This window comes from Trichosurus vulpecula, chromosome 7, assembly GCF_011100635.1.
Source record: "Trichosurus vulpecula isolate mTriVul1 chromosome 7, mTriVul1.pri, whole genome shotgun sequence".
NCBI lineage: Eukaryota > Metazoa > Chordata > Mammalia > Diprotodontia > Phalangeridae > Trichosurus > Trichosurus vulpecula.
In genome coordinates, this window is record NC_050579.1 from 11,763,097 (window position 1) to 11,832,463 (window position 69,367).

The following is a 69,367-nucleotide window of genomic DNA, read 5'->3' on the forward strand; positions in this document are numbered from 1 at the left end:
TTTCATTCTCTACGTGAAACTTGTCCCGGTGTAAAGGCTAAATATTAGAATCCTTTCTATCTATTGTACATAAACTTTCAGTTCCTCAGCAAGCCAAGTGCATTGTTTAGGACCCACATAACTCAAACAAGTTCTTTTTCTGGGCTGATGACCTTGCCCGTGCAGAGAGTGCAGAGAGTTTCCAAGGGCCTTGGCAATGTTACAAAATAAGGAGAAGCAACATGGTCTCTAGGAAGGGGTTACATAGAGAACTCTGTGTGCTATCTGTTGCTGTTCCCCTGAGCAAACTTATTCAAGGTCGAGTCTTACCAAAAATTATGCAAAGGAGTGCACAAAACTTTCCTTCATAAAAAATCTCTCTTTCTCAGACAGCTTATAATTTATCCTGATATTATTAATTCCCACCTTCTCCACATAATTAAAAAAAAGGAAAACTAAACTCACCATAATAAATACTATCTCTAAGCAACAACATTAATAGCGTAAGTAATGATCTCACAAATTTCCCAAATGATAGCAAAACAATTAAAGACAAAATTTGGTAATTTAAGATTTCTCAAATTACAATTCGGAACCGAATAACAGTTAGATTATAAAAGAAATTGCGTTTCTAACAACACAGATGATATAGCTGAAAAATTTGAGACGTATAACAAAATATCAAAAAAAACCCATAATTATCATCCATTAAAACTTGAAAACCAAGACCAATTAATTTCCATTTTGGTGGCTTTACCGCAGTCAGATATGACCCCAAATTGCTTAAGACAGAGAATCATTCATCTCATTACCAAAACTTCACATTGAAGAAAATCCACATAAAATTAATATAAAGCAATTATTTTTAACTTAAAACAGTTTACATTTAAATAGCATGTATCTTACTACAATTATGCGATCTTTGTAACATCCCTGGGAATGGATTCCACCACCATTCCCTTATTGAACAGCAAACTACAGTAAATAGAATTTTCTTGGGGCTATATAGTTAATAAATTTCTTAATTATTCGAATATGAATTTCTAAGTTCCCTTCACATTTTTCTTGGGAAAGTTGTACAAATAGTTTGCAATCACGTATTATAATTAGATCGGTTTAAAATGTGCTGGGTCAGTATTCTAACTACTTCTTTTGTCCTAAGAAATTTGAATCATTGCTAAGAAGGTATAGTCGGTTTCCCTTCCAGGCAGAGGGGGTTGATAATTAATTGAACAGCAATCATAACAACTCATAATAAGCAACATCTTTACCCTAATCAATATTCGTATAAAATTTAATAGAATCCACCCACAAATCTAGGTCAAAAGGTGGGTGACACAATTTCTTTTATCTCTTCAGAACTTAATTGGTTTTTAACACTAAAACAGTAATCCCAAATAACCTAGTTAACAATCTTACAAGTTTCCTAAGTGCTGGCAGAAGTGTTTTAGCTGTGATCTTAACAGGTAGGGTTAGCAAGGCTGAGAAAGTAACTTAACCAGTTTTACACAATTGTTTTCATTTTGTAGTTTCACCAAAATTCAAATTAAAGATCACTTTGTCTAATCTCATATCTAGTCACTTAAATTTTACAACGTAGGAGAATTTTACTACAATTCAGAAGTACAATAGAAAAATTTCAGATGACATTAACTGCATTCCCAAATCATTACATACATTAGGCTTACCAAGCATAGAGGCTTTTCTTCTCCTCATAGTTGCAGAGCCTGGCTGTGGACTGAAAGGGGGGAAGGTGCTGGGAAGCTGCAGAGTCCAGCACCTGAATTAAAGGTCTAAGGAATTATTGAGGGGTCCCTGAGAGATCTTTACCTTCTTATAGGGGTTGTATTTTAATTTCTACAGTTTCTATGTATTATGATTTAATTTATTTGAGGACTTTTAGGGGAAAGGCACATCAGAATAAAAGAGCCTAAATAAGAAAAAGCAGCTTGTACACAGGGCAATTATTTTGAAAAGAAGCCAACTCTCTATTGTGTATTTACGAATCACTTTAAACTTTCCAAGTAGCAAACGTAGGAAAATCACAGCGAGCTAGAAATGTTTTCACCCGGGCGGACTGGGTTATATCTATGGAGATAATTCCTATCCGAAGAAGTATTTTTGTTTCTCAGGACTACAGTAACAGTCTTTTGGGTACACTATGTTCAGATTGGCTTTCACGTTTAGCTTTCATTTCTCTGTTTTGGAAGCTTTAAACCACTTGTTTCAAATTCAAACAGGAATGAGGATCACTAAATTGCACATAAGGATCTCTGTAGTTGTATATTGAAAACTACTTATTAACTCTATAGATTTAATACCGTTATGTCATTAAATATTTTCCAACTTTTTTATCTATACTAGTCTCATGGTGATTCTCATTCACCACACAGGAATTAAAACATCTTTGTATATACTTCTGACATAGAGCTGGAATTCTTAACCCTCCAAGGAGTCTACGGATTGGAGGGGGGATACAGAATATCTTTTGTCATATAAACTGATTTTTCTTCACATTCATACATGTATTATTATGTTGAAAAAGGTTTCATATACTTCACCAGATTATCTATGGTTAACAGAATCTGCTAAATCAAAATCTTAATGGTTCTAATTTTTTCTCGAGTAAATTTTACTTCTGTGTTCACTCCTTAAAAACTTTTTTGGAAGTGAGAGCTTTGAATTTGCCAGTCTAAGGTGAGTGGGACTCTGGAAAAGATCCAGTGGTACCATGTCCCTTTCTCCTCATACTGGGAGACTCAGAGTGTCTCTTCCTTTTGCATTTTCCAAATTTGCCTTAGTGCCAAATGGTATGAGAAATTCTGACTTTATCTTAAGCATCAAATCAGGAGTAACACATTTCTTTAAATTTCAGGGAAAAGGTCCCCGCCTCCTCTCTTATCTCTCCTCACATCCCAAATTGGCCAGATTTGGGATGAAGAGAGAAAGAAAGAGCATTATTTTCAACAACTATAAACCGTTAAACAAGAAGACATTTTCCTCTCTCCCGCTCTCCCCCCCTGCCCTCCCGCTCCTCTGAAGAGACTGGAGTCAGGGAGGGAGAGAAAGAGACAGTGGACATTACAGGGTGTCAGGTTACACACACACAGAAACACAGATACAGCACACAGACACAGAGACAAAAAACACAGAGAGGATTTTTGAATCCTATGCACAAATTGCTTGGCCCTCTGATGTAACGGAGGCCAGGTGCCATGCTTTATTGGGGTTGTGGAGACCCTGCGTTTAAGATGATCAGAGGCAGATCGCTGGCTGGTCTCTTAAAGAGACAGCTTTCTCTTACTAACTTCTTCAGAAAGTGAGGAGTTGGGGAAGGGGCCAAAGAAGACTTCATTCTTTCCTTCGGACCATATGCTAAGTTGCCTTTTTCTGGTATCTTGTCCTTGGAGTCTACCAAGTGTGCAAATTCCTCCTCTTGCTCTGTTCCGGTAGCCACATCTGTAATTCGGGGAGTGATTGTACACCCCTGATCTTGGCCATCTTGTATATGATTCTTATGAATGTGGCCTGATCCGTGGCTTAAGTTTCTCAGTTTCCATTTCTCTTTCTTTATTCTTTTGTGTCACATTCATTGGCTTTGTGTTCAGCATCTCAATCTCTAAGTTCTGCAACTGTTGGTTTAGTAGCTTATTATCTGAACCAACCTTCTCAAGTTCTTTCTGTAATGTCTGATTCCTCAAAGTTAACTCAGTGATCTTCTTTCCAAATTCACCTGACTTTTGTTCAAATTTGTCTTTAAGTTGTTCATGTTCTTCTGGCCTAACATGTTGAGAAAGCTTAGCTTCATAGTTCTCAAGTTCTCTCTTTAACTGCCTAAGTTCAGCCTGTGATTTTTCATATTCCCTTTCCATCTCTACGAACTTTTTTGCTTTCTCATTCACTTCATTTGATAGTAAGCTCTTCATGTTTTCAAATTTTTCCGTAGGGATGGAGAGGGCCAACTTTGTTGCTAACTCCTTTAATTGGCCTTCCATCTCCAAGGCTTTTCTTCCTCTCTTCTCTCGCTCTATTTCAGACATGCTAAATTCTTTCTGTAGTCGCTTATTTTCTTCTCCTAGTCTCCCTTTATCCCTTTTAAATTCCTCTACTAACTTTTCATTTCTTTTGATTTGGTTCTTTAGCCTTCCTGCTTCAGCAGAAGCTCCCTCATATTTTGCTTTCATTTCTTTCAATTGCTCCCTTAGTTCTTCTGTTAATCTGTTATTTCCTGAAGCTGCTTCATTCGTCAAGTGCTCCTTTAGAGCAAGAAAATGAGTCTGCATTTGCTTTATTTTACCTTCTGAATCATACATTCTCTTTTGCACATCTTTTAAAGCATCCTCCAACTGCTTTATCTGGTCATCAGAATCCTCCTTGACTCTTTCACATTCTAATGCCAAAGCTTTGCATACTGCCACCTTATGGGCCAGTTCATTTTGGAGCTTAATCTTATCTTGCTTAACTGAATCACAAAAGACTCTCAAGGCATCTAACTCTTTCTTTAAAATCTCATTTTCAGAAATGGCAGTTTGACTGGGTAAGGATAGTTCCAATGGTCTTAGCATGGAACGACAGTTTTTGGCTACATGCCCTAACTTGCCACATGAGAAGCATTTAATGCCGTTAAATGGCGCACGGCAAGCGTTCTTCATATGCCCCTCTTTCCCACAGTTGAAGCAAGTAAGCCTCCTTCCATTCCCGCCCCACTGTGCCATCAACTGAGTTTGTTTTTCCAGGCATGAAGCCATCATGGTCATAGGGTCTCGGTGTGGCAAATCCATCATTTTTTCAATAATTTGATCCAGGGAGGGATTATGTGGCAGCGATGCAAGCGCTGCACGATATTGCGGTAACAGCCCTCCCTTCACCAACTGCACTATCAGAGGTGGTGCTGCGCCCGTCTTGCCAAAGGTGGCATGGACTACTGTTTTCACCCTGCTAATAAAGTCCAGAGGTGATTCATTATTCCTCTGCTTGAGGGAAGTTAAGGAGACCTTGCTCCCAGGAGTGCCTAATTTTTGGAGGGCCTTAATGTGGCAGGTATTCACTGCCCTCCTCACCAGGTCGTCATAATTTAACTGGTGTTGTAAAGACACATAAGGTCCTTGTCCCAAAATCATGTCTAAGGCATCCTGCTCGTCTGCAATATTATGCTCTGCAATAAACTTCTGCGCTTCCCTACGGACGTAAGCCTTGAAGGCTACTGCCGTGGCGGGCTCAAAAATCGCCTCTGCAACTTCCTGAAAATCGAATGGGGTCCAGGGGAGCATAAGGCAGGATGATTCTAAAGCCTTTTGTACATAGGCTGAGCCTGGGCCATATTTCTGGACTGCCTCCTTCAAATCTTTAATAAACTTAAAGGGAACAGGTCGGTGATATCTGTCCTCGTCTATATCGCCTGGATTTTCTATCAGCACCGGTAGTGCCATCGGGGAGTCCCACTCTGCCCAATCTACATCCTCCCCGTCTTTCACAGCCTGGCGTAGGCTGAAGGACAGCAGGCTCTGTGGGGGCCGGGCTGCAGCTGCACCCTTTGTACTGAACGAAAAGCCTTTCCGCGGCCCCAGTGTCATCTCTGCCAGCAGGGCAGTGGCCCCTTCCTCCTTCTCCCTGAACTCATGAGTTCCCTCCCACTTATGCCAGCCTGTCTGTTCCTCTTTTCCCTCTTTGAAGAGGTGCCGAGGCGGTAAAGAAGCACCTCCTTTGCCTAGGGAGTTCTGCTCTTCCTTCCTTTTGGGGGCTGCTAACAACCCCTCCCTCGGAGGGGGACATGGGAAGTCCTCTTTGCCTTGCTGTAAAGCCTCCCAAGGGTAGATGGATTTTGGCTCGGGAGTTTTCTCTTCCTCATCGTCATCATCCGAGCCTGCCAGGGATGCCCCTACTTGGGCCCCCCTTTCGTCCCGTATAGGGGGTGGCTGGGGCGATAGGGCAGCCCCAATCACCGAGTAAATCGCAAAATCCTTGGGGTCTAAGAATGTGGGGTCTGTTTTATGGTAAGAGGCCATTTGCTGGCCCACCAAACCCCATCTCTGCAGATCTACCCCCGTGTGTTCTAACCACGGGCTAACTACCCAAACTTTCTCCACCCACTCTCTACATGCTCTTATCTGAATTCTAACGCCTTGCTCCTTACAGACCTTGTAGATCTGGCAGGCGAGTACGCCTTTGTCCTCCGGCTCAACACGGGCTTTACAGACCTTCGGTCCCATCCCAAGGGCTCAACCTGTCTCCTTGGGTTCTGCCTGGTCTTCCGCTCCCCTTATCTATTGGGAGCAGGAGCGGCCTCACTGGTCAAGCCCCACGTTTGGGCGCCAGCTGTCGGCGGCCGGACGGGTGTGCCCCACAATAGCACCCCGTTCTCCCCGACTACCGCCTCACACTCACCCTGCCCACGGGTCTTCGGACGTCTCCGGTTCCTCCCCCCGGGGGATGCGAGAGGAGAATCACCAGGCAGCTACCGGAAGCGACAAGCAGCTTTATTGCAATGGCGTACCAGAAATCTTACAAAAGTCCCACTGACCCTCTCTGGGGTGCTCCTTATATTGGGAGTTTCGGGTTAGCTCCTCCCCAGTTCCTCCCCGAAGGTGGAGCCCTTCCAGTTGGAGCCGCCCCGGTACTGACGTAACAGAAGCCACACAGGCACTGCTGCGTCAGCAGGTCCAGACTCCCTGGCGTCTCACTACCCTTTCAGGAGGCCCAGGTCCAGAGCGCCCCTAACAGTGCACAGTATGACTTTATACAGACATACGTGTACACACATATTTGTGACTAATGGTAGCCTTCTCTAGGGTCGGGTGGGGTGGAGAGGGAGAGAGAAAAAAAGTGCCCAGCAGAAAACAAAAGAAAACATAGGAGGAATCACAGAAAAGCAAGATGGTTTTGGAAATGACGCATGGTACTTACACAGTTTTTCAAAAGAGTAAACAGTATGAAATGGAAATTCATGGTTTTCTATGGAGTCCTCTTTTTATGTTGTGTTGTGTACATGGGAATGTTTTTTTTTTTGGTCTTTTTGTGTTGGAGTTGAAAATGAATAAAAAATTTGAAAAATCATTATTAGCTGATGGTGCTGTGTGTTGGAGAGGTACGAAATACCAGTCGCTGAAGGGTCTGAAAGGACAGCAGAGAGTAGCTCTATTGAAGGCCAGAGAATTGAAAGAGTGGCCAAAAGATGGGCGACACCTGATGGGAAGCCCAGGCTGTGCCCCGCCCCACCTCCCGTCCAGGCAATGGGCAGAGAGAGGGAGGAAGGCCTAGTCATGGGGGTGGGGAGGAGTAAAGGGACCCCCTGGGAAGGGCCCCCATGAAGATATGACCTGAAGCTGCCGGGGATGGGCAGAAGCGAAGAAGGCCCCCCTCAATGATGCCGCTTGCGAGGGGCCACCCAAGGACAGTGTGAGGTTTCTGTATTGGCCAGGCTGCCGCAAGCGGCCCTCAGTGGGCTTCGAGGCACCGAGTACCTGCTCGCCGTCCTCTTAATCAGCCTGGGCTGGGCTTCCTTCCCGAGGGTTAGGGGGCACATGGCAAGCTAGATTGCCCAGGGTTGTAGAGAGGACGGGCCAGCAGAACATGCCTCCTCCGACCTCCCTGCCCATGATGGCTGAGGGCAGGAATTGGAGGGCAAGGCCAGAACCTCCGAGCTCTGTGAGCCCCTAAACCCGTCCAGTGCGGGTCAGGGGTCAGGGGGTGAGGGCTAGCTGGGGGTCACAGGGAGGAGGCTGGTGACTGCATCCTTAGCAGGCTTAAAGCCAGAATCCTGGCTGGATAGCACGCATTAGATGACCCGGTCTTGGGGGGCTGCATGACTTGCTGGGATTACAAGCTCACTGGGTCTGTACGGACTGGTGTGGAGGGAGCCGTCAGACCAAGACCGCCTCGGGTGACTCTGCACACCGGGACTGATACCTGGGTTTTGCCCACCCTGGGCTCTGGTCATGTCTCCATGGGTGCCTCTAGGAGGTGGCACGTTTTGTGGGCTCCGGACAATCTGTGGCCCGCTTTTCGCGCTGTGGACATTCGCTGGTTGTGTCTTAATTAATTACTTTGCTAGTGGATCGGCAGCTCTAACATGGGCTAGGTCTAGGATGAGGGTTCAAACTCTGGTTACATAATCGGGCTTGGCCCAAACACCTCCAGGTCCAGGGTTTCTGAGGCGGACAGAGGCTTTGACTACACGTGCATCCCTCTATCCCTTGGTTACTTGGGGGTGAACCCTCCTGGCAACTGTAAGCTCCCTGCGGCCACGGGCAGCTCCAGCCCGGGCGCCTGGAAGGTGCGCGCGCGCGCGCACACACGCACACACGCGCACACACACACACACACACACACACGCGCAAGCACGTCACACGTACAGAGCAGACACATGCGTATATCCACGCGCATGCGCTTTGGGACCTTCCGTAGGCACGGCTTCGGCCGCGCCGGACGGCTGGAGGTGGGGTGGGGGAGGGGTGTCTGGCTCGTGTGCCCCTCCCCCCCTCGGGCCGCCTCGGCTACTTTGTATGTGTTGGGGATTGAGGGCGGCCTGTGCGCCGGCGCACTCAGTGCCCCACGGCCAGACTCGCAGCTGCAGCCTCGCCTCCCGGTTGGGTCACGTGGGAGAAGGCGGGGCGCGGGGCCGCGCGCGCACGCACATACGCCTCCGCGCGGGGTTGAGGAGGGGGGGGCGGGGCCTGGTCACGTGCTGTGCCGTGACGCATCTCCCTCCAACGGCCTCGCGGCCCCGGGGCAGGAGGCGCGCGCCCGAGGGGCAGCGGCGGGCGGGCGCGCGCATCGGGAGCGCGCGAAGACACGTGACACCGTCCTCCTCCAATAGGGAGCGCGGGATTCGCGGGGGGGAAGCGCGTCCCCGAGCGGCGGCGGGAGCGACGGGAGCTGAGGGAGCGGAGAGAGCGAGAGAGAGAGCGAGAGCGCGGCCCGAGCAGCCCCGATCCCCGAGCGAGTGAGGGAGTGAGACCCCCGGCCTCTGGCGAGCCATGTCCGAGGAGAAGCCCAAGGTGCGAGGGGGGATGGGCGCGGGGCGGCCGGGAGGCCCCGGCGCCTGAGGCCTGAGGCCTGCCCGCCCAATTCCGAGTTGGGCCTCCTTCCGGCCCCCCCTCCCCCCCGGCTCCTCTCGGCCCCTCCCCCTCCCCTTGCCCCCCTCTTCCTTCCCTCCCCACCCTTCCTCATCCCTCCCCTCCCCCCTTCCTTCCTGCCCCTCCCCCTCCTTTCCCATTTTCCTCTCCTTGGCTCTCCCTCTGCTCTTCCTCTGCTCCGTGCTCCCTGTGGTGCTCCTCTTCGGGATCGTCCTCTTCCTCCTCCCTTCCACCCCCTTCTGCTCCTCTTTCCCTACTGCCCTTTTCTACCTCCTCCTCCTCCTCCTCCTTGCTGCTTGGAGAGTCCTCCCGCTCTTTGGGCCCAGCCTCCTCACCCCCTCCCTCCTCCCTCCCTCCCTCTGCTCCTCCTTCCCCTCCTCCCTGTCCCCCATCTTCCCTCCCCTGCACATGATGGGGGTGGAGGGGGCAGGAGCCCCGTCTCTTGTTCTTCTCTCCAGGGCCCTGAGCCGTTTGGAGGCAGGAACCTTCAGGAAGGAGCCCCCTGACCTGGCCTCCTTGAGGGGTGGGCTGTGGGGGGGTGTGGTAGATAGCAGGTGCCCCCTCTGGGCCTTCTCCTTTGGATGGTGCAGGCCCGTGACCCGTGACCCACAGCCGGAGGGCGCTGCCCCAGGAGCTCTGGTGGGCACTCGTGGTCAGCTCGTGTCCAGGTTCATCTCCGGAAGGCCTCACTCCAGGGGCCGCAGCTCCGTCCCGGTCCATCAGGACCTCCCAGTGTCCAGCCTCTACCATCCTCGGACCGGCTCCCCCCGGGGAAAGCCTGCCCACTCCCTCCTCCTCACAGACCTTTTGGGCTTCATCGGCGGCCCCTCTGGGCAGGAGAGGCTTCCTTGTGCCTTGTTTTCCCTCCTCTGCTCTTCTTCCAGGATGCTTTTTGCTTTGGCCTCGGCCCTTTGTGCTTTTGTCCTGGTCATCGGCTTAGTTTGACCTTTGCTTTAGTCAGGGCCCAGCCTGATGGGAGGGTCTGCGGGTGTGAGGCTTCTGCACCAGCCAGAGTTTCGGGCCATCTTTCCTCGTGTCCACCTATGAATTGAAGGCCTCGAGGGGAGAGGGGTCCTTGTGCAGCTCTTCCTGGAAGCCTCCAACGCCATCGGTGGCATGGTGGCCCTGCCAGGGCGGATGCCCGAGGTTCCCATGAAGGACATTTCTGGTAGCCCATGCACCTACAAGAACCGCGTGTAGGGTCGATGGAGAGGGTCCTCCCAGGAGGATCTTTTCAGTTAATGTTTGTAGATGGTCTCCAGGTGGGTCATGAGGCCACGCTCCCACTTGGGGGTTTGCTCTCGGCTCAGCTGGGGCTCGGCTGAGCTCAGACCTGTGTGTCGCTGCCCAAGAGCTGGCCGGCCTGGGAAGGCCCCTGGGAAATACGTCCGGGCTCTTGGCTGCCAGAGGGTGCGTTGGGCCAGTGGGTCAGGAAAGCCTTTCCCTCCGACGTTTGGTCATCGCTGTTGTTATCATTTGGAAGACTGTTGCATTAAGCCAACGTTCCATGCCCCAAGAGCTTGCTCGTAGACGGTCATTGAGGGGGCTGGGGGGGGGGCGGCGCGGCAGTGTTTTCTGTTTCTGTCATCCATGGCCTTGGAACAGCCCACAGATTGGCTCAGCCAGGGCATGAAGGAATGGGGATGGGAACGCCATCCCGCTGAGCCCTTCTTCCTTGCTGTTGTGTGGGAGGCCAGTGCGGCTGGCGGAGAGAAGGACTTGGGGCCTCTGTCCTCTCCGCCATTTCCTGGGCAGGCTGGCAGCCTGCTCCATTGCTTGCCTGAAGCTGCCCCAGGGCCTCTTCATGGCCTGCTCCAGTAGGCCTCTGTCAGCCTCCACCCTGCCTGGAGGCTCAGCCTCTTCTCATGGCTTCCGCATCAAGGTTCAGGGCCCTCCCCATAGCTTTCAACCAGATGCTCCTCTGTCTCTGCATCCCCTTCTTTTGGGAAGGGGACAATTCTGCCTACATGAGTGAGCTCAGGACTCTTCTTGCCAGCTGTCTGCCTCCCTTAGGACGTCCCTCTGCCCACAGGTGCCATTCCTGCTCCTTCCGTCTGGCAGTCACCAAGTTGGGGTGATAGCGGCCTTCTGCTGGCTTGGTCGTTGCTGTCAGTGGGATTATGGTGTTTGTGCAGCCGTCCTGCTCAGTGGTCTTCGGTGACTCCCAGGGACCTTTTGGATAAAATACAATCCTCCTCACCTCCACTTCACTTGGGGAAGTCTTCTCTGACCTCTTGTGTTGTTCCTGCTCTCTTCCTCCTCCAGTGGCCTTCAATTACTGACCTTCCCCGTCAAACTCCTTGAAGGTGGAGGCTTTCGTCTTTGTGCTTGGTAGAAGCTTGATAAATCATTCTGTCCAGATCCTTGAAAGGACGTGACCCTTGCACGATGGGAAATGAAGCATGGGAATGCCACCTCTCTGGTCACGCCAGCAAGGTGACTGGCTGATGGAGGCCAGGCCTTGTTGGAACACCCTGCCAAGGTCCTTCTTCTCCAGTTGGGGGAGCCTCATGGGAAGGAGGCTGCCATTAGGATTGGCCTGGGCATCTTCTCTTGAAGAATCAGAGGCAGAGGAAAAGCAGGATGCTGACAGGCTCATCTGGGGTTCTCCTGATGAGGGGCCCTCGGCCTCAGAGCACTTAGGAAGACACTCAAGGCCAGAACCCAGACAGCTGCTCCCTTGGGGGTTCAGCCCCCCCTTGGGCAGAAAGGCCACTGCTCTCGGCCTGTTTCACCTTCTTGCCTCTTTCACCCCTGGCCCTGTTGTCTTGGACCCCTCGAGCCTCCTTGGTCCTCTCTGCTGTGCCCCGAACTCTTCTTGGACAGTGGGGAAGTGTTGGCATGCCATTGGTAAGCAGGCTTGATTTCTGCCCAACAGAGGAAGTGGGGCCTGGAGGATAGGAAGACCCAGGTTCAATTCCTGACCCTAGAGCATCCTTTTTTTCACTTCCCTCAGCTGCCCAGCCATGTGGGTTGGCCAGATGGGCACTGATCCTCAGGCCCCTTAGATCCTTGCAGCAGGACAGAGGGAAGACAAGATTTTCTCATTGAGTTTTGTTTTTGGTCATGCGGTCCTTTCCAGATTCTCCTTGCCCAGCCAGGCCTCTGGGGGCTGATGATGTCTCATTGTTTCAGACCTTGGCTCACAGGCTTAATGCCAGCCCAGGGGGTTGGCACCTTGGCCACCAGTCTCCCAGGGAACCCCAGATGAGCCCCATCAGCATCTTGCTTTTTCTCTACCACCATTTCTTCAGTGGCACCTAAATGCCTTCCTTGACATTTTTCTGACTCTTGGGGAGCTTGAGTATCTTTTCCTGGGCCTATAAATGGTCTTCATTTCTCCCCTTCTTGGTGTGCTTCTGGTCCTCAGAGAATCGAGGGCTGTAGAGGTGTTTCCAATTGGTTTCTTTTAGTTTAATTTCAGAGAGATTAATTTTGTCTCCATTTTTACTGTTTAATTTGATGTGCTGGCCCTTCTCTGGGGAGCTGAGTCAAACCTGCAGGGTTAGATGTTCTGAGTCAGGGGGTGTGATGTGGGAGTCTTGGGACCGTGCAGCTCCCTGCTTTTCTGAGCAGTGGTTTGTGAAATAAAGCATGGATCGATCCGTGGTGGGGCCTTGGGCTCTCTCTTCTGGTACGTCAATCTTCTCTTTGTACCCTCCAGTGAGAGAGATTGTTGGGTATTGTTGCTGGTGAGCTCTAGGGTCCTGTCCCTCACAAGTGAGAAGACAGCAAGCCTGGAGTGGGGCCCGGGCGTTGGAGGGATCTTCATGCTGCCTTCTCCTCCTTCCCTTTGAGAAGAAAGGACCTAAAAGTGATTGAATGGAAATGTTACACTCTGTGTATCTTAGGAAAGCCAGAAGGGTCACACTGGGCCTGCCAGTCCTGGACATGAGCAGACCTCCCAGCCTCTGGGCCAGGGGTCTCTCACCTCACCTCTTGGGTTCCTCCTGTGTCTTGACTTAAGGAATTTGACTCTGACCCTCTGATTGGCCCAGCTTTGGTGGGGGGGGGGGGGAGTGGGCAGGCCTCGAGCTAAGGCCAGAAAGAGACAGGAAGAGCCTGGGGGAAGCAGAAATGGAGAAGAAGAGGCCAGGGTGCCCCCCTCAGGACGACTTTCCTGGGCTTGGGTTCCCTTGGGCTTCCCCTCCCACTCCCCAGCTTAATGAGGCTCCGTGTGGCTCTTGGGGCACCGCTCTAACTAGGAGCTCTGTCTTACGGGCTGTGGAGCACTTTGTCACTGTAACCCCGGAGGTGTAGGTGCGGTGCCAGTGCCCATTTTACAGATGAGGCTGTAACCGAGGCTGGCAGGGCTGAAAAAGACTTGCCCAGGGTCACACAATAGTGAGGGTAGAGGTGTGATTTGAACTCGGCTCTTCCTTTCTCCAAGTTCAGAGCTCAGTCTGCTCTGCCTCCTGCCTTTCCAGAAGTGGTGGGCCCTCTGAGGTGTCCAGCCCAGCAGCCTCCTTTCCCCATGGGCCCCCATGGGGAGGAGGCGGAGCTGGCCAGCTGCAGGCTACCTCAGACACATGCTGATGGGAGGCCCTCAGGCACCTCTGGCCTCCACGAAGGGAGAGCCCCGCCTCCCGCTCCCCAGTAGGGCAGGCAGTCTCATGCTCTCAGCAGCAGGAGGTTTTCCTTTGCAGCTTCTCCTGTTACTCTGGGTTCTTGCTGCGGAAACATGTCACAGGAGCTAGGTGGCCCACTGGGTGGAATGCTTGGCCTGGAGTCAGGAAGACCTGAGTTCTAATCTGGCCTTGGATATTTAATAGCCTTAGGACCCTGAGCAATTCATTGAATCTCTGACTGCCTCAGTTTCTCCCTCTGTAAAGGGGACTGTAACACAGTCTATCTCCTGGGATTGTGAGTATCCAGGGAGATTACACTTGTAAAGCCTGGGGGCTTCCAAAAATGCCAAAGCCTCAGGTGGGGTGGGTATGGGGTGGCTATAGGTCGATACAGACTGAATGTAAAACGAGTTAAGTCTCAGAGCACTTTGAAGGGAGGGAGGGCCCCACTGGGCACAGTTTCCTTCGAGAGATGTGGCCTAAGCTACAGGAGCAGGTGGGAGGGCATCCCAGGCCTGGGGGAGAGCCATTGCAGAGTCACCAAGGTGGGAGATGGCTGGAAAGGTTGGGTGGGGCTCTAAAAGCTGGCGGGGGAGGGGTGACTTCCTCCAGGCAGGGAGGGAGGCTTTGGGAAGGCCCTTGTCCCCCTGCTTTTGTGGATGGGGGAGCTCTCGCCAGCCATGTGGGACACTCGGGATGAGTTCTTGAGACATTCTGTTTCCTCTTTCTCTCCATAGGAAGGAGTGAAAACCGAGAATGATCACATCAACCTGAAGGTAGCCGGGCAGGATGGGTCAGTGGTCCAGTTCAAAATTAAGCGACACACACCTCTGAACAAGTTAATGAAGGCGTATTGTGAGAGACAGGTATGGGGATGGAGGGTATGTTGGGGACCTCACGTCCAGTCTGATGAGAGCACCACGCTGCCCTCTGCTTGTCGAGGGGAAGCTTCTGACAACTCCCCCCCCCCCACCCCAGCTGCTGACTGGTTTTCCTAAGAATGGGGGGAGGGGACCAGCCCACCCACGTGGCCAAGGGCCCCATTCAAGGCAGGTCCAGAGCCCACCCGGACTTCAGGCACACCATCTTCGCCTGGCAGGGGTCTAGGAGTAAGACCTTTAGGAACTCTCTTCACCAACAAAGTATGATATGTGTGGTCACTTATGTGGCATCAGCTACACAAAGCCACAAAAAACTGGGGCGGGAGAAGTGGGGAGGGGGATGGTGCTTCTCCTGTGAGAATCTGGTTTACATTAGAATGGCAGCGAGGCCTCCTGCTGAGCTCGGTGCTCCCTCAGCTTGGCCTCCTGCCAGCTCAGCCTTCCCCTCAGCTTGGCCTCCTACTGCAGGTTCTTGGCCACTTTTTTTTTTTTTTTTGCCAGAACCAGAAATGAAACTCCCAGGAAGTCCTGATTTGCCCCTTTCTCCAAAGGCTTGAGTTCAAGGAAGAGTTTGCCACATTTGACAACTTTCGAGAAATTTCCATTTGGGTTTTCTTTGAAGAAAAAGGGAGATTTAGTCCTGAGCCCCGGTCCACCTGCAGGTGTATGATCCCCAGGGAGTCAAAAAGAGTGTAGGGAAATGCATCTTTCGCTCTCCTGTGGGATGGAGCCAGGACCCTTCCTCAGCACTCACATAGGGATGATGGAGGAGTGGCTGGCTGGGGCCCAGGCTCCCTGGTCCTTGGTGGCCTCTGGGGCAGGTGTGCCAAGGGATGATTCCCCCTGCTCTAGCCCCAGGCAGCCCTGCATGAACCAGGGGTGGGCCCCTGCCTCCCCACTCCATTTTGGTAAGATGCAGGCTTGCTACAATTTGCTCAGTCTGACACCTTTGGGGAGAGCATCCCTGGGCCTCCTCTGGCCACTGTTCTTTCTGTCTGGAGCCCCAGGTAGGTTGTTGGATGCCACACTCTGTATTAAGAGAGCTGAGAGCAAAGGGGCCAAAGTGGTGGGCCCATGGTCCCAAATGCCATAGGGGAAGTGGGTCAACTGAGACAGGCTTAGGCAGAAGGCTGAGCTTTTGGCTGAGGCCCAGCTGCTCATTTGGGAGAGCTGGGATTTATTTCCTGCCATGATTGACCTGGAGTTCAGTCTCCCACCTCATCCATCCCAACGTCTCTTGTGGAGAAAGGTCATGGCCAAGGTCATAGAGCTGTAAGATGCCAGATGGGGATTACCCAGAGTCGATGATGGTCCTCTGATCAGAATGTACAGTTAGGTGGTCACTTGGTCTGGTCATTTTGGAAGGAGGCCTTGACTTTCCAAGAGTTTGGTGAAGAGGGTTAGGGCTGGGGGCATCTTGATGGGATCCGCCCTTTTCCAATGTGAAAGTCAAATGATGAGTCAGGCTCAGGGAAAGGAGCAAGCAGGGGAGGCCCTTCCATTTGGGCAGGCTCTGTGGCCGCCCACGGATATAGCTTCCTCTTCCCTCCCCTGCTTTGATGAGGGGTGCCTGGCATCTCTCTCCCCCTCACTTCCCACCTATAAAGAGACCAGGATGAAATCACCCGTCTCTTTTTCAGCACCAGGTAGAGGGGGAGCTTCAGAGGCTGCCATCTCTTGCCTTTTTACCCATGGTGGGCAGTCCTGGGGTACTGGTGTACACGCTTCTCTGGCCCGTTTACCAAACGCTTCTGACTTCCCAGCTTTGGTTCGAAGTGTTGGATAACATGATTTTTGCATGCATAGTTTGTGACTCATGAGATAATGCCTGTGCTGACAGTGGTTTTTTAAATTTCAGGGCCTGTCAATGAGACAGATTCGATTCAGATTTGATGGACAACCAATTAATGAGACAGATACCCCTGCACAGGTATGCTTCCTCCAGAACAAACCCTGGTACAGACTTTCCCATTCAGTATTGTTGGGTTGGGAAACAGGGAGCCCCCTGCCTGGTGCCCCTCCCTCCCTTCAGGGGAGGCCTGGACAGGATGAACTGTGACCCCAAGGCTTGCCCCAGGCCCAGTGGCACACAGGGTGAGCTGGCCTGCCCCCTGTCCTCCCTCGGATTCTGGTCTGGCTATGTCCCCATCTCCCAGTCTCCTGTTCCTTGCCCAGGTCATGGCCCAGAGAGGCCACGGGGGTGGGGGGGGGGTAGGGAGGGTGGCCACCAAGCAAAGGCCATTGTGGTATTAGAGGGAGCCCCATGCTGCTAATGAGCGCATGTCTCTTTTCTTGCCGGTCTGATCCCTGTTGATGCCCGAGCAGCTGGAGATGGAGGATGAAGACACAATCGATGTGTTCCAGCAGCAGACAGGGGGAGCGTGTTAGGCGCATGGGCCGGAGCCCCCTGGGTCTTCCTCGGTCTTGGGATAGGGAATTGTGGGATGCTTCCGCCCTGGCAGAGGCTGCGGATCCAAACTCTTCTCTCTCTGACTCACCGTACGTAGTCTGTGCGACTCCCGACGATCCTTGCGGGGACGACGCGACACCTCGAATTGGGCCAATGTGGAATGTTCTCTTTGCTGAAGTAAAAGATTCTTGCTTGTTTGTCCTCACTTTCCTTCCTTCTCTCCCCCACTTTGCTTTGGGGGCCCGGGGTGCTGGCCTCCTGCGCTTGGGATGCTTTCTGGGCTGCAGCGTCTAATCATGTAAATACTCCAGTCTAGTCACGGCAGTGGGGGGGGGAGGGTGAGTGGGGGTGCCCGTGTGTTGTCATCAGCTCAATCAGGATCCTTCGTGCTGATCAATCTGCCAGGCCCCTTGAAAGAAGTGGCAGTGGACGGGGGATGGGCGGTGGGGATGGACAGGCCAGAGCGTGGCCTTGACCTTGGGACCTTGAGGGCCCCAAGAGCTCTGGCAGGTGACCCCCTCCTCCCCTCTCTTCCCCCGCCTGCCGAGGGTCCGTGGGACAGAGATGGGCCCGGCCTGTGCTTCCTCTGGATGGATCCCTGGGGCCCCACCAAGTCGCCCCATCGGCCCCTCATGGCCTTTTTTGATCTCGAGGCGCCTCCGCTCGCGTGAACCTGCCTGCTGACCACTGACGGTGACTCTTCCTTTGGCGTTTCCGTGTCTGTGGGCTTGGGCCTGTCTCTTCTCTGATTTGTATGTCCTTTGTTGTCCTTTACTACTGTATACAGTAAATATAGTTTGGTACTCTGGCTCTTGGCTTGTGTTCCGCCCTGCCGCCGCCGCCGCCGCCCCCCCCCCCCCCCCCCCGTCCCCCAACCCCCAGCTCTCCCATGGGTGCCCTAAGTTAATGCAAAACCATCGGGAAGGGAAGGGAAGAGGAAAGGAGCACTTGCCCCATCCTGGAGAATAAACCTAGAAGGAAGCTGGGGTGTTGACTGGTAAGGGGGATGGTCTGGGCAGAGTTACAGAGGGTCCAGTGCAAGTCACGTGGCCTCCGGCCTTTGGGACAGTGGTGATGTTGGATGGGGATCCGATACTCTGCATCCTTGGACTTTTAAGACACCCTGCGGAAGGGCTCAGACGCTTGACCTCCAGGTACCTCCAGAGGAGGAGGGCAGCCACACAGCCACGTGGTCTGCTGGGTCTGGATCCTTCTGATGCCGCGAACAAAGCTTTTCTGAAATGACTGGGGCAGTTGGGGAAACCTGGACGACTTTGGACTCATCCCAATCCCCCTGGGGAGCAAGGGCATGGGGTGGGTAGGGAGGCTAACGAACCCTGCCCTGCGGAGGCTGCTGAGGACAGTGGAGACCCCCATCCTGGATGTGAGCTTCCCTTGAGACTGCAGCCCCTTGGGGTGGCTCCATGTGGCCTCACACTGGGTTTGGGGTGGTGGGGCTGAGGTGAGGAGTGTAGAAGCACCCCCTGGGGTGCCTGATATGGATGCAAAATGTCCCTGACTCCCTCTCTGCAGCTCTATCCCTCCCATGCCATGTGGTTGCTGGCTCTGGCTTGAAGCCCCCTGTCTGGGTACTGTCCAGCTGATTAGTGGGTGATTTGGAACATGGAGGTCTCACTTGGTGCTGACCCATTCAAGCTCTCTGGCCCCTGTGGGTCCGACCCCATCCTGCTGACCTTGCCTGTCTGAGCCTGTGGGTCTAACCCAGGCCTTTCTCCCGAGGCAGCTCAGTCCTAAAAGACCAGGGCTTTTCCATTCTTCCCACTGAACTCAGCCTTGCTGGCCCAGCCCAGTGCCCAGCCAGGCCCTTTGAGGCCCCCACTGTCCCCCAGTGTTTTAGCCGTGTCTGATGTGACCCTGCCCAGGCACTCCACTAGAGACTTCATGCCACGTGGCCAGTGACCCAGTCACCAGCGCTCTGCAGTGTAGCTGCTGCCGGAGGCCTCTAGGGGGCGCCTCTAACCCAGGTGGCCCTGTTACATCGAGCCAGCCGCCACGCCTTAGTTCTGCCAGGCCCGCCTCTTCCTAAGGCCTTGGCTCTCTCCTGTCGTGACTGTTGCGCATGCGCATACCCTCGCTCTGGCCGTCGGGCGTGGCCGCTGGGCGGGAGGAGGCGGGGGCGCGCGTGCGCATGCGCACGTGAGCGAGACGCAATGATGCGAACCCGGAAGAAGTTGGGGCGGAGTCTCGTCGACTCGGAAGCGCTCGCGGCGGGAGGGCCGGCGGGGCCGGCACAGGACGAGGAAGGGGAAGAGGCAGCTGCGGGGCCGGGATGGCGGGGACAGCGCTCAAGCGGCTCATGGCCGAGTACAAGCGTGAGTGCGGGCCGGCCGGGCGGGGAAACCGAGGCCGCGGCCGGCCAGGGGCCGGGGGCAGTGCTTCTGCGCGGGCAGCACGGCCTGGGCAAGGGCGCGGAGGCTGGAGTTGGGCTGTTTGGTGGTAGGACTGGCCGGCCGGCGGGGCGGGGAGGGGGAGGGCTGCCCACACCTGTGTTCAGCCTTCTAAGGCAGCCAAGCGCTTTCAGTGCATTAGCCCACCTAGGGACACAGCTAGCCCCGGTGCCCATTTTACAGGCGGGGAAACCGAGGCAGAGGCAGGCAGCGGTTATTTGGGCAGTGACTTGCCCAGGGGCCAGGCTGGGAAACCTCTGGTGCCTCCCTGTTTTGGGGAGGGGGGCAGGGCTGGTGGCCTGGGATTGCTATGGGCTCTGGGGCCCGCTCCCTAGGCTCCTTTCCCTCTTGGGCCCCTCCCCCTAGCCCCGATCCTCTTGTGCTCATGGTTGGTGGACAGGACGCTTGGTCTGGTAGAGCCAACACTGGCTCCAGCCCCAGAGGGTGAAGCTCCTGGCAGCCTTCGACCTGAAGCCTGGCCATAGGAGTTGTCCAGTGTTCCAGAGGGAGACCTGGAGCTGCTGCTTGTGGGCCCCTCCAACCCTGCCTCAGTGTCTTGGGTCTCTAGAGGGGCAGTGAGAGCATTGATTAAGTGCCTACTGCATGCCTGTCTGGGACTATAAAGAAAGCCTGCCCTAGAGGGTGGAACAGGCTTCCCAAAGACAGGCTTCCTGGCCACCCAGTGTTTACCCTTCTTGGGTGCCCCTGCCAGCTGGTCCTGAACCCTTGCTGACCAGAGGAGCCTCGTAGACCCCAGAAAGGCCTTAGCCATCTCAGAGAAAGGTTTTGGCAGGATTGGCATTCGGGTCGCCAGCTGGAAGGACAGAACCCTGTGTCCCTGGCCTGATGCCTGCTGTGAGCTGTACTGGGGGAGGGTGACCCCGAGGCCTCCCCTTCTCCCTTGGGCTTCTTCCCTCCGACTTACTCTGCTCTGCGGCTTGGGGGCCCCCTCGCCAGTGGCTCCCCACTCCCTCCAGGGTGGGCGGGGGCCGGTTTCCAGCTCAGAATGGAGTTTAGGGATTTGGCCCGGGTTCCAGGCCTCCTGGGTGCCATGACACCTTTCCTGCTCCAGGCCCCTCTGGGAGGTCTGGCTCAGGCAGGAGTGAAGGAGCGAGCCATCCCTGCCCACAGGAGGCTTCCACTCTAACCTGAAGACGGCTTCCTGCCCGTCCTGGGCTTGGCTGAGCGCCCTGGCACAGGTGAGGAAACTGAGGCTCCTTTTCACAGTTGAAGAAATCGAGGCCTCCCTTTGTAAATTGGTCCCCAGAGTGGCGCGAGCCAGGATCTGGGCCTGGGCCTGACTCTGGCCGGAACGCCTCTCCTTTTGTCTGCCTCTCCGAGAGCCCCGAAAGCTTGGGGGGGGAGGCTTGGCTCGAGTTCTAGGGAATCATAGAATCAGAGCGTCGGGACTGAGGCCGCTTGGCAGGCGCCTGCTCGTGGTGGGGGGGGGGGGCGTCCCTGGCCTCGGCCCCGTGGGCTGATCTTAGCGTGGCCCGCCAGGGGAGGGGCCGGAGGTGAGCGCCAGAGCCGGCCTGCCTTGTTCTGTGCTCATATGCGGTGTGGATTTGTCGGGTGCTGAGTTGCTCCTGCCCGGGCAGAGTGCACGCTCTTGTCACCCCCAAATCTATCTGCGACCAATCAGTCGCTCCCTGCTCTAGGAGAGGGCTGTGTGTGTAGGTAAAGGAGGAGGCACCATTCCAGGTAGGGCCTTGCCGCTGGTCCCGGCTGTCGCTCTCACGGCGTCGCTCTCACGGCCGTCACTCATTTTTGCTTGTCTATAACTGAAAGAAGGTCAGTTTCAGATTGGAAGGCACCCCCCCCCCCTCCCGGAAGCCCCCTCCTCATATCCAGCCTCAGCTGGACTCTTGGAAGCTTTTGAACTTGCCGCCTGGGAGGCTTCCCTAGCACAGGGTCCAGCACACAGTAGGTGCTTCGTGAAGCCTCAAGGACTGCTGCCACATCTCTTGTCAAAGTGAGACTCGTCCAGGCTCTTGGCCTTAAAGTTCCAGCTCTTCGTCGTCTTTCCATTTTGCGGTGTCCGGAACCAAAGTGACCACTTCAGCTGTGGTCCGGCGAAACAGAAGACAGACCAGAAGGACGGTCACCTCCTTGTTTGTGGGGCTGTGGCCCCTATCGCTGCCCATAGCCACAAGATCCCCTTACCTGACCTAGGCCCATTGGGACCTCCAGATTGTCTTCAGAATAATTCCTCCCTAGCCCAAATTTCTCTCCCATGTCGTGCTTGGGAAAACGCGTGTTGGTTTGTAATTTTTGGACCAGCCCTGCCCTTTTGTAAGTGCAGGGCACATGCTTCTGCCCACTGATGCAGATGGGTGCTGTGACGTTTTAGTGACCTCTCCCGGGTCACCTAGCCAGGCTGGGCTAGAGCCTGGGCTCCCTGACTCCAAGAGCATCTCTCCAGCCACTGTCTTAATTCCTTTCTTTTCTTAAATTAAAAATTGATTATTTTAGTGTTCAAAACTTCATCTGGAGAGAGTTTTTTTTAGAAAAACTTAAATGAGAATTTTAAATCATGGTAGAGGCTCGGGTTGTGTGACCCACGAGAACCTCCTTTGAGAGGCCAAAGCAACGAATGTCCTGTTAAAACGCTCCTTCTTCCCGTGGAGAGCACATGGAGGGCTTGTTCCTTTCTGGGATCTCTGCTCTGGAGCCGCAGCATCGTCCCCACCTTCCTTTGGGCCTTGTCTTCATAAGGACGGGCTGAGCCTCTGCTGTGCAGGGTGAGCCCAGGGCTGGTTCTGAGTGGGCAGCTAGGCATCCGCAGCTCTCTGTGACCTCTTCCTGTGAAATCCCAGGCAAGACCCTTGGGTCATGCGGGGGTGGGCTCAGCCTGTCCTCTGAGGACACTTGGGCCTGGTGGGACCCTGGACACAGATGACGGTGATGCCTCGTTACCTCTGCCCAGCACCAGGCCTCACTACCATGCTCTTGGGCTCAAGACTGGGTGCCAGAGCCCCTGTCTCCTGTCCCCAGCATTCATCAGGGAGGGAGGGAGCCTACACCTGTTCACCATGTCCTCTCTTTTTCTTTCTAATCAAAGGTAGTTGTTTTTGTAGTAGCAGATCTCGTTCTGACTCCCTGGGACCTCCAAGGGAGATGCTTCCCCCAGCTTGGGGAGGCCCGGGGATAGCCTCTACCTGATGTGGTCTCTCTTTCTTCTGGGCTGTTTCTCGTGGGTCCCTGTCCTTGAAGGAGGGGGACAGGCCTGCACACCTGGAGTTGGACTCTGTGGCATATCTGCTTAAGTCAGGTGGGAGAGGTGCCCATCCCCTTGCCCCAGATAGCTGCGATGCCTACTGTGTGCTAGGCACCATACTGGGGAGAGAAATAGCAACCATGAAGCAGCACCTGCCCTCAAGGAGCTTCTGGATCTGGGAGGTAGAGGTGGCTTAGGAGAAGGCCGGGCCCCTGCCCCCAGTCAGAGGAATATTCTGTCCAAAGAGGAGCTCCCCTCCTCTTCCAGCCATGCATTTCCTTGGAAAGGACACCGATCCACTGCTCTTTGGGCATTGAGCCAAGCATTCCGAACCCCAGTGGGGTTCAGACCTGGGCAGAATGGGCAAGATCACCAGCTAAAAGCAGGCGGGTGCTCTGGGCCTGGGGACCTTTTTGTTCCCTGGTGAATGGTGAAAATAAAATTTGGTGTTTGGCCAATTAAGGGTGATTTTTTTCTAGAAATGTCGATTCAACGCCCATCCCCTGGGGCTGAACTTATGGTGGGGGGGGGCTGGAATTGCTTTGTGCTTCACACACCCCAGTAAACTCCTCATTTCTTGAAGATCAGACCCTCTGTTCTTGGAATCAGGCAGCTTAGCCCATAGAGTCCCAGATAACAATGGCCGGACTCAAGATTTTCCTGTTAGTCTCAGCGCTGTGCGTGGCCACTAGGTGGTGCTGTTGGATCAAGTATGGCCCCTGCTCCTGGTCTCCCTGTTGGGAGCAGTGGCTGATTCCAAGTCAGTTTCTCCGTTTCTAAGGCCCCACGGCCCGGAGCTGGGCTTGGCCACAATGGGGACTCCCACCCCGTCTCACCCCCTCCCAGGGACCGTGTCACCGCCAGCACATCCAAGGGGAACTCCAACCAGAACTGCCCCCACCTCAGCCAGTGTGGCCGGCCTCTCTCTTGCTCCCTTTCTGTGCCCTTTCCCTGATCTCTGCTCTTCCCGTGTGCTGTGGTCCAGTGGAGGTGTGTAGAGATTAGATGTGTTGCGTTTGAGCCTGGGAAGGAGAGAGGTGGTGAGCTGCAGCCTGTTCCCCTTCCTCTTCTCCTGTTTCTGATGTTCCTGGGGACGTGTGGGGGTGAGTGTGTGTGTCTGTGTGTGTGGATGTGTAGTGTGTGTGCATGAGTGTGAATGTGTGTGTGAGTTTGTGTGTGTGAGAGTTTATGAATATATGCATGTACGTATAAATGTGCACGTGTGTGTGAGTGTCTGAAAGTGTGAGTGTGTGAGAGTGAGAATCTGTGTGAATGTGTGTGTATGAGAGAGAGTGTGTCCATTCATGTGCATGTGTGCGTAGATACATGGTTGCACACAGGACACAGTGTGACCATCTGCGCCGGCCGCTCAGTTTCTTCATAGGAAGGCTCGGTAGTTCCTCTGGCCTGGTCACTCTCCTCTTGCCTCAGCTCTGTCTTTCTTATAACCAGCCTCCTGCCCTGCTCTCGTGGGCCTCTTGCCCGGGCAGCCCTGAGCTGCACCACAGCCCCTTCTAGTGCCTCCTCTGAGGCCTCGGCCAGTGAAGCTCACCAGGCCCAGTCCTTGAATATTTTCCTTGGTGGAAATAAGTCCAGGACTAAGAGTGGTCCTGGTCTCACTTTGGAAGTAGCTCCGGGCCGGCAGCCCCCACAGTGGATCAGAGTGGGCACCGTGTGTATACATCATGGAACAGTATACGTCCATGATGCCCAAGGGCTCGGTATGCCACCGGCCAAACTCCAGAGAGAAGCTCTAAGTTGTCCCAACTCAAGCCTTGTTTAAATGAGTGAAGGGCAGCAGAGAGGAGGGGCCACCTCGTCCCACGCAGCAGTATGGAGGGAGCCTCGCCACATCGACCCTGCTGTCAGTGAGAAAGCCATGAGAGAGGGAGAGCTGGGGCCCATGGCTTTTGGGAGACTTTCTTGCCCCAGGAATCCTCGTCAGGTTACCATCCTGGGTACCCTAACGGACCCTAACGAGAGTGGGTTCGGATGCCTGACAGTGTGTCCGGGTGAGGCAAAGGAATGGAGGATGTCAAGCCTGGAGAAATGTGTGCTTCACCCACCTTCATGTCTGGAAAACTGGTGTGTGGACAAATGCTCTGACTTGGCTCCAGAGGGCCTGCTTCGGGGCTGCAGGTTGGAGTGGGGACAGATGCAGGGTGGCTGTGAAGAAGCGCAGAAAAGGGCTGCCTTAAGAGGGTGTGTGTGTGTGGGCATATGTATGCGTGTGTGGGCGTGGGCTATCCTAAGAGTTTGAGCCAAGGCTGGATGACAACCAGCCAGCTTGTTGGTTTTCTTCGGGTACAGTTTAGACTGGACATCTCCTGACAACAGACAGCGACATGCAGCCAGAGGGTGGCTGGGCTGAGCCGGATTAATATGTAATTGGGAATTGTTTGGCAAGATCATAAGCATACGCTGTACCACAGCTGTTGTTTATTTTGGGGATTTTCAGAGTCACTCTGGGGCCTGCAGGCTGGGGGTTCTCTGAATCAGACACTGCTGTTGGGGCGGATGCTGGAGCCCGCTGACAGGATGGCGTGGACGATTACTTTGGGGCAGCGGATGGTGGGCAGGCCAACCCAATGAGAGGTTTCTTCTCTTGGCCAAAAGCAGAGAGAGCTCCTGCGTCCTGGACAGACAGAAGAAGCCACTAGGCCCCTGGCTGTGCTGGCTCTGATTCTGACACAAAGGACAGTCTGTGGGACCTGGGCTGCTGGAGATGGCTGTGGGGCCTGGGGCCCCTGCAAACGCTGCTGCCCAGTTCCTGAGACCCAGAGAAGAGAGCCCCTGCCACTTGAGTCCTGGGCCTGTCTAGTGTTTCCACATCAGAAGCTGCAATTTGGCGTGGGATCAGTGGAAATGGCCTCAGAGAAGAGGCCTGGCCACCTGCTCTGCCACCACCAAAGACCCTGGGGCCTTTCCCTTGGACTTTGAGCTGAAAACCTTCATCTCCTCCCTAGAGTGGGGCTTCTGCAGGGCAGGGATGGCCTGGCACCCAATGACACCCAGGCACTCAGGCTTATTGATTTGCCTTTAAAAAGAGAAAGCTCAGTCTGGAACAGAGTCAGTGCACGTGCACTTAGGCCATTTATTCTATTGGTGATGGCCCTTAGTCTTGTCGATGTTAATCACTTCACTTCCGTACTTGTACATATAGAGACATGTATGGTGGGAGAGAGAGAGACAGAGAGTGTGTGTGGGGGGAGAGAGAGACAGAGAGCGGGGGGAGAGAGAGATGGGGGGTGGGGGGAGAGAGAGAGGGAGGGAGGGGGAGAGAGAGAGAGACAGAGTGTGTGTGGGGGAGAGAGAGAGACAGAGACAGAGAGCGAGGGGAGGGGGGGGGGAAGAGACATCAGAAAAAATGCTGCAGAGGTTTCTTTCCACAGTTGTCCGTTTTCCTTTCTAATTTTAGCTTCATTAGTTTTATTTGTGTGAAATGTTAACATTCATACAGTGAAGTTTCCCATTTGAGCTCATGACAGGTGAGCGAGAGGATCAGAAATGACAGCCCTGCCAAGTGTCACGAGCTCTTCTCTTGTCCATAGATCAGAAAAGTAATTTCTTCCTTGTTCTTCTAATTAGGTTATGCCTTCTCACACACACAAGACACACACGTATACACATACGCACAGACACATGCGCAGAGACAGAGACAGACACACACATACAGGATACACACAGATAGACACACAGACACACACATAAGACAAACCCACAGAAATGCAGACACACAACACACATAGACACAGACATACACAGATGTACACACACACACAAACATACAGACATACAAACACAGATACACATGGAAATACACAGACACGCAAACGTAGACACACACAAATACAAACACAAACACACAAGTCCCACACAGATAGATATAGACACAGACACATAGACTCAAATGCACACAGAGACAGACAGACACACAAACATGCACATACAGACAAAATAACTTGCTTATGTCTAAATTCTCTGGTTGGAGTTGGTCTACGGTATGAAATGCTGGTTGGACCCTACTTTCTGTCTGGCTTCCACCCAGTCTCTGCCGCAGCGAGCTCTTACCCCAGTAACCATGTTCTTGGGGTTTCACCAGAAGTGAAACTACTAAATTCTGAAGGATGGGCGAGGAGGCGGCTGGGCATGAGTCCCTGGGCCCTGTCCTGTGAGGCTGGAATGTCATAGGGACCAGAGCCAGGGTGGCGGTCCTGGGGGATGGTTGCTCTTTGTGTTATAAGGCTCTGGGGTGAACGGGAGGAGATGGGAGAGCCAATGATGGTGGAGCAAAAGATGGCAGTAAAGGTACCGTTAAAAGGGAAGGAAGAAAAGGGTAGAGGTGGCCAAGGGTAGGTTGCCTGAGTCTGGGTGGCCCACAGACCCGAGGCGATAGAGACAAGGGTGGGGCTGGGCTACCACAGCCGGACATGGATGGTCCTGGACGATGGACGGTCACTTGTGGATAGCCGAGTTTAGGAGGAGGGAGACCAGAATGGACAGGGGAGCACCTGTGCTGGACACTTGATTGGTTGGAGCAGCCTGGAAGAGAGAAGGCTGGGGCTGCTCCTGGTGAGAGGAGACGTGCGTTCCATGCCATCATTTTAGACCTAATTTCTGTGTTGCCAAATCAGAGGAGCCTTTCTCAGGCCTCTTGAATCTCCATTGCTGCTGCTCCAGACCCTCTGGACTACGCATCTCCTCCTGGAGATTCTCTTCCCTTGGGCTTTCTGTGATGCTGGATCTCATCAGCTCCAGTGGATTTAATTACTGTCTTCATGCTCCAGATTTCCTAAAGCCCAGGTCCAACCATTTCTCCCCTTGACTCAGTAATCTGCAAGAATCAAGAATAAATACGAAATGCTCTGACGTTCGAGGCCCTGGTTATCCAGCCCTGGCCTCCCTTTGTAGGATTTCCCCCGACAACCTTCGATCCAAGGACCCGAGACCCTCCCTCCTTCTCTCAGCTCTGGTCCCTCCTCGTCTCCACCCACTGACCTCCCTGACTTCTTTCCTGTCTCAGTCCCCCTTCTGCAGGGGGCACTTCCCAGGGCCTCCCCTGTCCTGTAGTTTCCATTATTCTTGTGTAAGGCTTATTGGTGCACATGTTTCCACTCTGCTGCTTGTATCTTCTGTGAGGGTGCAAGCGTCTGGAGGGCAGGGACTGGCTTTTGCTTCCTTTTATATCCCTAGCACTTAGCACTGGGCCCAGCCCGTAGTAGGAGTTTCAGAAATGCTCATTGAGTCCTTTGTTGGTGGTTTGATCATCCTCTTTATGCAGATCCAGCCCCAGCTGATTGTCCTGCCTCACCACTTACATGTTTGGACTTTTCAGACTGGAATTAAACACCCTCTGTGTGCCAGGCTCTGTGCTGAGCCTTCACTAGGGCTACAAATATGAGGAAGAAAGGACAGCACCCATTCTCCATGTGGTTCCACTGTAAAAGTGGAGAACATAAAGGGTGAGGGACCATAGCCGCTCCCAGAGGCTGCTCAGGAGGGATCCAGAGTGGGGAGAATGCAACAAGGGGGGCCTAGCTCATTCCCCTCCCCCCACGCCTCCCTGGCCAGTCACCTCCTCCCCGGTGTCCTCGGCTTCCTCCTCTTCCTCCTTCCCAGGTCCTTGGCCTCCTCTTTCCCCAAGGGCAGAGCTGGCCCAGAAGGTCCAAAGTCTCTCTGTCTCTAGAATAGAACTCCTCTCTTTGGCCCTATGTGGCATGCTGGCCTTCTCTCTGTTCACCCTCCCACTCGCCTTTCGGCTTCGTTCTTTGTGCTTCTGATTCCTGGACCCTGGTGCTGAGATCCATAGTCAGTACTGTTGGTTAACTGTGGTTGGGGATTCAGGAAGGGAAGGAAAAGCAGCCCAGCACTTGAGGCCTCCCATCCCTTCTCATTCGGCTCCAAAGCCTGGGAAGAGCCTTGTCCGCATGACCTTTGGTGATGAGAGTTCTTCTCAGGGTCCAGCACTACCCCTCTAACCGAGATGAAAGTCCTGCTGTCGGCATGGGCCAGGCTCGATGGCCATAGAGGTGGACAGCGAGACCGAGGGATTGCCAAGTCCCTGGACTGGAGTCCTGCCTCAGACCCTCAGTAGCTCTAGGACCCTGGGCAGCCAGCCTCAGTTGCTGTATCTTTAAAATGTGTCTAAGAATGGTACTTAGTCACAGGATTGTTGTGAGCGAGCGTATGTGAAGTGTGTTAGAAACCTACGGAGCTGAACAAAAGCTGCTCGGGATGATTCTTGGAAGTTTTGTGATAGGAACCCCTCAGATGGTGCTCACCCCAGATTTGCTGTAAGAGTCCTTCATTTTGGGGGGACCCTTATAATCGGTCAGGTCAGCTCGGAGTAGCCGCTGGAAGGCCCAAAGCCCTTAAAGTACACACTTCTGCCTGCGTGACCTTGGGCGAGTCTCTTAACTGCACTGGGCCTCAGTATCTCCCTCTGTAAAACAGGGTGTTGGATTCAGTGGCTGCCAAGGTCCCTTCTGAGCCCACATCCAGAAAGAGGGTGAATGCTCAAGACGTTCCCTAGAAGTCACCCAGGGGCTGGACTCACTTTTTACCCAGCTTGGCATCTGTTCTTGTTGGTGACTGCATTTTAATTCTTCATTTTGTAGAACTGACGCTGAATCCGCCCGAGGGAATCGTGGCAGGTAAGGTCCCCCCCCACCCCCACCCCATCCACCAGTCCTTTGTGCTGGGCAGGGCCCAAGAACTCACTGTCCCTCCCTCCTTTTCTTACAGGCCCCATGAATGAAGAAAACTTTTTTGAATGGGAAGCCTTGATCATGTGAGTCAGACGCCCTGTCTCCATTTGGACATCTGTTTTAGCTGTTCAGGGGCTGGGCCCCTCTGGGGCGGAGCCCCTCCATGTAGACCCAAGTCCTTGGTGAGCCCACAGAGAGGCTTCATCATGTGGGAGCTTTCAGAATGGCCTCTGTGCAGCCAGTGGCACCAAGGATCCCCGCCCCAAGGAGCCTCCGCCATGGCCTCTGTTCCCTGCCCCCATCATCCTTTTCTAATGATTGCTATCTCACTCCATTTCTTGCCTCTGCTCCTACCCCCTGTAGCATCCCTCCTCCCCCCATACTAAAGTTCAAAAATTGAGTCATTCACCAGGAGGTCCTCCCAGTCCCCCCTCCTCATACCCCCATCACCTAGACATCTCCCCGTTCTCCATGCCCTTGTCCCCTCCTTCCCATCCCTCCTCCCCTCCCCTCATCCCTTCTCCTAGTTCCTTCTCTGCCTCCCCCCACCCCTCCTCTTCCTCATACCTCCATCACTTAGACATTTCCCCCTCCTCTTGTCCCTCCTCCCCCTCCCTCCTCCTCATACCTTTCACTTAGCTATCTCTTCCTTCCCCACTCCTTGGTCCCCTCCCCACCCCTCCTGCCTGTCCCCCCTCCTCGTACCCCGCTACCTAGACATGTCCCCTGCCTCCCTGCCACTCCTCCTCTTTTCCAGACCACTCTCAGCCTTTAGTCTCTCCCTCTCTCGCGGCCACTTCCCTACTTGCTGCCTCCTTCCATGCTCATTAGCTGTTGTCTCCCTTTCTCCTCTCTTTCTTAGTGAAACCCCTTAGGAGGCTGTCTACACCTAGTGCCTCCCCTTTCCCTGGATTCTGAGTCCTCTGAGTCACCCACAATTTCCCAGGAGCCATATCTGTCCCCACTCATCACTCAGGCTGGCGGCCCCACTATCCCCTGGCCTCCTTGAGCTCCCTTTGTCCCCGGACTATCACAGTAGCCTCCAGTAACTGGCCACATCCCCACTCCACTCTGTCTTCCCCAAAGGGTGGGACTGAACAAGTCCACTGTCCTCAAGGCCCCTCAGGGAGCCCCCTCCCAAGGGAACCTCCTCTGGGCTAGCCTGGAGGTCCTGGTAGCACTCTGTCTGCCGCCTGTGCCCTGGGCTGGAAGGCTCAGCCCTCTCCCGGCGGCTCTCCTACTCTGGGTAGTTATAGAAGGTAAACTTCCCGAGAGCAGACGCTGTGGCCCTCCTCATTGTTTCCTGGAAACTGTTGGTGCCTCAGTTTCCTAAAATCAGAGAGTCAGGCTTGACAGCCAGAGAGGCCTCTTCCCGCTCAGAATCCTCTGTCTGATGGGAGTCCCTGATCAGCTTTGAAAAAGGTACTTGAGTGATGTGGAATTCTTCTGTGCTCATGAGAATATTACAAATAACATTAAAATGTTAAGTAATTTAAAATGGTTGATTTGATAGTAAAATGACATTGTGGAATAGCCATTATCATGTTTTTCATGTTGTGGCATGTGATGGGCTGGGAGCCCTTGGTTTGGGGAAGCTTGGTTGAATTACTGGTGCTGTGTGAAGCCTGGTCCTGTGTTCAGTTCATTTCCTCCTTGGTTTGGATGTCAAAGAGAGGGCCGCTAAGGATGGCGAAGACGGCAGCTGGTCATGGTGCTCGTCTGGTGGCCTCGAGGCCCATGCGGTCCTGGTCTGTGGATGTCAGGGTGGTGTGCATATTACTGTTTTCATGAATGGCTCAAAGCTCTGAGAGACTCTGTGACTGGGGACTCTTGGGAGGTCACATGATTGTGCTGTGAGGTCCCATGCAGAAGGGCCTTTGTATAGGGGACACACTTCTCTGATTTTTAGCACCCAGAGAGGAGAGGGAGTGGGCAGCATCAAAGGCTGTTGTGAGGTCAGGAAGGGGAGGGCTGAAATGGGGGGGTTAACTGGAGAGATGTTGGGGATAATGAGGGGACGAATGTAGGTGTGGAGCTGATGACTGAGGCAGGGCTAGGCAAACAGGAGATCCATCCTGCAGATTGCAGCCAAAATGGTGGGGTAGGGTGGGAGGGGCTTTTAGCCTCCACTGCCCAGGAGCATCTCACCCACCTCGCCTACATTGAGGGCACCTGCTACGGCCATGAGGACTCTGCAGAAAGGGGAATAGCCCCCCTTGAGATGCTCCCATCCTGGGCAGCTTCCAGGCCCCAGAAGGTGAAGCCTTGTGAGTCACCATTTCCAGAGCACATCCGATCACCCTGCTCTTGGTACCCCTTGGCATCGCATGCCAAGGCCTCGTGCATTGAGAAAGCATCTGTCGTCTGCCAGGTCGAAGAGACCAAGCTTCCTGACAGTGAGCAGCTCCAGAAGCGAAGTATTAAGGCCTCTAGTATGTTGGTAACAGAAGATTGAGGAATTCTTGGATATGGTCCTAGATTGCAGGCCCTCAGCTTTCTTCTCAAGCCCAGTGGAGAAACTTTTTTGGGGGCCAGAGAGAGCCAGCAGGAGGCCTCTTCACTCCCTTTCCCCCAGGGCTTGCTGTCTGCCATTGGTTGGTGAGATCAGAAGCCCACAGCCTCACCAGGTCCCTTGTTCCTTTGGGGTCTTCTGCTGTTCCTGGAAAATACAAATGGGAATTGTTGGGACCAGAGAGGAGGCCGCTTTCCTGTTCATACCTTCCCTTTGCAGACTGCCCTGAAACAGGGTGTGGAGCTTACATGCCGGGTTCACCTTCTTCATCCTTGTCCCCCTTCTTCCTTTAGGCTCATGTTTCCTGACTCTGGTGCTCCCGAGGCTGGGGGCTCTGTCGTCGTCTGGCAGGTGCAGCGAGGGGAGCTGGGCCTCTCTACAGTCCTTCCCAGCTCCGAGGTTCTGTGATTCCCTTTGGGTGGGGGGAGTTGAAGGGTCGGTGAGGGCCCTTTCCTCAGAGGCTTGGTCAGCCTTCCAGAGCATGCCTTCCTCACCAGGCCTGGCCTGCAGATCAGCTCTGCTGGGAGGCGGGGGCAGGACTGGCCACCGGGGGGACAGTGAGGTTTGGGGGAGATAGGAGGGCACAGTCACACCTGGTGCTGCCCTCCCTGTGGCTGGTGATGCGTCTGCCATCTTTGCTTCCAGGAGAAGGCAGGCAGGCAAGCAGGCAGTAAGCACTGAGAATCTGGAAGGCCTTCCCTCCGGCCTCAAGAGATCTGAGCTCAGCCCTGTCTTCTGTGCAGTGAAGCCAGCTGCCAGACTCTCGTATCTTCAGCTTCTTTACATAGATTAGTATTGATCGATTTTCATACATAAATATGTATGTGTGCATCTGGCAATGGGCAGGAGGCTCTTTGCATTAATTCCTAGGAGGAGGTGGGGAGAGCCAGATGGGAAGGAGAGGTTGGGGACTGAGAAGGGTCCGAGTTGAGGAGTCCGATTCGGGCAGGAAGGCAGAGGGGAGTCAAGAAGAGGCCATTGAAGCAGGGAGGAGGCAGAGGACAGGATGGGAGGGATCAGGGCATGTGCAAGGGCAGCAAGAAGGGGTCTTTCCATGAGAGGGTGTGGCTGAGGGAGATGGGAGAAGAAGAGAAGGGATTGGCCTTGGTTGAAGGGCCACCTTGTCATCAGAGCTGCGAGGGAAGGAGGAGAGAGTCAAGGTATCAGGCCAAAGAGGGGCCTGGGGAGGTGCTGTTGTCCTTGTGGCCTGTTCTGGAGTGGGCCTCGGGGTCCCCCCTTCCCCCATTCCTGATCCTGCTCTGGCTCGGGTGGGCAGGCTGGCGAGCCCGGCTTCTGATACATCACCCTGCTGACAAAGGTCCATGTGGTCACAGCAATGAGTTTTCCAGGAGCAATGTATGGCTGTGAGAGGTGGCTCTAAGGAAAGCTGAGCACACAGAATCGATGCTTTGGAATTGTGGGCCTGGAGAAGACTGGAGAGGCCCTGGGAAGGCAAAGAGGTCAGATCAGTCAACGCTTAAAGACATTAATCCCGCCCATTCACTGGGAGGTCAAATGCTGAAGCTGAAGCTTAACCAGTTTGGCCACATAGTGAGAAGATGAGATTAAGTGGAAAAGACCCTGAGGTTGGGAAAGACTGACAACAAAAAGAAAAGGTGATGTCAGAGGATGTGACATATAGATAGCATCATGGCAGCAATGGGACATGAGCTTGGACAGACTCCAGGAGATAGTGGTGTGGTCCATGGGGTCACCAAGAGTTGCACACAACTGACCAGCAACAAAGGTGGAGCCTCCCATGACCACTGGGGGCCTCGGATTGGATCCTGACCTGATGTTGGAGACCCGTGTTCTGTGGAGTCTGAGTTTTTTGAGGGAATATCATTTTCCATAGCTATTTAACTGATTTGTGAAGCTCTGGGAGTGAGTTAGTGAAAGAGAGAGAGAGAGAGAGAGAGAGAGAGAGAGAAAGAGAGAGAGAGAGAGAGAAAGAGAGAGAGAGAGAGAGAGAGAGAGAGAGAGAATGTATGTGTATCTTTCTTTTTCTTCCTCCCTCCCTTCCTTCTTTACTCCCTCCCTCCTCTCTTCTTCCCTTGTCCCTCCCACCCTCCCTACCTTCTTTGCTTCCTCCCTCCTCCCTCCCTGCATCCCTCCCTTCTTCTCCCCTGTCCCAGGCCCACCTCCCTGTCCCTCTTCTTAGTTGTTGACACCATCAGTTCCTGTGGTTCAGCCATTTCTGGGCAGACATTCCTGCCTGGAGCTGGAGATCCAGCCTTCATGGGCTTCTCGTCACCAGCTGCTTGGAATGTCTCGCAGACACATCCCAACCCCCTTCTGGTCTGTCCTGCCAATGACCAGGGATCCTGCCCTTGGCCCCGCCCAATCCATTGCCAGATCTTCTCAGCTGCTACTTTCATTGAGAACTTAACCACACTCTCTCTCTCTCTCTCTCTCTCTCTCTCTCTCTCTCTCTCTCTCTCTCTCTCTCTCACACACACACACACACACACACACACGCTCTTCTCTCTCTGTCCTCTAGGAAGATCGTATAGGAAGCTGTTGTCTCCATTTCATACCACTTGCTTTAAAAAACAAAGTGTATGACAGATTCCACACATAACTTTCCAGACAGCCCCCCTGGCTGCTGCGTGCTGCACTCAGATCTCATCTATGTATTAAAAAATGCATCAGTCTTCCTTTGGGGGCATCACAGTAGCAAACTCCCCATCCTCCTGCGCCTAGTTTAAAAAAGATAATGAAAGAAAACTGCCTCTTGCAGCAATAAGCAAATGAGTTGCCGTGGTGACCGTGCTCTCTGGGTCCCTGCCCTCTGCCCCCTCCACTGTGCCAAGAGCTGGTCCAGGGTCCCCTCAGGCCCTCTGGAGGCGAGGCTAAGGAGAGTCTTTTGGCTTCTAATGCTACTTGTCCTCTTTCTGCTGTAATCTGTCTGCTGCCACAATGGTTTTTTTTTTCCAAATTTCCTCCCTGCCCTCCGCCCTCCCTAGGACAGTGAGCAGTTGCTTTGGGTGTATGTGTGTAATCATGTGGATTGTACTCCTGTATTGTTCATGTTGTGAAAGAAGAAACAGGCCAAGAGGAAAACAGGAAGTGAGAAGGAGTCGGCTTCCACCAGCATTGGATGCCTCTGTTCTTTGTCCGAGGGCTCACTAGCCCTTTGGCGTTGCTGAGAAGCGCCGAGTCCTTCACCGTTGATCATCAGTAGTCACCTGAGCCCGTGTCTCCCTGCGCTACCGCTGCTGCCTGGGCCTTGTCTGTGGGCTGGCCACGCCGGCCCCCCTGCTCTGCCTCCCACCTCCGGGCCTTTGCATTGGCTCCTCCCAGGCCTCCCTCTACACAAGGCTTTTCCCTGTTTTTTCCCAGGGCAGTGATGTGCTGCCCACTGAGATCCCTTGGATCCACTTTTTCTTTTCAGAAAGCCCAGTAGTCATCAGCAGCTTAGCTTATAGGTACATAGCGATTTTTTTTTTAATTTAAATTTATTTATTTAACATATTTAGTTTTCAGCATTGATTTTCACAAGTTTGAATTACAAATTTTCTCCCCATTTCTACCCTCCTCCCACTCCAAGATGGCATATATTCTGGTTGCCCTGTTCCCCAGTCAGCCCTCCCCTCTATCACCCCCCTCCCCTCTCATCGCCTTTTCCCTTCCTTTCTTGTAGGGCGAGATAAATTTCTACGCCCCATTGCCTGTGTATCTTATTTTTTAGTTGCATGCAAAAACTCTTTTTTTTTTGTTTTTGAACGTCTGTTTTTAAAACTTTGAGTTCCAAATTCTCTCCCTTCTTCCCTTCCCACCCACCCTCCCTAAGAAGTCGAGCAATTCAACCTAGGCCACACATGTATCATTATGTATAACCCTTCCACAATACTCATGTTGTGAAAGGCTAACTACATTTTGCTCCTTCCCAACCCATCCCGCTTTATTGAATTTTCTCCCTTGATCCTGTCCCCTTTCCAAAGTGTTTGTTTTGATTACCTCCACCCCCATCTGCCCTCCCCTCCATCATCCCCCCCCACTTTTATTTTTTTTAATCTTCCTCCCTCTTCTTTCCTGTGGGGTAAGATACCCAACTGACTATGTATGGTATTCCCTCCTCAGGCCAAATCTGATGAGAGCAAGGTTCACTCATTCCCCCCTCACCTGCCCTCTCCCCTCCTCCCACAGAACTGCTTCCTCTTGCCACCTTTATGCAAGATATTCCACCCCATTCTATCTCTCCCTATCTCCCTCTCTCAGTATGTTGCTCTCTCATCCCTTAATTTCATTTTATTTCTTTTAGATATCTTCCCTTCATCTTCAACTCACCCTGTGTCTGCTCTCTCTCTTTTACATATATATACATATACATACATATGTATATATATATACAAAAACACACATATATATATACATACATACACATGCATACATATACACATAGATACATACATACATACACATTCACTTATATGTATACATAAACATATATATGCATATTCCCTTCAACTACCCTAATACTGAGGTCTCATGAATCATACTCATCATCTTTCCATGTAGGAATGTAAACAAAACAGTTCACCTTTAGTAAGTCCCTTGCAATTTCCGTTTCTTGATTACCTTTTCATGCTTCTCTTGATTTTTGTGTTTGAAAGTCAAATTTTCTATTCAGCTCTGGTCTTTTCACTGAGAAAGCTTGAAAGTCCTCTATTTTATTGAAAATCCATATTTTGCCTTGGAACATGATACTCAGTTTTGCTGGGTAGGTGATTCGAGGTTTTAATCCTCGCTCCATTGACCTCCGGAATATCGCATTCTAAGCCCTTCGATCTCTTAATGTAGAAGCTGCCAGATCCTGGGTTATTCTGATTGGGTTTCCACAATACTCAAATTGTTTCTTTCTGGCTGCTTGCAGTATTTTCTCCTTGACCTGGGAGCTCTGGAATTTGGCAACAATATTCCTAGGAGATTTCTTTTTGGGATCTATTTGAGGAGGCGATCGATGGATTCTTTCAATTTCTATTTTGCCCTGTGGCTCTAGAATATCAGGGCAGTTCTCCTTGATAATTTCTTGAAAGATGATATCTAGGCTCTTTTTTTGATCATGGCTTTCAGGTAGTCCAATAATTTTTAAATTATCTCTCCTGGATCTATTTTCCAGGTCAGTGGTTTTTCCAAGGAGATATTTCACATTGTCTTCCATTTTTTCATTCCTTTGGTTCTGTTTTATAATATCCTGATTTCTCATAAAGTCACTAGCTTCCACTTGCCCCAATCTAATTTTTAAAGTAGTATTTTCTTCAGTGGTCTTTTGGACCTCCTTTTCCATTTGGCTGATTCTGCCTTTCAAGGCATTCTTCTCCTCATTGGCTTTTTGGAGCTCTTTTGCCATTTGAGTTAGTCTGTTTTTTAAGGTGTTGTTTTCTTCAGTGTATTTTTCAGTATTTTTTTGGGTCTCCTTTAGCAAGTCATTGACTTGTTTTTCATGGTTTTCTCGCATCCTTCTCATTTCTCTTCCCAATTTTTCCTCTACTTCTCTAACTTGCTTTTCCAAATCCTTTTTGAGCTCTTCCATGGCCTGGGACCAGTTCCTGTTTTTCTTGGAGGTTTCTGTTGTAGGCTCTTTGACTTTATTAATTTCTTCTGTCTGTATGTTTTGGTCTTCTTTGTCACCAAAGAAAGAATCCAAAGTCTGAGACTGAATCTGGGTGTGTTTTCGCTGCCTGGCCATATTCCCAGCCAACTAACTTGACCCTTGAGTTTTTCAGTGGGGTATGACTGCTTGTAGATTACAGAGTTCTATGTTCTATGTTTGGGGGGGAGGTGCCAGCTCTGCCACACCAGCACTGCTCCTTCCCCAACCCCCAACCCGAACTGGCCTTAGATCTTTGGCAGGCTGTGCACTCCTGCTCTGATCCGCCACTTAATTCCTCCCACCAGGTGGGCCTGGAGCCGGAAGTAACAACAGCTGTAGCTGCCCCACCTCCGCTGCCCCTGGGGCTGGAAGCTGAACCTCGAACTCCTTCTACTCCCGCAGCTTTTCCCACTAACCTTCTCCACAGTCTTTGGTATTTGTGGGTTGAGAAGTCTTGTAACTGCCGTAGCTCACTGAATCAGGGTGCTAGGGCCCCCTCCGCCTGGCTTCTGGTCTGGATGGTCCACGCCGCTCAGGCTGGGCTCTGCTCCACTCCATTCCCAGCTCCCAGCTCCGAGCTCCGTGTGGGATAGACCTCACCCAGAGACCATCCAGGCTGTCCTGGGCTGGAGCCCTGCTTCCCTCTGCTGTTTTGTGGGTTCTGCCGTTCTAGAATTGGTTCAGAGCCATTTTTTATAAGTTTTTGGAGGGTCTTGGTAGGGAGCTCACGCTATTCCCTGCTTACCAGCCGCCATCTTGGCTCCGCCCCCCGGTACATAGCGATTTTAAAAAATAAGTTTTTACTCCTGTCCTCTGGTTTTTTGACATCTTCCTACTTATCCTCACTGTTCTTCCCCCTCTGCAAGGCCTTGGACCTTCTCTTTGGACCCTCATTAGCCAAAGGCTCAGGGGCAGAGATGCTTTGGCCTTTGCCTTTAAAATTCAACACTGGTACCGAGCCCAGCGTATTGTTAGCATTTAATAGATATTAATTAACACATGTAGTTGTCTCAGATGGAAGAGCTGGTGAAACTGTGTAACTGGCCATTTTTGTTGGTGTGTACCTTTGACAAAAATGATTGGCATTTCTTGAGTTCTCAGTATGCCTGATGGTTTTAAACCGGGCTGCCATGAGTGGGTTTTTTCCTTTCTCTCAAGCCCTGTTCACACACAGTGAGATTTATATGCAAAAGCGTCATTGCCTTTTAAATGTGGACAGTTTGGTTTTTTCTGAAAGTGACCCCTGGAAGTTGTGGTGCCAGCACACCCTGCTTCTCAGTTGTGGCTGCGGGCTGAGCTGGGGCACTGGCGGATGGCAGGACAGATGTGGGGCTGCACCAGGCTTGCCTGCCCTGCTTCGGCACCTCTGTACTCCCAGGGTTGACCTCACAAGCAGGAGCCACTTGGGATCTCAGGCCTCTGTGAAGAAAGGGTTCAGCCTTCTGTGGCCTCCCCCACGGCCCGTCCGTCAGAACTCTGGAAGGGTCAGGATGGCTGGTTTTAGTCAATAGCACCATATTGAACTAATATTTCACTTACTTGCCTTGAAGAGTGACTTGCTGTCTTAGGCAGAGCACTCTTGTTTGAGGCCGACTTTGTCAGGGTGGAATTCCCCTTCTTCAGGACCTGCGCAGGTTGTGGGTTTTGGTCCAGTTCCAGGGCCTTTCACAAATAAGGAGCCGTTTACAAATGCACTTAAAACAACTATTATGGCATTAACCGTCCTTGCCTTGGTTTTGTTTGGCAGCCAGACACCTGGGTGCTTCTCGTGCCCCCTTTGTCTTCCCGGCTGTCCTCTCCCTCCCTGCCTGCAGCCCTTCCTCGCTCTCTTCCTCTCCAAGGAGTTCCAGGATTTTCTGATGCACAGCAAGTGTCAGGATTCTGTGATGGCCACAGTAGAGCAGCCAGGCTACATTGGGGCTCTGGAGGCAAGGCCTCTTTTCAGATCATTATTAGTAGGGATTTTCTCCCTTTTAGCAGGTAATGACTGAACTCCTGTTTGAAGTCCTTACAGTTCAGCCAAAGATCTAAGACAAAAAGTCACAGAATGTGAAATTACTGAGGAAAGTCTCACTGGTGGTAACGCCACAGTTTCAGTCGACAGAACCGGACCCGCTCCAAGAGGGACTGGATCCTTTGAAGATTATTTTGTCAGTTGTAGACTATGTTGGGGTCTTGGGGGCAGGGAACTGTGCATTGGAAGCAGGAAGGACGATTCAGAGTCTGCCCCAGCCAGGAGATGAGAGGCTCTTAGGGCCTGGATGAGGATGGCGCCTGTGGGAGTGGACAGAGGTCGGATGGGCAAGGTCGATCCATTGATTGAGGCAGGTGGCCTCTCCAGCTAGGGTCTGCCAGCATCGAAGATTGGTCTCTTTGCCAAATATTTCCCAGGGGATGATGGAAGAGTCTGAGCATTGCAGTGAAGGAGAACAGAAGTCTTTAGAAGTCTTGATCAGAATCAGCCCAGCAAGACCAGGCCGGGCCCATTTGTGGATGAAGCTCCAGAGAGAGAGAGAAGGGAAGAGACCTTGCCTCTGATGCTGGGTGACCTGTGGTCAGACGTCTGTCCTTCATGTGCTCTTTGAAGACGGTGCCGGCAGCTGGCACCTTTGCTTCTGTACTGTCAGAAGAGATTTTTGGAGACCACCCAGCATCTAAGGCAGGCTAGGGGGTGCTGGGCCCGAGGGCTTAGGTCACACAGGCAAAGCTCGATCACTGCAGAGACACGCAGTACAGCCAAACCCAGACTCAGGTCAGATAAGTTAGATGCTGATTCTTCATGCTTTGAAGGAATTTTCTTGTTTTACATGAGGATTAAATCTCTTAAGTAATAAGGTTCCCATGGGTATTCCATAGATGATGCCGAGATTTCTGCTTTCCACATCACCTTTTCAGAAACCCCCGTGTTGGCCAACCCAGGGCGTAGAGACCCTTTCCCCCATGCCCTGGCCTCTGCATTGCTTTGTGGCCTCAGCCAGTCTCTGGGGGCTGGCCTGGGAAGGTGCTGGGGAACAGAAAGCAAAGTGATGACTGCTAGGGGAGACCCAGTCCTCCGTTAAACCCCCTCCCTCAGACAAGGAGCCAACGGGCCCTCTAAGCCTCCACTTTCCTGCAACTCCCCCATTTTTGTTAAAATATGGAGCAGTAGGCTTTCACGTGGAGACCAGCCAGTCTGTGCTCTTTGGGCTAGGGGTCAGGGGCCATGGCAGGTGCTCTGGTTAATGGCAGTTGGACTCTACCACATCAGAGTCCTCTGCTGCTAGGATGTGAGGTCTTTTGTCCAGATTTGACAAATGTGGCAACAGAAATGCCCCGTGGACCCCTCCATCCTCCCCAACCAGCTGAGACCCCAGATAGGTGCGGTAGTGCTTCCCGTGGGCCCTCTGTGGGCTTCCTGTTGGCCTTAATGGGCTTGCGTTCTCCCCCTCCCCCACCACCACGACCACCCCCATCATCATCATCTGGCTCCTGCCACATTTCTCTTCATTCCAGAGAAGCCAGCTGTCTTGCACATGCCGTCTTGGTACAGCCTAGGCTCTGGAGAACTCTTCCTTCTCACCCCCAGAATCCTTTGCATCTCTCAGAGCGCAGCCTGACCAAGCCTCCCAGTGATCAGGGGCTCTCCCAACATGCTACCTTGAATGTGTCTTGTGCCGTTTTCTTGGGGCCCACGCCAGGCTCTGTTCCTCACTTCCTTTGTGATCTTGGACGAGGTGCTATGAGCTCCTCATTTATAAAATGGGGAACCTCTAAGGGTCCTTCCATCTCACAACCCTGAGCCTGTTCTCAGTGAGGGAGGGACTGTTTGTTTTGGTCTGCGGGCCCTCGGCCCTCTCAGGAGGGGGAAGGTCCAGGCAGAGTCCTCGGAGGATTCTGAGGAGGGAGAGGTTTTTGGGCTAGCTTGACCTGCTGTAGATGTGAGCCTTGACAGGTGGGGAGTCTGGACTGGGGCCGCCATGTTGTTGGTCAAAAGGAAGCATCTGGAAGGTTGTTCAGTCACTTGATGAATCAGTGCCCACTTACGAAGTGCTTGCTGGGTGCCAGGCCCAGCACAACCTGAGTGTTGTTTCTGAGTCTTTGTGGCCAGCATCTGGGGAGCTGGAGGATGGCAGCCTGGGCTTGGGGAGTCTGGGATGGCGGGGGGGGGGGGGGCCGGCTGACAGGGGCTGTATACTGGCTCTCCCTGTCCCCCTTTGGGATGATGTGCGGGGTCTTCCTTGATGTCATTCTTCAAGGCTGCCTTACCTTTTAAGTTTGAAGACTTGGGGGTGAGTTCTCTTTTAGGGAGAGAAAGCGAAAAGAAAAGTGATGCCTGCCCTGGGCATTAGAGCTGGTGTGCATGCTTGCCAGTGCACCTGGGGGCACGCTGCTACATACATGGGGCTTACCTGGGTGCCTCCTCTGGGCACCAGAGCATTTTGGCAGCTGAAGAAGAAACAGCAGGCTCCTAAAGCAGTAACATGTCAACATTTTTCTGTGGGTAGGGTATAACAAACACTGTGTTAGAACAGTGCAGGCAGTGTTTGATCGTCTTCTGGAGTTGTGGCGATCCACTTGGTGTTTGGGGAAAAAAGAAACTTCTGTTTGGAAACACAAAGGCCTGTTGTAAAAGCATCAGGTGGCTCCTGTGGGGCTCATTGAGAGAGCCCCGGTGCTCCCTGGGAGCCCCTCCAGAAACGCCACCCAGATACCATTGAAAACACCGCAGCCGGGGCACCCCCGGCTTCTGTCAGAGGGTGGCTGCTGGTTCAGGGGCCAGAGGCTTCACAGCTCAGTGGCATGGTCAGTGCTTTCCCATGTGGGCTGCCCCAACGTCCTGCCTGGTCAGGCCAGGCTAGAGGTGCTGTGACTGCAGGTCAGGGTCCAGCACACTGCCCAGTCATTGTCTTGTGTCTGTCACTTCCAAGCCGTTCCCTCAGGACCGCTGAAGAGCTCACTGAAGAAGGAAATGGCCAGGCCAAGAGTCCCCTTGTGCCTGGCACTGTGCTGAGCCCTTTACAAAGACGAGCTTGTTGGATCCTCCTGACCCTGGGAGGTGGGTGCCATTTTTGTTCCAAATTGAGGGTTGAAGAAATCAATGTCAGTGGTCAGCGTCTGAGGCCACATTTGAACCTGGGTCTTCCTGACTCCAAGTTCTGCGCTCTGCGCCCTGACCTGAGACACTGCCCAGATTTCACCAAGGCGACTCGAGAGGAGTGGGATCTGTGACCCGAGCTGGGACCTGGTGGGGAGGTGGAGCCGGAGCCGGTGGCACTGCACTCCCTGGGGGGCTGTGTGCTGCGTGGTGGGCTCCCCCTGGCTGTGTGTTTTCTTTCATTCCCTTGGCTCCTCTCACCGAATCCTGGCCCCATGTTGAGCCCTCCTTTGTAATCAGGGTCAGGGGAGGGGGAGAAATGGACCCCTTGGGCCTTCCTGCCCAGGCTGTGGTGCCCGTGTCCATCAGAGTCCTGAGGTTTCTGGCCGTTGTTCCCTTGACGTTCCTTTCGGCCCAGTCAGACCCATCATGTGCCTGTCTCATCTTTAGCTGTTGGCCAGTGAGTAGACCCCCACTTTGTGGGGAGGGGCTTTCCTTGGGGTTATTGCTTAGGGGAGGCTATTCCTGAAACCGGATGGTTTCAAGGGAGAGCCTGGGTTGTCAAAGGTGGAGGCTGCTCGGACACTGAGAAGGAGGTTCCAGGCCCGACCAACATCTTGGGCAGCTTCTGTTGGCTGTAGGGAGTGTCCCAGGGCCCCTGTGGGGGTTGAGCTCTGCCAAGGATCCTCCACTTATACCCTACTGGGAGCTCCCCCTCCGTCCCCCACTTGAGTTCCCTTTCTTGAACTTACTGCTCTGAGCCTGACACTCCCAGGGGGACCTTTGGCCCCCTCTCCTTGGATGCCTCCCTTCTGCTCCTGCTCACACTGCCAAATAGTTTGGGCTTCCTTATCTCCCGCTACCTATAAACTGGCCTCTAAGAATCCTTCCCTGGCCCCGACAGCTACCTCCTGTTGTTGTGGGGGTGAAAGACCAACACGAGTCCAACGAGAACCCTGCCAGCACAGGTCTTTGATCTGCTTTACTAATGAAAGTAACTTTAAGGGTTAACAGTCTCACTTTAATCACACATACAGATATCATTCACTTAGTTCAGGAGGAAAGCCAGCACCCTGAACTTCAGAGCAAGTACAAACAAGTTACAAACACACAGTATAAACAGACCAGATCACAATTCATAGTTACCAGGAAACCATCAACATCTGGGTCGACAAACCGGGAGGCTCTTAGAGCAGCTGCCCAGAGTCCCACGCCAACACGCCTCCAGGAGTGAGAGCCTCAAGCAAATAACTTTTCTCTCTTTTTATATAGTCTTTGGCCGTCATGAAACGTCATCTGAGCAATCAGAACTTAGGTGCATACTAGTGGCTCTGGTCTTAGCAACTCCCCTTAGGGCCCTGGGGGCTTTCTACCTCTCTCAAACTAGTCAACTAGTTGCTAACTAGCCTGGGACTTTGCACCTAGTAGTAAAAGGACGTGGGCCTGGGCTTTAGCACCTAGTAAGACTCAATCAAAGAGAATTAATTTATCATTCTAAAACAGTAAAAAAGTCCCAACTTAGTTAATATTACACCTCGAAGGCCCCTCCTCCACTCCCTTCTGACCCCCTCCCAGCCTTCTCCAAAGCTGCCAGTGACCTCTTAATTTCCAGACGTGATGGTCAGTGGGGCAGTCAGTCAACAAACATCAATTAAGTACCTGCTGTGTGCCAGACGCTGGCCAAAGAAACGTAAAACCGATAGAACCAGCGCCCGGTCCAGTGGGATGGCCAAGGCGCAGATAGCTGCATGGAAACAGAGATCAACTGGAGGCTGCTGACAGAGGCGGACGGGCTCCCGCCAGAGAGGAGGATAGCCGGGGAAGGTGGGCACCATCCCTCTGGACCTCTGCGCCATCCCCCTCTCCTCCTGGAATGCCCATCCCTTCTCAGCTTCCTCTGCTGGCTAACGCCTGCCATGCTCCAGACTCTAGCCCAGCCTCCTCTGTTCCGTGGTGAGGTCACTCAGTGGCCCCCTCAGCTCCCTCCCAGGGCTTCCTGTGCCCTGGATTCTCCTGCAGAGATCCCCAACTCCACTCCTTACCCTGCCCAGCCACCTCCCACCCTTGGTGTCTCCCAGGTTTACAACCATGGCATCATTCTGGACTCTGCTCCCCATGCAGCCCTCCAGCTACTTCATCCCTCCCGTCTCCCCCTCTCTCTTTATACCGCCGCTAGCGGGGTTCAGGCCTCCCCTCTTTATCTGCTTTCTCCCCTCTCCTGCCTTTGTTAAAAGCCCTTGTGACAAATACACCCTCAGCAAAACGGATTCCTCTGCTGGCCCGTGGCTCCTGCCCCTTGGTCAGCAGCTCCTCTAGGTCTTTCCAGGAGTTCTCTGCAGCTGCCCCCTCCCTTCCCCCCATCGAAGGCCATCCCCTTGGTCTCAGGCAGGTCCCTACTGTGCACTGGGCGTTGTGCTGAAGACAAGGAAGGGTAAAAACAACTCCTTCACAAAGCGTGTCTGGATCTTGGCCTGGCATGAGTCGTTGCTATGTTTTTGTCCCGGCGGGGCCTTTTCTGTTTTCTTTGCTCTCTTTGGGTCCCAGGCTCAGTCATGGCTCTTGCCCTGTCCTGGGTAGAGTGGTGAAGCGCATGTGAGGAAGGGCTGCCAGGGCTGTCACATGCAGAAAGTACCCACGTGGGGTGCTATTGGAAGGGCTGTTGGGGAGGAGACTTGGCGGGTTCTTGGGGGTCGCCGAGGTCAGGGCTGGGAACCTCAGTTTGATATGGCAGATTTAGGCTTCCTGGCAGTGAGAGCCCATGTCTTGTCATGGGTATGGGCTGCGTATCCAGGGAGGTCCCTTCCAGCTCTGAGGCCGCAGACTCGCCAGGGCTGTAATTCCTTGTCCCATCTTGTCTTGGGCTGAGAGATGGAGGTTTCAGGTTTCTGAGATGCTCCTGAATGTGAGTTTTGGAGTTTTTGTGGACTGTGGCAGGGCCTATAGTGGAGTGTGAACTAGCGGGGAGAACATCTGCAGAGGTCCCAGGTGACGGCTGCAAGGCTGGAGCATAGGATATCTCTCGAAAGAAGACAAGATGTTGAGGGTGGGGAGCAAAAGAAGAATCTGGAGACCGAAGCGGGGGTGCCGAGGATGTGCCTAGCCTCCTCTGGGCCCTGGGTGGCTGGGGCTGGGCCAGGGTGAGAAGGGAGTGGCATCTTCCTGAGAAAAAAGTTCCTTTTACAGCATAGAGATGATTGGGGGGAGGGGTGTGTGTCCGTGAGTGTGCGTGTGTATGTGTGTGTGTGTGTGTGTGTGCATGATTGTGTTTAACAGGAAGAGGGCTTGAAAGGCCAGAGTAGAGCGGACCTGGGAGCCACAGGGGTAATGAGAGCAGAGTTTGGTCAGAGCTTTGGGAGGAGGCTGAAGGGGTGGCTGCCAGCCCCCAGCCCGATGGCTGGCCGGGCAGGACGCGCTGAGGGAGGGTTGGCTTCTGGGGGCAAGCTTCCTGGCATTTAGAGGTGTCCCAGAGGGGACTCCTATGTGGGGGAGTTCTTTGTTAGCAGAGGTCTCGGAGAGAGGTTGGCTGCAAGTCAGGAGGATGTTCCCGCTGGGGTTTGGAGGCCCAGGCAGGAGCCTTTTCCCCTGGAAGTACCCAGAGTGCCCTGGGTAGCCACTTCTCCTTCCTTTGTCAGGGCCATGCTCACTCTCGTCCCCCAGACATTCACAGGAAGGGGGCCCATGGGCCAGCTTCGATCTTTGCCTGAAGATATCCAGAGCAGGTGAATGGAGCTGCAGACAGGCATTCTTCTCTACCTGCTCATGTTTTCCTTCTGCCGCGTTGGAATCAGGTTCACCCGTCCCTGATGAGTCTGAATGCACCTGGCCTCTTGTAGGGCCTGGGTCAGCACCCTGGGTACACTTGGGGTCATTCACTCAAGGTTGTCTGGGATATCCTGGAGCTGCGACAGAACTGCCCAGGCATCATTTCTGACCCGCATCATCCCACACTGTGGGACATGGCCGCTCCCCATGTTCCCAGTCTTCCCCCTGTTGAGGGTTAAGGACCAATCAGCTTGGGTCGGTGCCTTAGTAAATATTTATCAGGCACCTTCTGCTGTAAGGATGGAAAGGTATTTTGGGAAGTCCCTGCCCTCAGGTGATTAGCGAGCTGCTGGGGTTGAGGGGATGGCAAGCAGACCAAGCAAGTGCCCTTGGCTAAGGGGATCAAGGAGGGCTTCCTGGAGGAGGCAGCACTGAGTGCAAGCACTTGTTGATTGACTAAGAGGCTGAAGGCAGGCCGGAGCCATGCCAGCTCGGGACATGTGGAGCCCCTGGACATGATTGTGCTTTGTGGGGAGCTTGGCAGCTGAATGGAGCACAGACTGGACAGGGGAGGTTGGTGGCTCCAAATCTGGTCCGGAGGCTCTTGAAATGAGGGGGTGGCCGCAGGAGTGGAGATGAGGCAGAGGGCCGCTCTGTCTGCTCGTGGGCTGCCCAGGGAGGGCAGTGAGGCCAGGGCAGAGATTGGGGAGGTTTGGTGGGTGGGGAGCGAAGGAAGTAGCAGCTTTCTTTCCCTGCCTCTGCCTCAGCATAGTTCTCAGGAGCCCCACCGGACTCTCCCTGGGCCTGCTCGGCCTCAGACTCTTGTGTCTATTTCCACAATTTGTGTTGACTTTGGAACTTGTCAGAGCACAGCAGCCTATCCTGGGGCCCCCTGCCCAGAGCCCAGGCACACTCAGCCCCGTCTCTTTTCTGTAGGGGCCCAGAAGACACCTGTTTCGAGTTTGGCGTTTTTCCTGCAATTCTCAGCTTTCCCCTGGACTACCCACTCAGCCCCCCGAAGATGAGGTTCACCTGTGAGATGTTCCACCCCAACAGTAAGTGAATGGGCCCTTTGCACGTGGCTGGGGCAGGGTGGGGGCCTGGTGAGACACGAGTCTTCTTGGGGCCAGGAAGGGCTGCCTTCAACGTGTGGCTGTGGGGCCCTGAGCAACTCCTTATATGGGGGGGAGGGGCTTGAGAGCAGCCAGAGCCTTAGGCCACGGAGAAGGTTCAAATTCCTTCTGTTCTGGAATCACCACTTATTCTTTGTGGAAACTGAGGTGATGTCTGGGCTAATTAACCAGAAAGTGTGTGTGGAACAACACCGCACCCCCCCAAATAAAAACACCTCATTTATTTTCCAATTTAGAGTTCCAGATGCTCTCTCTCCCTCCAGCCACTCGCCTACTGAGAAGGCAAACAATATGTTGATTATACATGTGAAATTATGTGAAACATATTTCCATGTTAGCCATGTGGCCAAAAAATATTAAAAAGCAAGCAAGAAAGAAAGTTTAAAATAGTCTGCTTCCATCTGCATTCAGACTCCAGAGTTCTTTCTCTGGCTGTGGATGGCATTGTCCGTCGTGAGGCTTTTGGAAATGACTTAGATCCTTGCGTTGCTGAGAACAGTTCAATCTATCAAAGTCAGTCATCGCACAATGTGGCTGTTACTGTATGCAGTGTTCTCCTGGTTCTGCTCACTTCACTCAGCATCAGTTCATAGAAGTCTTCCCGGGTTTTTCTGAAGTCCGCCTGCTCATCATTTCTCATAGCACAATATGTTCCGTTACATTCGTACGCCACAGCTTGTTCAGCCGTTCCCCAGTTGATGGGCAATCCTTTTGATTTCCAGTTCTTTGCCACCACAAAAAGAGCTGCTATGTTTTTGTACACGTGGGTCCTTTTATTTTGCTCTTTTGGGATATGGACCTAGTAGTGCTATTGCTGGCCAAGGGCGTGGCGCCGTTTTAGACGTGTTGTGCCTTGTTCCACATTGCTCTCCAGAATGGTTGGGTCAGTTCACTACTCCTAGAGTGCATCAGCGTCGCTGTTTTTGTATGGAACGAGGTCTTTTATAGGAATCATCACCCTCGTTAGTAGTCCTGGTATCATGAAGTCCCAGTGCATGGGGGAGTACATTCTCCAAGGGGAAGCCACGGTGAGCCATCTGATGGTGCAGGGGTGTCTTTACTTGGACCATTGAAGGGCCAAAAGGTTAACTGAGCAGAGGGCAGTTTCTGGTTTCGCTCACCCTCTGTTGTGGCTTCCCTGTCCCCTCGGGCACAGTGGGCAGTGACCAGGTCTGAGCCTGCAGTCTGGGCCAGGGCAGTCGCCCACTGGTTATGGTGGGAAGGCCATCCCTGCCCCTGGTGGGCCCTGAGTGAGCAGGGCACAGGATTTCCCTCCTGTTTGCCAACAGGGTGGAGTGGCTGCCATGTTCTTAAGGAGAGGCAACGACCCCAAGGGAGCCCACCTCTCAGAACCCACCCCTCGCATTGATGGGGCCAGTTCGTCACCAGCCTCAAGATCCCCAGGTGCAGACACACACACATGCATGCACATGCCTAAGCATACATACACACACACGTACTCATGAGTACACACGCACACAGCATTGGAAATCAGGAGCCCCAAATCCCTGCTGGGAGCTTGTTCAGAGGTCACTGAACTCCACCCCACCCCCCTGCAGGCAGTTATGGGGTCCAGCCTTTGCCTGGGAATCTCTAATTGGGTGGCACGCCCCGACTCCGCTCTGGGCCTTGTCCCAGCCTCTTGGTTCCCCTGGTTCTTCCTCATGGAGGCGCAGAGAATTTCTGTGGCAGTGCCATCGTGTGTGTGTGTGTGTGTGTGTGTGTGTGTGTGTGTGTGTGTGTATGTTTGCATTATGTGCATGCTGTGTGTGTATGTGTTTGTGTGTGCTGTGTGTGTGTGTGCACATGTGTGTGTGTCTGCTCTCAGTTCTTGTCTTTGGGCCAGGCATCCATCTCCCTTCAGCAGATGCTTTCATTGTGCGCTTGAAGGCCCCGGCCTGCCCTAGGAGGCTTGAGCTGGGCAGAGAGCCCAGCCCCCTGATCCTGCCCATATTGGTTCTTGTCTGGCTGCTCCAGATTGTCTTAGATTTCTTGGCTGCCACAGTACACTGTTGAGCTTGTGGTCCACTCAGACCCTGAGATCTGGTTTTCATGCGGACCACTGGGTCTGAAGTCAGGAAGACCTGAGTTCCAGTCCAGCTTGGACACTTACTAACTATCTGACCCTAAGCAGGTCACTTAATCTCTGTTTGCCCGTTTCCTCATCTGTAAAATGGGACTGGTCACAGTGCCTGCCCGCCTGGCACAGACAAGCAGTCTAAAGGCACGCTTTTACCCTTCTCCACTCCTTCAGCCTCTTTTGGACTCCTGGTCAGGGTCTTTCTGTGTCCTCGCTTTCTCTGCCAGTGTTGGCCTCACTGTCAGGTGGGTTCTGGGGACCTTCTGAGACTCTGCTGAGCACCAGGGAGTCCTCGTTGGGTCAGTCTCCCTTAATAACTAGCTTTATCGGGAAGCCAGGAGCGGGAGGCATGGTGAGGCAGATGGAGGCTTGAAGTCAGGCGCATCATCCCTGGGGAAGGGCTGCCCCAGTCCCTTGTGGAGGCTGCACTCTCAGACTCATCCGGATGCCTGGTCTTCTCAGAAGAACTTGAGATGTTTCTGGGGCCTTGAGGGAGGGCAGCTGCCTCCACCTCTGCCTTGGGGGGCCCTGGCTGCTCCCGCTCCTGCCGGGCCAGCTCACTGTCCTCAGGTCTCCTCACCTCTGCAGGCTGGGTGCCTTCCTCATCGCTCCTTCTACCTTCTTCCGTGCACAGAGCCCTTCCTTGAGGCCGAGCTGCTGGTGTCTTTCCTGCGCGTCCACCTCAGGACCCCCGCTCCCCCCACCCCACCTGTTTCTCAGCAGCGGTTTCTCCAGTCTCTCCGGGGCTGCCCTTGGAGAATCTGAGGGCGCAGGGCCCTGAAGGTTGTTTCTTCGAACTCTTTGAAGCCTGCTTCTCAGAAATCTGGGCTGGAGCACTTCCTTCAGCCACCAGCCCGAGGTTGGGGTGGCCGCCCCCTGGACCCTCCTGGGACATTGCACTACAGGAGGAGCAGGCCAGCAGCTGTCCAGCGTCCTGAGTGCCTGCCCATCGCCACCTTCTTCGTGGTCAGAAGGGCTCAGGGCTGCTCCAGTGACAGCCGTGACAGCCACCTGAGTGACTTCTTATCTCTGCTGCTGGATTTCTTCATGGGAACATGCCACCTTTCATCACGGTGCCCTCCCCCTTCCTGCCGGCCTATGGACCATGTTGATGCTAAGGTGAAGAGGCCGTCTGTTTAAACACCCCTCCCCTTTCCCCCTTTGGACCTGTGTGGGGGCGCCTTTTCTTCCTCCACTTCAACCAGGAGCATAGAGCATGAGGTGGAATGTGGAGCGGACATTGAAGGTGCACAGACAGAACACAGATGTGCACTCTGCTCACTGATCTTTGTTTTGGAAGAGAGCATCATTCTGCATAAAAATGGGATTTCTGTTAACATGTCGTGGGCTTCTTATCACTGCTTTTAAATGAATGAATTAATACTTTTAAAATGTTTCTAATAGGGAACTATTCGTAGCTACGACTTAGGCAAGCAAGCACTTTGGCGGGGAGTCCCCAAGGGCTGTCGTGGAGACCCTGAAGGAGGGAATGGCCTCGTTTGCTCCCGGGTTCCAGGCCGAGCTTGGCGTCTGATTGCAGTCACAACGATGTACTCATAACAGATATCCACACAGCGCTTTCGAGCCTCCTTCTCTGAGGTTCCTGGTGGTATTAGTCCCATTTGACAGAAGAGGAAGTTGGGGCCCGAGGCAGGATGTGATTCAGTCAGGGTCACACAGCCAACGAAAGTCAGGATTTGAATTCAGGACTTCTGTGCCTCCCTCCACTTCAGGCTGCGAGCTGCTGGGGCAGAATGAGTGGGTGTGACTGTCAGATTCGCCTAACCTCCTTGAAGCTTGAGGCTCAAGCGTGGTCCAGCATTCCTGGGGCTCCTGGTGTGGGGGGGCACGGTTTGTGGAGGAAATCTGTCCAATCAGACTTCACAGAGGAGGCTGAGAGACTTGTGACCGTCCGTCTGTCCGTTCTGTGTCCCCCTTCTCCGGAGGTCTTGGGCATGGTGGCTTTTGCCAACCCCGATGAGGCCGCTCTGGACCTTGGAACTGTCAGGGAAGGTCGTGAGGAACTCGGACCCTCATGCTTGGGACATCATCGTTCCTGGCTCTGGTTCCTTCCCTGAGTCACTTCTTTGCTTTGTGTGATGATTGCACTGGGACGTTTTCAGGGAAGATGCAGGGCGGGGGGGCATTGCTCCCTGGGCCTCTTGGACGGGCGTGACGCTGGGGACATGCCTGGAGTTGGCCACAGCTGTGCAAACAGCAGCCGGTTTCTGCCCCCAGGGCACTCGGGGCGCTGGCTCTGATCCTACCCTGTGTCACGTCATCTGTGTCTGGGTCCTTTACAGTATACCCTGACGGAAGGGTTTGCATCTCCATCCTGCACGCCCCCGGCGATGACCCCATGGGCTATGAAAGCAGCGCTGAGCGCTGGAGTCCGGTGCAGAGCGTGGAGAAGATCCTCCTCTCAGTGGTGAGCATGTTGGCAGGTAAGCAGGGCCCAGAGATGTGGGGGCGCTGGCAATGGGGGAAGTAGGTGCGGTCCCTGCAGCCACCAGCCCGCAAGGTGGAGGCCCCTTACTGGGGACATGCATTGTGGACACAGTGACCTGAGCCTGGGCCAGGTCACCAAAGGCCGGAGGTCACGGGATCCTGGTGCCCAAGAGGAGCCCATAGGGAGGGTGTGGATTTCCCACCTCCTAGGCCAGCACACACACCCTGCTCCTGGCCATTCTCCCTCCCTGTCTCCTCAGGCCTCGGGGCTCCTGTGAGCCAGCAGCCCTGAATTACAGTGGCTCTGGCTGCCCGAGGGCTCTGGTCAAGGCTTCCCAAAGCTCCTGCGTGTCAGCATCTGGAGGGAGGTGGGCAAAGGCTCTGCGGTGGGAGTCAAGGTGAACGCTGGCTGCTTTGCATCAAGAAGTGCCTACTGTGCGCCAGGCCCTGTTGCAAACTCTGGGGAGACAGCACTTAAAATTTCAGGTGCAGGCCAACCCCAGGAGCCCCAGTCTGATGGGGGAGAAAGTAGGTGCGCACATCTACTGATGAGATAGAGACAAGCAGGGCCCATTGGCAGTCAGTGGTGTGATTTGAATTCGGGGGCAGGCAGGGCTTCTTGTGGCTGAGACTGGAAAGGGTGGGCGATCTCTCCGGGGGGGGGGGGGGGATAAGGAGGAGGAGCGTGGAGGAGCGTTCTGGCCCAGAGAGAGAGCCTTGGGGACTTCCCACCCAGGGAACACCAGGGGGCCGCCCTGCCTGGCCTCTACAGTCCTCACATCCAGGTGTCCCTGGAGAACAGCCCAGCCGCTAGTGTGGAGGTGTCTGCAGATGGGAGAAGTTCGCTTTTTTAAAAAGGCAATGGGCGAGCACTTGGTCGTGATTTTGATGGGGTGTGCCCCCCCTCCCCCGTTCTCCCCCCACTCAGAACCCCTGCAGTGGGAGGCAGACGTGTCTGCATCACACCTGGTAAATGCTGAAGACCCTCAGAGTTTCCCTGTGTTTTTCCTTCTCTTTCAGAGCCAAATGATGAGAGCGGTGCTAATGTAGACGCTTCGAAGATGTGGCGCGATGACCGGGAACAGTTTTATCGCATTGCCAAACAGATCGTTCAGAAGTCCCTGGGGCTCTAAGACCCTCCCTCCCTCCCTCCCCTCCCCCATGCTGCTCCCCCCCCTTCCCAGTTGTCACAGCCACTGCGGCAGCGATCCCACTGATCGCTTGGTTGGTGACACCGGAGCTTCCCCTCTGGCCCTTGATGCTCCTTCCCTTGGATGGGTGGCGGCTTCTGTGCTTTGGAGTATTCCTCAGACGGGGTGAGGCGTCTGGGCCGCCTTGATGGCGAGGGGGCTTGTGAGAGGCCAGGCTTTCAGTGGGGGACAGTCTGTCGGGCTCCCTGGACCCAGAAGGAAGGACTGGGGGCACAAGCAGATTCCAGGCCCATCCATGGGTGTTTACATATGTGCCACATGGGAAACATCCTGCAATCAAATTCTGTCCTTAACAATTTGACAAATACATGTTTTTCTTATCATCTACTGGAATGATCTTTTCAGGTGTGCATTGCTGTCAAACCCAGAATATTTTTGGCAAAAGACCTTTTTTATCGTGTGGGTCAGCTGGGGCAGGGGTGTGTGGAGTGCATTAATTAGGAAAAAATCTTCATCAATCCGTTCTAAAAAACCAAGAGGTTTCTGGGCTACGTTTCTCACAGATTCTGATCTCTGCTGTGGTCAGCTGTGAGTTCCTGGCATTGGTGTACTCAGGCCAGGAATTCTGGGGGGGGTGAGGGGTGGGCACTGGGCTTTAGGCCTTCAGAATCCTCGTGTTCTTGGGAGGGGCCCAACGGGTGGGGAAGGGAAGGCCCCAGCAGCCTGGGGCTCCTGTTGCGTCCTGGGGTCTTGACTGCCTCAGGAGGCTGTCTGGACCCGGAGCTGAGAGAAGATTCTAAGCAATAATGGATCCGTTGCCTACAGAATCAGCCACTTGGGGCTGCTTTTAGCCGGCAAAATTTAAATAGGAATTTCTATTTTTTAAACACAAGAAATAAAGGGTGTTGTATGGTCTGTTCAGAACCTGGATTTGCATTCACCTTCTTATTTTTCCCGTTGGCTGCATATCCGAGGGAGCTTCATTGAAACCCCTCCCCCAGTTTTATGGGATTAGATGCCATTGAAGGGTCTGATTGGCCCCTTGGAGACCCTGTTCTCTCTCTTCTAGAAGGGAATGCTTGAGGTTTGAAGTGAATGATGTGGGAGTGGGGAGAGGGGCTGGCACACTGCCCAGGAAGCGGCATTGCCAATGCCCCCAAGCTGGGTGTTAGTGCATGGCTGGTGAGGTGTGGGGGCAACTGAACTTCAGGGTTCAGAGGCCCTATTGGGAGGAAGGGGATGGAGTCAAAGTCAGAAGATGGCTTTGGAACTGAAAAGCTTTTTCAAAATCAAAGTATTTTTATTCGTTTGTATTTATTTTTAACACCCCACCCCACCCTTGCAGTTTCCTCATTTTATGGTGGAATTTAATTGCTTTGTTAAAAATAAAGTTATATATTGACCCCCTGTGCAGAGGTGCGAGCATCTTTTCTGTTTTCGTGTGCTCCTCTGTGAAAGGGAGACCAGGTTGGTTGGTGGCTGTCTGTGAGGAGCTTGGGAGTCCCTCCCTTAGGCCATGGAAGACTCCCTACTGAGATCATGGAGCTCAGCCCGGCTCAGGACAGGCAGAAGTCTGTGGATGTGGGCCTCAGACCCCGCTGTGCAGTCCTTAGTGAGGAAGCCTCACCCTCCTGGTGAACATCAGAAAGAGGCTTCCAGGCCCATCTTAGAGACCCCTCTGGTTTGTCCTCTGCCCCCAGAAGCGGGGAGGAAGTACCCACTTGGCTGCCTGCCCCAGGTACTTGTGGGTATGGGGGGTGGTCTGGCAAGGATATCCTTTGGAGCCGCTGTGAATGCGTGCTCACCTTCATCCTGTTTTAGGGTACCACTGACTGAAAACATTTTCTCCATTGCCCTAAGTGCTTTAGTGGTCCAGAGATCACCAGTGGATGGCATCTCTGATGCAGTACTTGTGGTCAAGATGGCGGGAGCAGCATGGGCCCAATGGCGGGGCATCTGGACCTGTGGTCTTGGCCCAGGGTCTTCAGGCGATGTTCCCCAGGAATCGTCTTAGCGATATCTTATCAGATTTAGAGATGATGCCAAGCTGGGAGGGAAGGTGATGGATCCAACTGAGGAGGGTGAAACTTGCCAAGAATAAATGTGGAGTGGGACGGTTGAATTAAAAATAAATTGCCTTCAGCAAATGGGCAGAGTGGGCTTTAGCAGCCTGCAGACCAACCACGGAGAAAGCTTGGGCAGTTTGGGGCTGGCTTCGAGCCTCTGAGGCACTCCCTCCAGTCAGGCCAGCCCTGGACTCCTGGGGCCAGTTCTGGGGAGGCCAGGCTTCTAAAGTTCATCTGTGTCGGGGATGGTTGCCAGGCAGCCCCTCTTCAGAATCATGTTTGTAAATGCCTGAAACACATACATCGGATAACCCAAAAAGCCAGTTCCATTGAAATACAGTTACCAAGGTATTTAAGACCCGGGGTTAGGAACCTCCTGGGAATGTGTCACCTCACTGCTCAGATTGAAGGCCTGGGGGGACACGATGACTGCCTTGGAGGACATCAGGTCCCGGTGTGCTTGTTCTCTTCCCCAATGCCGGGGAGGAGGGATGCTAGTGCTGGACAGAAGTGGGTCAGGTCTCTGTCTCTCTCCCTGTTGGCTCCTTGCATGGATCTGGTTGGCGTCTGGCCATGGTTCTTGATGGAGCACCAGCCTTGTTGAGGGGGGGTTCTCTGGGTGTGAGGGGTGAGGCATGGTGGCTTTTCTTGGATGATCCTGGGGTAAAGAAGTAAAGACAGAAGGCCTACCTTCACAAAGTGGCAGTGGGTGTTAGAGCAAGGGAGGAAGCTTCCACCTGGGGCGCCCAGGGCTTCCTCAAAGGGCAAGGGAGCAGGCTGTCCACCTCCAGACACCAAGGAGCATAAAGGTTGTTTACGCTTTCATGTTTGGGGGAGATTTCCTGGAGGCTGGCGGGCAAGGGGCACTTGGATGAGAAGGGGAGACTGGTTCCTTTCTGTTTTCTCTTTCCTCTTGTATTTTTGCTGCTTTGGGGAATGTCCCTGCCAGCTAACAGTCCCTAAACTTCCATGTTTTATCTGGTTTGTCGTTTACATCTGGCTCCTTTCTTCTCTTGGATCATTTCTCCCTTCTGAGTTTTTTACCTTAAAGGAAATACATTTAGGTTCACTTCCCAGGGTGTCTTCTATGATTAACATTGGAGTTAAGTGCTAGAAATTGAGTTCTGAGAGCTAGGTTGACCGCCCTTCACAAATCTGAATGTGTAATAATATTATTTAAATATTCCCGTTGCCTTATCTAACTCAGCGGCGTAATACAGTATTTTAAAATTTCTGCAGCACCTTATACTTCCAGCTTGGTTGTCTTAGGGCCTAAAATATGGAAGCTCGAGTTTGTATCTGTGAAGACTTACCGCCCTGGGAGAGAGCTCGTGCGTCCTGGAGAAAAGGCCCCTTTCTGGCTTTTTCTGCTGACCTCCATGGCTGTTTGTAATGCCTGCCTGTGTATCCCTGGAACCCTGAGTCAAGAGCATGGGACCTGGTTTGGCTTGACTGACATTGCCCATTCCTCAGGGCATGCCCCAAGCCCACGTTTTGTGGATCTACGTTTTTTTGTAGGATGGTGATTTCCAGGCTTTTCTCACTGCTCTCTAGTTTGAATTCCATTTTGTCCCTTGGGCATAGCAGGAATCACGAAGGACAGATGAGGCCTTTCAGTGGTGGCTCAGGGTCTGACACGGAGAGATGGGAGATGGAATTGGGACCCAGCCAGGAAACGAGGCCGCTTGGATGTGGCACGTTCGGTGATGAGGCATGGAGTAAGGTCAGAACATGAGGGAGGAGCCTGAGCGTGGCCGAGTGCCAGACTTAGGAGTTGGCGGTAGAGTGCCACTCCCAATGATTTTTAAGATAGCTAGGTGGTAGTGTACACAGACTACCAGGCTTGGAGTCAAGAAGACCAGAGTTCAAATCCAGCCTCATATACTTAATTAGCCAGGTAACCCTGGACAAGTCCCTGAACCACTGTTTGCCTTAGTTTCCTTATCTGTAAAATGGTATCATAATAGTGCTTCCTTTAAATGCCAGGGGACATCCATCCTCATGTGGATTGGACTTGCTCGTTGTAAGGAAGACAGTCCAGACACTGCCATTCTGGAGAAGGGAGGAGGAGGGACCTGGGGCCATGGGACATGTGGGTGGAATGATTTGTTTGGGTGGCCTGAGTCTTAGAGAAGGAGAGTGATGGTGGAAGGGAGACAAGGGCAGCCTTGGTCCAGGTGTCTCTGAGCCAAGCTCCAGCATTGAAAAGAGCCAGTGGAGAGACCGGGGCAGCAGGAAGAGAGAGAGGGCCTCATCTGGAGTGGCCCCTGACGCCTCCTGCACCTTTGGCCAAGGCCCTCGGCAGTCACCTCACCAGCCCAGTTGCCCATGAGCTCTCTTGACCAGAGCTTGCCTGGGAAGGACGCCATGGGCCTGGGCTCCTCTGGGTTCCACTTTGTGGTAATCATGGCATGGGGTCATGTAGGGAAGACTGCTCTGTTTGCTGGGACCCTGGTTTTGACATTTTGTTCCACATCTTAAGTTCAAGAAGCTGGATGGTTCCATACAGATGGAGGTGAAGGAATATCCTTGTCCACCTGCCCCCTGGAGGGATGGGAGCTGTCACAGCAGGAGATGATGTAGAAAGAGAGGCCCCCGGCCCAGACCAGGGGCCAGTGGCAGGCGTGTGCAGGGTCTAGCAGCCGGCTGCCAGTGAGGACTGCTCTGGACCTCATCCCAGGCAGGGCTGCTCAGTCCAGCAGTGAGCGCCATTCGATAGCTCCCTTCCCCGAGGCTGCTAGTCCTCACAGATTCCCCTTTGCCCTTCTCATTTCCTCACCCCCTGGCTGCCCTCTCTCTGCTGGCTGGCTCAGCTGCGGCACCACACTTTGCACCACCTTTCCACGTCCCTCTTGTAGGTGAGAACTCAGCCTCAGAGGAAGTTGTCTCTGACTCCAGCTCAAGCCCTAAATTTGAACTCAGGCCTTGGAACAAACTCCTGGTGAGGTGCCTTCCCCAGCCCTCACTGCTTGTTTCCTTCTGCTTTGCGGTGGCAGGTGGCTACCACCTTCCCGTCTTCCCTGAAACATGTTCAGTCCTCTTTTTGTCAGTCCGAGCCAGCCCCACTTCACTTGGCCCAGCTGACCCTTTTCAGTGGACTTAATACGTTTCTAATATGTTTCTAATACATTTGGGACTCGGATTCCCAGCCTCCACAAACACACAGGGCTCAATAAATGCCCTTAGGCCCATTTCTTGGAGCCAGAGGGAAGGAAAAGACAGAGAGCAAGGGAGGAGTCCTTCCTCACTCACCAGCTCAGCTCATGACGTCCTTGCTGACCTAGCAGTCAGAGCAGCGAGAAAGATGGCAGAAGCAGGGCAGTAGGAGAGGAGCCAACCATTGCACATGGGGTAGGTAGCGGCCCTCATGGGCGCCTCCATGGTGGGTGATCTGGCAGTGCCTGGCTGATGCTTGTTGGCCTCTCTGACCCAAGGCTCTTCTTTACTTCTCTTCCATGGGATTTCCTAAGTCTCAGCTCTGCCCAAGTTGTCCCTCAGCTTCAGGAGCTCCAGGGGCCGCTGCCTCCAGGATCAAACCCCATTCCTCTGTCTGCCCTTCAGAGCCCTTCGCTGGCTGGGGGCTCCCCACCACCTTTCCAGACCCACTCACATTATTTCTTTTTGTGTCCCGGGCCTCTGTGCCTGCCTGCACGTGGGCGGTTCCCCATGTCACCCTCCTTCCTTCTGCCTCCTGGAATTCTCCCCTGCCTTCAAGGCCCAGCTGAGACGCCAACGGTGCCCCACAGTGGGCGCTGTCATTCCCCTCCCTATTACTTTATAGTAATTGCCTAGATGCCAGTTAGGGCAGCTAGGGGGAGCCACAGTGCACAGAACTTGAGGCCGGAGTCAGGAAGACTCATCTTCCTTAGTTCAAATCCAGCCTCAGACACTTACTAGCTGTGTGACCATGGGCGAGTCACTTGACCCTGTTTGCCTCAGTTTCCTCGTCTGTAAAACGAGCTGGAGAAGGAAATGGCAAACCGCTGCAGTGTCTGCCAAGAAAGCCCAAATGGGGTCACAAAGTTTTGGATACCACGGGACAGGAACAACAAGGCACTGATCGCCTTTTCCCATAGACCATAAACTGTGTGAGGCCAGGAACCGTTCCTGTTTTTCTTTGTGTCTCCAGGGCTTGCCACGATGCCGGGCACAGGAGAGCTATGCGAGAAAGGTTTGTTGGGTTGGATTGGATTGAAGGGAGAGGGAATCATTGATCTAGCTTCACCAATAAGAGTAGTGACAGAGAAGCAGAGAAACCAACAGAAGTAACCAAGTCAAAAGTAATTCTTTATTAATTCCTGCTGGAAATGGTGTGGACCAATGCCTAGGTCTGTGGGAGAAAAGGAGGTAACAGGAGGCACCTGACATACGTAGACATCTATACATCCCAGGGGACTCAGGTCAACCAGGAGGCAACCCCCTCATGAGAACTGGTATGTTAGCTTAGTGGAGTCCAAAAAAAGGGGGAGAAGGTGCCCAGCCCTGTGCTTCCATAGCCTTGTCTTCCCTTTTTAAGATAGTACCTGACTTTGGGTCTGGGGGAGGTGTGCTTTTGGGGAGGAATCTTTGCCCAGAATTCATACAACCATTTCCAGGGCGATCCCTCAGCCTCTTTTGTCCACTTGGCAAACCCAGCAGTCTTGGGCCCCTAGAGCGCATCTAGGGCAGCCAGGAAATTGAGGTCGTGGCAGATGCCGGATGTGCGCTAGGGTGGAGGTGGCTATCCCACAGGAGCAGGAGCTGCTGGGTCCGGTTCTTTGAAGCACTTCAGGTAGAAGCTGGCTGGCTCCTTAGTGGCTATAGGATAGAGGGGATTCTTGGTCAGTGCAGTGGCAGCAAATTCCTCCACTGACACTTGCTAGTGTGTGTGCCCATGGAAAGGTCGCTTTTGCTCTCTGTACCTTGGTTTTCCTATCTGGAAAATGGGGACAATTAAAGCTCAGCCCCTTGATTACATGAAAGAATACCTGAAAGCCTTTTGTAAACCTTTGTACACTTGCTAAATGTGCGCCATTTTGGCACCATTTAAGAGGTCCGGCACCAGAGCCACCCCGGAGGCCTCCTTGGGTCCGAGGGCTGTTGTGCATTTTGGGGTTCAGTCCAGCTGTGGGCGGTCCCGTCCCAGCCTCAGATGCCCAGCAGGTACCGTCCCACCAGCAGGGTGGGTGAGTGCGTGCGAACCCGCTTCCAGATCTGGTTCCCTAATCCCACTCTCTCCTGACGGCTTCTGTTGGCTGCAGGGTTTGGGAGGGGGGCTGACAGGCCCCTTTCAAGTTGGGCTGGGTTGTTGGTTTCTTTTTTTTGTGGCGTTTCTGGCAGAGGACCTGAGGTTGGAAGCCATTCAGCTGGAAACAAGAGCTGGGCTGAGTTGTCTTTGGCGAAGGCTCTTTGAAATCCTGGATAATACTCGAAGGGACTTGGAAGAACATGAAAGGGCTGCTGCGCCGGGGATTCTCCTGGTTTCTCCTCCTTGGCCCAGCTCCGACCTGACGGAGATGCTCCCTGGGCGATGCCGCTGCGGCGGTGGGAGCGGCGGGCTCCCCAGGGACGTCGCGAGCCCCACAGCAGCACTGAGCGCAGCAGCTACGCCTGAGGGATCCCTTCTCCACGGGAAACGGCCACAGCTGCTGCCCCAGAAGGGATCGGGCAGGTGGGGTGCGCTCCAAGCTAAATGGGGGTCCTGATACTTGAGCTTCCTGCTTCCCGGGGCTCTTGTGAGGAAAGTGTGTCCTCAACACCTGCAAAGCTTTACAGGTCTGAGCTACTAGGCAGGAAGCTCCCAGGGTCTGGACAAGAAAGGGGCAGGGCATCTCTGAGCAGGCTGCTGATGCAGGAGATGTCTAGACCTCCATCCACGCATCAGTGACGAGGTCACTTCCCCTTGGTATGGCCACAATCTTCCCTTCCCCCACCCCTCCCACCACCTGCCCACACTGTGACCCGTCTTTGGGGTATCTGCTTGTTATGACCACTGCCACCAGGGCAGGAGAATCCAGGCCCAAGACACCTGTTCTGATACACACCTGGGGTAAATTACCCAGAGTTCTCGATAAGCTCAGAGGTGACCTGGGGAGATCACAGGGACTCAGAGATTGTACAGGAAGGGAGAGAAGTCTGGCCTCTGGCACTGTCCGCATCTGGCACTCTCCACACCTGGCTTCAATTCGATTTAGCCAGCATTTGCACCTGCACCCTATGGCCTCTGCCCTTGCTAGGTTATGGGGACAGAAAGGGAAGCATTCCCTGCCCTCAAGGAACTCCCATGCTGCTGGGAGGAGGGGAACGTTGATACAACATAGATACAGTAGATACAACGGAGATACAGAGTAATTCTGGAGAGGTTGTGTAGGAGCTGGTTGAGCCTGGAGGGAGCTCTGGATTCCGGGAGGTATGGGGAGTGGGGGGAGGGAAAGCGCTCCAGGCATCAGGCATGGCCTGAGCAAAAGCACAGAGGGAGGAGACGTGTTATACAGAGGCAACAGCAAGGCCATTTTGATTGGAGAAAGAATGGGTGAGTAGGAGTCTGGAGCTAGAGGCCTAGATAGATAACAGCTTTATTGGCATTGCTCTGAGCCAGGAACAGGCCTTGCCCTCAAGAGCCTTACATCCTAGCTCTCCAACAGAGCCAGCAGCCCATTTGGGGACCAGCCCAGAAGGGCAGAGGAGGCCTGTCTCCCCTCAAGAGTTAGATAAGGCAATGGGAATATTTAAATAATATTTTTACATATTCAAATTTGTGAAGGTTGGTCAACCTAGCTCTCAGAACTCAATTTCTAGCACTTAACTCCCCTCACCCAGCAGAGCCCAGGTGGTTCCAGGGGAGGCCACCACTGGGAGAGGCTTGAAATGCCAAAGGGAAGAGCCTGTGCTTTATCCTAGAGGCCCCCAGCTGTTGGTGTCCTTGTGCCCCCTCCCCACTTATTTTGGGCTAATTTTGTAGATTTAAAAAATATTTTCTTGGGGAATAGAAGAACACAAATTTGGAACTCAGTTTTGTAAAAATGAATGTTAAAAATTGTCTCTACATATAACCGGAAAAAATAAAATACTATTTAAAAAAACCAATATTTTCTTACTATGTGCGTGTTGTTCCCCCTTCTCCTTGAGGGCACAAGCCACTCTGTGTTTGCATCACAGCACCTGGCATGCACTAGGTGCCAAATAAGTGCTTAGAGAGTCCAATTGAGTGGCCTGAGCTATTCTCCCTGGCAGCAGTGGGAGGCTAGGGGAGGAGGCTCTGGTGAGTTGGTTTGGAGGCACTGAGTCAGCAGAATGGAGAAGAAAATCTTCTGTAGTTACTTGCTGTCCCTTATCACTTCTGCTGCAGATTGTAGCTCCTCTGAGCCTTCTCTGGCTATGTGGCCCCCAGAGGATGCCCCAGGAAGCTGGAAGCCTTCCTCTGGGTCCTCTTGTGTCTTGTGGCACTGTGGTGTGAGAAGGGGGTCCTTCCTTCTGTGGTCAATAAACCAGAGCTGGGTTTACATTAGCGAGGGACTTTTGGCTGCCAGTGAATAGCCATCTCAATCTAGTTAAAGAAGTGTGTGTGTGCAAGAGGGAAAAAGACCCATATGTACAAGGATATTTATAGCGGCTCTTTTTGTGGTAGTCAAGAATTGGAAATCAAAGGGATGCCCATCAATTGGGGAATGGCTGAACAAGCTGTGGTATATGAAGGTAGTGGAATGCTATTGTGCCATAAGAAATGGGGATGATATGGACTTCATAACAACCTGGAAAAACCTACACGACATAATGCTGAGTGAGCGGAGCAGAGCCAGGAGAACATTGTACACAACCACAGATATATGGATTCTGTGAGGACCAACCCTGACAGACTTCGCTCTTCTCAGTAACACAAGGTGCCAGGACAACTCCAGGGGACTCACAATGGAGAACGCTATCTTCATCTAGAGAAAGAACTGTGAAGTTTGAATGCAGATTGAGGCACACTTCATGCTCGACTTTTTCTCTTCTCTTGTTTTTGTTTTTGGGTTATTTTTTTTTTGGTTCTGTTTCTTCTTTCTCATGATTCATTCCATTGGTCATAATTCTTCTCCACAGCTTGACTAGTGTATAAATTAATTCAATGTGAAGTTATACATGGTAGTTATATGAGATTCCATGCCGTCTTGGAGAGGGACGGGTGAGGGAGAGGAGAAAATCTGGAACTCAAAATTATGTAGAACCGTCTGTTGTAAACTAAAAATAAAAATAAATTAAAAAAAAAGAAGTGTGTGTGTGAATGTGTCTGTATGTGAGTATGTGAGTGTGTGTATCTGTGTCTGAGTGTGTGAGTATATATGAGCGTGTATGCGTGCGAGGGTATATATGTGTAAATGTGTCTGTGTGTGTGGTTTCAGTGCCTTGGTTGAGGAGTGTGTAACCAGGAGCAGCTCCTGCTGGCTCTCCCCACACTGGGGCTTATCCAGTGCTCTGGGTGCTGCCACCCGCCATTGAGGAGGACATCCACGAGCTGGAGAGGCCTTATCAGTAAGGATCATTCTAAGGCTGAGGAGACTCGGGGTAGGGGACAAGAACCATCTTCCAGGATTTGTCCTGTGGACAAGGGATTGGGCTTGTTTTCCTAGGACCTGAAGGGGAAACCGTGGTCAGAGCAATGGGTGTGAGTGGGAGGGGAACAGTCTCATGGAAAGAGCACAATTTTAGAGTCAGGGGACTGTCATTTCCTGGGTGACCTCAGGTTAGGCTGCTAGGGGGTGCCACAGGGCACAGAGTGCTAGCTTTGGAGTCAGGAAGACTTGCATTCAAGTGTGGCCGCAGACCTTTACCCACCCGGAAGTCACTTCACCCTTGTTTGCCTCAGTTTCCCCATCTGTAAAATGAGCTGGAGAAGGAAATGGCAAAACCACTCCAGTATCTTTGCCAATGGGGTCATGAAGACTGAAACAAGTGAACAACAACAACAAACTGAGGCAAGCAGGTTAAATGACTTGCCCAGGATCACACAGCCTGTAAGTGTTAGAGGCCAGTGAACTCAGATCTTCCTGACTCCAGCCAGGCTCAGGCTCTGTCTATTGTGCCACCCAGCTGCCCCAAGCAATGCATAAATGTCAGCTATTATCATTGTTATTATTAAGCTGTAAAAGGGAAATTTCGAAGTGATGCTTGTGCATCGTCCAAATCTGCCTGTGTAGCACCAGCACATCTTCCTTAAGATTACAAAAACCCAGCACACCGTCGTATTATTATCCAGCAAGGGAGGGCAGCGTCTGAGGTACTGACCATGTTACACCGAAATTGAAGCCCACCGTTAAGCCCACCATTAATCCCCTTTATGTTCTTGTCTTTGTCTCTGCCCTACACTCTGAAATGGCTTGAAACTGCTTAAGGCATAATTCTGGGTATTGCCCAAGGCTAGTCCCGTGACCCCCACTGCCTTATGATTCAGCATTCTGTATATTCTCTTTATATCGGCATCATGTGCAGGGATCAGTTGCTAGGGTAAGGCATAAAGTTTATTTTAAGGAACCCCCCCCCCCCGCCCCGTTACCAAGTGGCCCACACCCTGGGTTATGGTGCAGCTATTCTGCTGACCAGGCTAGTCCCTCCGCCCCGCCCCCCCCCCCAACTCAGACCAAAGATCAAGTAGGGATCACTTCTGGGGAATTCTATTCTAAAAAACGGACCGCCCTGTGTCACAAAATGGTCACACCCCGAGGGCCACCCATTCTAGAAAGCGGACCACCCTGAGTCACCGGATGGTTGCACCCCTGAATCTAACCATCTTCCCAAATTAGCTCTGAACCGATAAGCCCAACCAATGGCCAATCTTTGCTTCTATATATCATTGCTTCCACTAGCTACCCTCCCTAACTGTGTCATTGTGGTTTTTGCCTTTATAAGCCTGCAAGTCCCTCAATTTGGGACTGCCTGATTTGAGTATACTTTGGGTATGTACTCCAGATAGTCACACGATTGGCCAATAAATCCACACCTAAATTTACCTTGAACCCAGGTCTCATCTCGCTGTTATTTTCTACACAACAACCAGATGATCCCCTCCTCATCAGTTTCTGATGCATGCATTTGATTTTCCCGGACACAGCACACTTCCTTCTAAAGCTCACGGTTTGAGGTGCAGCATGAAGCTATTTGATTCAACCCCCACTGGCCTGCTTCCGAATTAATCTAGGGGATAAAGTGGAATATGTTAAAAATACATAATCCACAGCCTGTACACAGCTGGTGAGCCCCTAACCGTCTGGGCTTCTTGCTATCTGTTTGCTCCTTCCTATGAGGAGCGTGTTTCATCATGAGTCCTCTGGAATTGTGGTTGGTTCTTGTGGTGAGCAGAGTTTGTGAGTCTTTCAAAGCTATTCTTGTACCTGGTTCTGCTGGCACTGCACTCTTCCCTTTGCATCAGCCCCTACAAGTCTTCTGAGGTTTTTCTGACACTGTCTCTTTCATCATTTCTTATGGCACAATATTCTTCTGTTACACTTTCTGCCACCATTGGTGCATCAATTCCCCAGTGAATAGATCCCCTCTTGGTCTCCCATTCCTTGTCACCATACAAATCTCCAAGAGGCCCAGCAGTTACACCCACTACTTCCTTTAATTCCCCAGGATCTAGTTTATCTGCCTAGGTGGCTTGAACCAGCTGGACAGCTGGGTGCTTTCTTATCATCTTGGACATGGGCTCCATCGGCTACTTTTGTTCTGCAGTGCCTTCTAGAGCACCTTCTCTCTGGCTGAGAAAACCAAACCAAGAGAGTAGCTAGTCCCCCTCTCTGCCTTCACTTGTTGCCAAGTCCTTGACCTGAGCAGGGGTCCCTCTGTCCTTTCTTTGACTGTCCTTTCCCCGATGGCTGACGACATCCTAGCCCCAGGGTCTTTCAAGCTTTCTTGTTTCAGACGTTATTTCTGCAGGTCTCTGTGACCTTTCTGGAGGAAGCCTCTGGTGTCTGCCTTTGATTCCATTCTTGGCTGGATCCTATGAGTGAGGATTGCAGCCCATCCATCCTTTTTTTCCTGGGAGGGATGGTCTGGGTCCTCTCACAACTGTCCGCAGCTCATTCTGAGGGCCTTCCTCTCAATTTCTTGACATTGTGGAGTCTGTCAATTGTCTCAGACTTATGTATTTAGAAAACAGATGTTTTCTGGGCAGCTGTGGAAGGTCTGGGCCACCGAGGTGCATGGGAGAAGGCTTAAAAGAAATGGACCCGACCCTGCTGTGGCCAGGGACCCAGACACAAAGGGCAGGAGAGGGGAGGGGAGGAGAGAACAAGGTAGAGTTTGGGTAGACTCTTTGAAATGTCTTCTGCTGAGAAGGTGATAGAAAGTCAATGTGGTACAGTGGAAAGAGGGCTGGCCTCAGCCAGGAAGGCCTTGGTTCTGCCTTTTCCACTTGCTAGCTGGGGGACCTTGGCCAAGTTGCTGCCCCTCTCTGGGCTCTGGTCAACTCCTTGACACTGGTGAATTTTCGGGGGAGGTGCAAGTCCAAATTGGTAGAGGGAATTTTCTTACCAGGAGTTCCCAATGAGACAAAAGGAAATGACTGAACAAGAAGCTGCTTCTGGAGGGGTGGGAGTGGGGTGGGGATTGGGTGTTAGAATTTGAGTGGGAAGGGTTTGCAGAGAGACAGGGAGGACAAGCAGCTGCCCCCACTGCTCCTGGCTCCACCCTCTGGGGCGAAATGGAGCAATTCTAGCCCTCCCCCATCCCTGCACCTCCTCCCCTTCAGCTCCTTGGAGGCCTCCTTGGGATGCATGAATGGTGGACAAAGCAGGGTTTGTTCGGGGGTGGGTGTGGCCGAGCCCAAAGTCCTGTCCTTGGGAGGCCCGAGACTTGTCGGATTAGGGATCTCCAACTTTCCCCCACCCACAAGTATAACATCCCCAAATAACATCAGTTGAAATGTCTGGGCTTCCCCTGAGTGCTGAGGCCCATCAGATAGGGATGCGCTTAGCCATCAGACACTGGGGGTGGGGGTGGGAGTTCGGCTTCTCTCTCTTTCATGTAGCCTCGTAAGAATGATTCAAAATTAATTAAGCTAAGTTTAGAATGATCACCTAAGTAAGCCAGCCTTGTGTGGGCACCTGTGACTCACCAGCCTCCACACGTCCTTCGAGCTTCGAGCTGGGGCAAAGGTGCCTGGCTGGTCCTACTGGCAGTGACCCCTCGCCAGCAGCTGGCCCAGCTCATCAGGGGGCACAGAGGGAACTCTCCCCCTCGGGAAGGCTCTGCTGCTTGCTCTCATCACCTGCCCGCTAGAGGAAGGCTTGCCGATAGCCTCGGATGCTGGGGCCTGGGGGGTTGACAGGTGGCTCCAAGCCCCTAGCTATGACCGCAGAAGGGCAGGGCCTGAGGCCTGAGCTGTGCACAGTGGAGCCTGAGAGGGCCAGGTGACACAAGCCCCACTTTGTGTCTCGATTCCCGGCTCCCTTGCAGCACTCAGCCTTCTCTATCCACCCTACTACCTTCTGTACCTGGAACTTTACCCCAGCCATTTTGACTGCTCCCCACACTGGCCCCTCACTCCCTAGACCAGCGCCCGGACTTTGTTGGGGCTCCTCAGCCTCTTTCCCTCCCCCCACCATCTTAGAGGAATAGCCTTTCTCCAATGAGTGTCCCTCCCAGCAAGACCTTTGGAGGAGGACGTGACCAGGTGGGGAGTATGGGAAGCCACAGAGAATCTGCCATTTTTTCAGAAACCATCCACCAGGGAAGGTTCTTTAGAGAAAAATTCCCTCTTCTGACTTTTATGCCCATGGCCTCCAGTCCAAAAAAGGAAGTCTGCCTGCAGGAAGAGGCCTGGGTCGTGGCGATGCACTGTCCTGCTGACTCAATGATCTATGTGGGCACTGGCCAACATGAGACCTGGACAGATCCTTTAACTGGGGGAATCAGATCCATCACCAAGTCCCTGACTCAGCTTTTCCTGCTGTGCCTGAGATGAGACTCAGTGACTTGCCTCAGGTCCTGAGTTGGGGCGAGGAGCCAGCTTTGCCAAGTGCTGGGCCAGGGCAGGTCTTGAGCTGATTGCCACCCCCTCCCTGCTTCCAGCTGCTGTTACTGCTGCTGCTGCTGCTCCTCTTCCTCCTCCTCCCCCCCAGTCTTGTATTTCAGTCTGAATCCCAAGGAGAGGGGCCTGTTAGCCATCCCCCGACACTGAATGGAACATCCTGGGAGGAGGGCACTTGCCAGGGTGCCTTGATTTTCCCGCATTATAGAAGCACATTTCTAGTTGGCTATCTCTGTGGAGGATGGAGGAGGTGCTGAGGATGTAGACATGAGCCAGTCCCTGCCTTCGGAGGGCACAGAGAAGGTGTGGCTGGGTTGACGTCTGCACTAATGGGGGAAGCCAGATGAGCCAGCCTGGAAAGCTCTTCAGTTCTAGTCTGCAGATCACAGCTTGCCCTGCTCAGCCTTATTAAAAGACAGCAATCTCAGGGCCACTGCTACCCACCTCCATCCAGCACATTCGGCCCCAGCCCATCCATCATCACTGCCACCACCAGCTATCACTGTCCCCATCTGCTTTTCTTTCCCAAAGTCCCAACCTTCACCTGGAAGATGAAATCAAAAGGCTCCTTCCATTCCTGCCAATGTTCACCTATCCCCACTCTGGACCAGGCACTACTGTTTCGGATTCCCCCTGCTCAGGACCTCATCATCCTGGGAAGCACTTTCTAATCTTCCTAGGATGGCATCCTGAACCCCACCCACCCCAGGAAGCAGACATCTATGGATCTGCTAAGTCTCAGCAGACTTTCTTTCCATTCCAATCTAAATAGATGACATAACCTTGGAGATTCTGTTTCTGGGTCCTGCCTCAGGAGAGCCTTTAGCCAAATAAAAAACCCTCAGCCCTTCTGCTCTGAGGGGAGTTAGTTACCAGCCTCTACTCCAATCTCTGCCTCCAGGTACCCAGTAACCTCCTCCCAGCCCTGCTACCTATGACTTCTCACCATCAGCTGGTCAGGCTCAGGAGGATGCTGCCACTCCATCAGAACGCAAAAAGCCTACCCCCCACCCTCTGGCTCCGGGCTTCCCACCCTGGCGGGTCACTCTCTCCCGCTAGCCAGGCTCAATGGAACTGGCCAGGATTTTCTGTTCCTTCTCAGAATTGTGTGATTCTGCAGAATGTGAGCTTAGTAACTGCTTGTAGAATCAGTCTCCGAGTTGGACTTTAAAGATTGTTCCTTTTTAGGTTGAGAGATGGAGCTGACAGGGGCTTCAGTGGCCACCTGTTCCAAGCCACTCACTCCCCAGAGGAGGCAATGGAGGGTATTTGTATTTGCCCCAGGTAGCCCAAGCAGGAAGCCTCCGAGGTGGAAT

General features: G+C 53.0%; 2 protein-coding genes across 2 annotated transcripts; both read left to right on the plus strand.

The window, feature by feature from the left end:
• The first annotated feature begins 8,641 nt into the window (after positions 1-8,641).
• Positions 8,642-17,720, plus strand: SUMO3 (small ubiquitin like modifier 3). Its single transcript, XM_036769411.1, has 4 exons — positions 8,642-8,975; positions 14,359-14,487; positions 16,361-16,432; positions 16,828-17,720. The coding sequence occupies exons 1-4, from the start codon at positions 8,955-8,957 to the stop codon at positions 16,888-16,890; spliced, it is 285 nt and encodes a 94-aa protein (XP_036625306.1). The 5' UTR covers positions 8,642-8,954; the 3' UTR covers positions 16,891-17,720.
• Positions 17,721-19,117: 1,397 nt separating this feature from the next.
• UBE2G2 (ubiquitin conjugating enzyme E2 G2) lies at positions 19,118-53,383 on the plus strand. The gene is made up of 6 exons (XM_036769368.1): positions 19,118-19,245; positions 29,155-29,190; positions 29,282-29,327; positions 47,125-47,243; positions 51,705-51,845; positions 52,870-53,383. The coding sequence occupies exons 1-6, from the start codon at positions 19,203-19,205 to the stop codon at positions 52,980-52,982; spliced, it is 498 nt and encodes a 165-aa protein (XP_036625263.1). The 5' UTR covers positions 19,118-19,202; the 3' UTR covers positions 52,983-53,383.
• The last annotated feature ends 15,984 nt before the right edge of the window (positions 53,384-69,367 follow it).

Coding starts and splice junctions, on each gene's coding strand:
- SUMO3 (XM_036769411.1), top strand. CDS start 8,955: ATGTCCGAGGAGAAGCCCAAG. Junction 8,976..14,358: donor TGTCCGAGGAGAAGCCCAAG/GTGCGAGGGGGG, acceptor TTCTCTCCATAG/GAAGGAGTGAAAACCGAGAA. Junction 16,433..16,827: donor AGACAGATACCCCTGCACAG/GTATGCTTCCTC, acceptor ATGCCCGAGCAG/CTGGAGATGGAGGATGAAGA.
- UBE2G2 (XM_036769368.1), top strand. CDS start 19,203: ATGGCGGGGACAGCGCTCAAGCGGCTCATGGCCGAGTACAAGC. Junction 29,191..29,281: donor GCCCGAGGGAATCGTGGCAG/GTAAGGTCCCCC, acceptor CTTTTCTTACAG/GCCCCATGAATGAAGAAAAC. Junction 51,846..52,869: donor AGTGGTGAGCATGTTGGCAG/GTAAGCAGGGCC, acceptor CTTCTCTTTCAG/AGCCAAATGATGAGAGCGGT.